Raw genomic sequence first — 63,726 nt, 5'->3', positions numbered from 1 at the left:
AAACACCAATCGAACACCAATCGAACGGTAATCGAATCCAATCAAAAAAAAGATGTGAAATTTGATTGGCGTTCGATCAATTTGGCTAATAGAAAATCAATAATTCGATTGGCTTCGATTAAGTTCCATTGATTCGGTAATCGAATTTTTCGATTGACATCCCCTGGTTTGGAAAACTATGCAAACCTTTTCTTCGTCGAGATTTGCACTACTGACCAAAATTTCAAGTAATTTCTCTGGGGGATTCCTTGAAAATTAACATCCTTAATAATCTGCCGTTCAGAGCCTAAAATTTTGCGAACACGAGCTAAAGATTTGTTTCTCTTTTTACGGGGAACAGCCCGCTATGGTCCGATTTTCGCGCAAAAAAAGCGTTCGTGAATTCTAGTTGGCACATTTGAGTGGTGTTTTTTGGCCTATAGTTTTGCATTCCACCAGCCAAACTCAATGAAATTCAGTACACAATCTCATTTACTTATTATTTACATCTTGGAAGTGGTAAGATGGCGCGGATGTCTCTGGTTGGTGAAAAAAACAGGTTTTTTGGTTTATAGTATATATCCTAATTAGGATGTTGATTGCTATTTTGGATACTTTTTTGTATCCAATTTAAGATACTCTCCTAAGTAGGAGAGATTGCCGAAGGTATCCTAATTTTCACTTGTTCTTGACTGACTCAGTTGTGTAGAAGTTTTTGTAAGATGCTCACATAATTGGTTATTCAAAACAATAGAGATGATGCGTTCTTTAGAAAAATATAATAAAAGTTTTTGTTTGAATAGTTAACGACCAATAAAATGACAAAAATTCTTGTAAAATGTTCATCTTGACCCAACTGACTGAGTATATACCGTCAACTGCTCCAACTTGGGACTATCTTACGCAACATGGGACGGCCATTCCACCACCATTTCACCAAACCTCCAAAGTCATTTGATTTGAGTTCAATGCGCCGCGTATTAAAAAATACACAATTTCTCTTTCACACCGAGTAGGCTTTTAAATCGAAATATGAAAAAATAGGTGGTTAGGCGGCGGGCGTTCTCTAATTCTCCATTGGGCGTCTGGTCATTTTAAATGAAAACAAAAGTTAAAAAGGGCGCGCTATCAGTGAAGGTTATCGTGACATGTTATGACAGAAAGTATGATTGATAAACTTGGCGGAGTTATCAAAACAAATTTGTTGTCAAAGAGATATAACAGTAAGTGAAAATACAGGCCAGATATCAACAAGTCCCATGTTGTGTACACTCGTCCCAAGTTGGAGCAGTTGACGGTAGGCTTTTAAATCGAAATATGAAAAAAATAGGCGGTTAGGTGGCGGGCGTTCTCTAATTCTCCATTCGGCGTCCGGTCATTTTAAATGAAAACAAAAGTTAAAAAGGGCGCGCTATCAGTGAAGGTTATCGTGACATGTTATGACAGAAAGTATGATTGATAATCTTGGTGGAGTTATCAAAACAAATCTGTTGTCAAAGAGATTTAACAGTAAGTGAAAATACAGGCCAGATATCAACAAGTCCCATGTTGCGTACACTCGTCTCAAGTTGAAGCAGTTGACTGCTAATTATGTTGTAGTAATTTGTTCTTCAATAGAACCTCACACTCTCCCAAAGGTCTATCGTTGGGCTGGATATTGATTGGTTCAAATAATTATCATAGGTCTGTCAAAGATAGTGGATACGATAATCAAATCCTTCTAAAGGCAACCATCAACAATATGTTCTGTTTGCGTCGTCCGACTGACTCACCTTCAGAACATAAACCCCGAGTCGGCCCAGTCGCAATAATGTCAGAATTTTTTTTGATAGCTAAGCCTTTTCTACATCACCATATTCGCTTCAAGTTTTTGTTTATTCAGGTTTACTTCACCCACATTGAGTCTTGTTTGAGTTTTTTTCCAACCACCCTCATTGAAATTGTCAAATTGAAATTCACTGAAGTGGTAGCCAAAAATCAGGTCCGGTTTTGAGGTCAACGGTTTTTACTGGATTTATTTTAGCAAATTTAAACAGGGCGGAAAGGGATTCTGTTTTTTTGCCGACTGGATTTATCGGGAGTTACTAAATTTAAAAAATCAGACAACATTTGCTACCGACTGGATTTGGGGATGTTTTATGACGCGAACGGAACATATTATTGATATACGCCTAATTATTACACTCTTTACTCCTGCGGGAGTAAACTTGTAAATGCCTGCACTTATCAAAGTCTGCCCGAGTACACACACATTGCACGCTTAATTTCCCGCTCTGCTTGAAGAAGCTTGAGGTCTGAGGAAAATAGTAGGTTTCAGTTTTAATTTAAAACAGATGGAGCCGTGTTTTTAATGTTTGCCTTCTTCTATTTCTTCAAGTGTAGAAAGGTCCTTGAACAATTTTTAATGTACCACATTATAATGCGCGACATCAATTATAATGGATGCAAGACATTATAATTTATTAAAAATCAACATATAATGATGTACAACTTTATTTTCCGTGGTGAGTTAGAGCTGAAGAACAACATATTTCAAACCCTAACCCTAACTATCAAAGAACAAAACAAAATCCATAACTCCGACAGAAAGTGACTGTACGGTCACCCTGTTTACCTGTACCGTCATTCCTCATTCGGGAATTAACTGCATGTGGTTTAAAAGAACAATAAATTATGCGTGTGCATAAGTCTTTATGTGAAACATTTACCGTATCTACACATAAGGTAGATTTACGGATTCTACATATCTACACATTATGGTAGAAATAAGTGCGAGAATGTGTTGGCCTTTTTGGTTATGGGGGTATATACAAAGTATAGGACAAGGACACGATTTAGATTTTTTCTTGGGTGGGGGTAGGAACTCCAGAAGTCACACAACTTTTGTTGATGTCAAACCAAATGTTTCATTTTCCCGTGAACTTTGAAGACAAAGTCACTTAAAAAATAAATGCATAATCAATGCAACGCCAGTAATAGATGCAAAATATATATTCAATCAGAAGCGAAATGAGATCTCTCAGTAGTTTTAGAGCAATCTGCCTTTAAAAGCCTGAGGTACACACATTATGAATATTGAATTTATAGGTTGTTGGTTAGTAAATCGAGCAACAAGTCGTTGGCTCTTAACTTCTATTTATGATACTAATAGACTAAAGCTTTGTTATTTTTTTCAGCAAAAACTCAAAAATGAATGGAATGTCTGACACAACAGGTGGTTATGATGTCGAGTTTGCAGAGAGTTTGTCTGCAAATCTAGATGACATCAAATGTGCCATTTGCTTACTGATTTTGAAAGAGCCACTTCAAGCAAACCCTTGTGGTCATAGATTTTGTAAGAGCTGTATCGAAAGAGTTCCTGGTTTTGGGTGAGTCAAAGAAGGCTTTCAGAAATCCGATAACTATTTCATAATAATAATTGAATTGAATGGTTTTCATTATCTTTTGTATTCGAACAGATTCGAAAGATATTATTTTCTCACTTCAACAATTCTAGATTTAATGATTCTGCTAACCCTCCTACGAAGAGCTAAGACAAGTTTTGCTTTGCTGTGATTTTCTATTTTTTTCACGTACATTTGTCTAAGAGAGCTTTTCTTCCTGAAAATTTTTAAATAGCAAACAAGTAACTAAGATCTCTTCAAAAATTTTTGTTTTTATAATCTAGTTCGTTTATATCTTTCAGGTTGGACAATGAACTAGTTTGTCCAAGCGATCGACAGTCTGTTAAGGTATAATATTCACTTTTTCTTAGTATTCATGCAACTATAGCAACATTAAGTACATTTTAATGATAACTTACTTGCTGTACTAAATCTATCTAAATCCATCAATTTTAATTTGGTTCCTTAGGTATTTGCTGATATCGGCAAGGAGAGGGAAATATTAAATCTTCAAGTCAAATGCACAAGTTTCGATTTATCCTGTAATTGGACTGGTGAATTGCGCACTCTTGAGGTAAAGAACTTTCATATCAATTTCTAAATTCTTTCATTTCAATACATTATAAAATTATGAAGCTTTGGCAGGTAATATATGCAATCTTTATTGTTCTTTTTTAACATTTCAAGGACCCCCTTGTTAGGACTTGCTAATTGTTATGAAGCACAATTTTACTCGATCAAAGGCAGTCAATGTCCTAAAAATCCATAGTTCTTTTTCTTTTTAACCCTTCTTGTGTCTTTGGACAGAGATAAATCATTGCTTGTTAGCAGCAGCTCCAATTGTATTACAGTCATTGTATTGAAATGCTTTTATTTTATAGGGACATTTGAAGTCGTGTCCGCATGCAATATTCCCATGCAAATATCAGGCATTAGGATGTAAATTTCAGGTATACAAGATTAGTTAATGCTTTGGTTTCAAAATTAGTCCATGTCTTTTGAATGTGATTGTGTGTCTTAGCTGTTGACGTTTCACAGTATCATTGAATTGAGCATACAATTCTCTGTACTCACTTTTGAGTTAACGATAAGAGATGGCGGGAAAAGACATTGTTCAACTATTGAAGCGTTTATTTGACTTATTTGACACAAGACCCATGGACTTTCATAACTGAATTATTTTCTACATAAGTACACGAGTCTCTCTCATCTAAGGGTTACAAAAGAAATTAAAACTCAAAACAAAATAGTCTATTCAAAATCGGCTCTCTTAATGTCACTTTCTCTGTCTGTCTTGACTAAAATTCTATTTCCTAAGGCATAGTTTTCGTAAGACTGATCTGCACATGCCCAACATTCTTCAACCAAATCTCCATGGACTCTAGTGCTCAACTAGATTATTTATTCTGTATTTGTCTCCCATCCTCTACACGTAGGGTAATCGGCAGCAACTGTGCACTCATTTAAAAGAAGATATAGATGATCATTTCTCATTACAAATGGAAAAGATTATGCGACAGGAAAATCAAATCAGAGAACATGAGATTGAAATCGCTCAACATCAAGAGACAATATCACAACAGAATAATGTTATATCAAGTCTACTGGTTGAAGTTAAAAGTCTTTCAGTCATGTTTTTTCCACGTTGCCCTTATGAATTCGTCATTGAGAATTTCAAAGCAAGACTAACGAATTCTAAACAACAAAACGATTTCATATATTCGGAGACGTTTTATTATTTAAATGGTTACAGGGCACGATTAAAAGTTTATTTGAACGGTCGGAACGCTGTTCAAGGGACTCACATGTCAGTTTATTTTCAAATCATGAAGGGACCATTAGACGATAGTTTACAATGGCCGATGATTTTTGGACTGATTAAAATTTCACTGATCATAAATGAGAAATGCAAACATAAAATGGCAATCAATTGCAAGCAAGACCAAGAACATTTAAAAACTCGTTTTGTGAAACCTTTAAGAGAGGAAGGAGAAGCTTATGGTGTGAAATATTTTGCGCATAGAGACTTGCCTATTGATATACATGGTGACTTGATAAAATTGGTTGTTCATGTCACAAAGTTATAGCGAAGCCTCATTTTAAAGCTAAACCTCTTTTTAAAGCTAAACCTCTCGAGTTCTTAATAAACGTTGTTTTTTTAGAGGAAGCAATTCCTGTTTTCTTTCTGAAAACACAAGACCTATAGAATTGTCTTATATTCGCTCTATTTCTTAACCACGATGAAAACTACAGACAAAAACGCAATAGATGCACAATTACTAAAAGTATATACTTTAATATTTTATTGTCGTTGTTTTGACTCTGGAGTTTATTATTCAACATTTCATCATGGTTAGGAAATGGTCCACCAGATTCAGATTACAGATTCTAAGTACATTGTCACGTACATATTCTAAAAGCTATTTGCCGCATTCCTTTTAAGTCAGAAGCATTCGAAGAGCCATTTTTACGAAATATCTGCTGTTCTTTGCTATGAGACGGTTTTTTATGAAAAAGTGAACAGCGGGTCTCATTTTCTAGGAGGGTCAATTTACTTCAAAACATCTGTTGTTCTATTGCAGGAGATAACGTCATCAGTGACGGATCAGTGACCAGCAAATAGCATTTTCTAGGTAATGACGTCATCGGTGAACAGCAGATAGATTTTTCTAGGCAATAACTTTTTAATGAATATTTTATCATCTGCTGTTTCGTTTTGTTATTTTCATGAGACTGGATACATGATATTTTTGAAGAACAGCAGATAATATTTTCTAGACATTGAGACGGGTACAAACCCATGAACAGCAGATCAAATTTTTTGAGACAGTGAGACAGGGGTATAAACCCAAGAACTGCAGATCAAATGTTTTGAGACAGTGAGACAGGGGTGCAGACAAAGTACAGCGGATCAAAATTTTTGAGACTCTTAGACCAACAGATCGAAATTTCTAGGTAGAATATACGTGAATAGCAGATATTCAAAAAAAGGTTGCTGGATGTTTTTTATTTTGCTACATTATTATCATGTTATTTTTCTGTAACGCATACAAATACACCATACACCATTATTAATAATAATTTATTTATTTTTTAAACATTTTTTAAACTTTTAACTTTGAATGAATTTGAAAAACACTACCATTTTCAAAATTCACATTTGGCTTTAATTTTGTGTTTCCCTTTGTATAAAGAGTGCTAAGCGAAATAAATTTTACCCAGCGTTGTTTAAGCATTCTAGCTCCTATTTTTGCAGATGAATATGGAGTTTTTGTAAGATACTTTAATAATTGGTCATTTGAAGTAATAAAAATGACGCTTTCTTTAGAAAAAGTAACAAAACTGTTCTATTACTGGTTAACGACCAACGTAATCAAAACTAAGAGCTTGTAAAAACTCCATCTCGTCCCTATATCTTTGAGAAATTTACTGCGATCACGCCTGATACCATATCAATACTTGTTGAGTGCCAAGGGCTATTCGTTTGCCATGGTTATCCTAAGTGGATTAATTTTCGCGAATTTCGGCCATTTTTCGCGGAACATGCTATTTCGCGCAAATAAGTCCACGCAAAATTTCAAATCGTAATTATAAAATATCGCGAAACCCGAAAATTCAAATGCAATCAATTAAGTTGTATTTTCCTCATTCAACCTTTATTTTTCCTTTGGACAAACTTTAATCTTTAAAAATGTAGAAGATCAATTGGGTAAACATGTAACTAATATTTCCGATTTTAAAATCGCTAAATTTAATATCGGGGCAGGCACTCCAGGGAGGGGAGGCACTCGATTAAAAAACAACCATATACGTGCGGCCCAAAATTAGGCCTTTGAAACCGGACCCTTGCAGTGCAGAGAAAATTTTGCAAAATTTATGAAGATATGAGCGAAAAATCGACCCTCACGGTGCATATTTTCTTGAATTTTTTTTACCATTCTCAGGTAAAATATGGTCAGATTTTTGGAATTTCACACCCTTAAGCTTGGTACTCACTTGTCGAAAAAAGTGGCGTTTAACACTTAACGCACGCACTTAACTTTTCAGATCATCTATGTACTCACATGGTACTCGCTGGGAGCTTTTTAGCAAAGAGAGATAGAGAAAGAGGGAAAAAGTGAAACGAAATCGAATGTAATGCGCGTTTAGATATTTTTTTTCTAAGTTCGATAAACGCCGGTGTTTAACATTAAACGCAGGCGTATAAATTAAACGCCGGCGTTTATTGAGTGTACTCACTAGAGATCTTATGGTTTTAAACGCGCGTGTATAAAGTTATACGCCGGCGTTTAGTGTTAAACGCCACTTTTTCAACAAGTGAGTACCAAGCTTCTTTGCTGATTTCAACCTTTACAGTGCACAAGAGAAGCTTTAAAAATATACCCAAGGTTCGCAAGTATGGTAAGTCATTTACCTTGAGTGAGGGAGACATTTTTCTGGAGGGGCCAAAGTCAATTTTTTTAAATGGCGCCCCCCCCCCCCAATTTTCTAAAGTGGTGCCCCCACCGCCCACCAGTTTCTAAACTTTTACTAATTCATTTGCCAAGGCATAATGAGGAAGGAAATATTTATATATTAATATTTATTATATTATTTACTACTTGTGTTTCTCTGCACAATTAAGAGTGCTCAATACATAAGTAGAGCTTGATACATAAAGATTAAGAAACGTTGTATTTCTTTTCAATACTTAAAGTTTCTTGCTTTCGCATTCATCATTTGATTAGAAATAACTATCAAAACAAAATTCCACGTTTATTTAAAAAAAAATTCAATACAGCGTCTTCATATAAAAAAAATTGACGTCAATCTTTAGAATCGAAGTTTTCAAGTAGGTGTTTGTTTATGTGCCGGCATTTTGAGATAAGTTCAGATCTAGAGTTCAATAAATTGTCTTTACGCAAAGAGATTTCAAATTTTTCGCTCAAACAAAGGTCACATTTCAGGCTGCTTCTGTTGAACGGTTTGCACTTTCTTACAATTCGCCATGTAACTTTAGGGTTGGTCTGGTTACGAGAATGCCGCCAAAATTCGTTTGAGAGCTCGGTTTCATTTTCGTATCTGGCGTGGTTGAACGATTTCTTGTGGTTCGCATATCGCTATTTGAAGGTTGTTTCTGCGAGACCGATGTAAATTTTTGGTGGTAAATTCTCGTCGTCTGTTGTCAGTGTGGCTTCGTAAACAGTAATCATCAACCATGCACGACAGTCTCTGCTATTCAGCAACGACGAACCATGGGTTAAGAAGGGAGGTCAGCTGTTTGATGTAACAATGGGTGCGTATGACGGCGCAGAAGTGTGCGAGCTTGTTGGGACATTCCTACAGCACAAACTCAGCCAACAATATGACAAAAACGATATTGGTCTCTACCGCGACAATGGATTAGGCGTTTTCGAAACCGGCAAAAATGGTTCAAAATCCGAAAGAATCAAAAAGAAAATAACAAAAACTTTCAAAGACTTCGATTTAGACATTGTGATCGAATGCAATAAAAAGGTTGTCGATTACCTTGATGTTACGTTCAATTTAAACGATGGTACATTCCGACCTTACCATAAACCAGATAACAACTTACAGTACATCAACACCCAATCTAACCACCCACCAAATATCATCCAACAACTGCCAAAAACAATTGAAAAACGCTTATCGGAGCATTCGTCCAATGAACAAATCTTCAATGAAGCAAAGCCCATTTACGAAAAGGCTTTGAAAGACGCCGGCTATGAAACCAATTTAACCTTCACACCAACAGTGAACAGACCACAAACACGCCAAAGAAAACGCAACGTCATTTGGTTTAACCCTCCCTTCAGCAAATCGGTCGAAACAAATATCGCACAAAAGTTCTTGAAGTTGATCGACAAACACTTTCCTCGTCATCATAAACACCACAAGCTGTTCAATCGAAATACAGTCAAAGTTAGCTATAGCTGCACGACCAACATGAAAGCCATCATCGATGGGCATAACAAAGCAGTACTCAAAAAGCAAGACATCGTACAACCACCAAAAAAAAAACATGCAACTGCATCGTCAAAAATCAATGCCCCATGAACGGTAAACTGCTTAGCTAAAAACACTGTTTACGAAGCCACACTGACAACAGACGACGAGAATTACCACCAAAAATTTACATCGGTCTCGCAGAAACAAACCTTCAAAAAAAAGCGATATGCGAACCACAAGAAATCGTTCAACCACGCCAGATACGAAAATGAAACCGAGCTCTCGAACGAATTTTGGCGGCATTCTCGTAACCAGACCAACCCTAAAGTTACATGGCGAATTGTAAGAAAGTGCAAACCGTTCAACAGAAGCAGCCTGAAATGTGACCTTAGTTTGAACGAAAAATTTGAAATCTCTTTGCGTAAAGACAATTTATTGAACTCTAGATCTGAACTTATCTCAAAATGCCGGCACATAAACAAACACCTACTTGAAAACTTCGATTCCAAAGATTGACGTCAATTTTTTTTATATGAAGACGCTGTATTGAATTTTTTAAATAAACGTGGAATTTTGTTTTGATAGTTATTTCTAATCAACTGATGAATGCGAAAGCAAGAAACTTTAAGTATTGAAAAGAAATACAACGTTTCTTAATCTTTATGTATTATATTATTTATATTAGTGGAGAAGAGTAGATATATCTTTGATGAATGGAAAAGGGAAAAACAGGCCGCACCATGGTTGGTGCCGACTAGAAAATTTTTGAAAATCGACTGCTAAGATACCCTAAACCACTGAATCAGAAATAAAATTTGACACTTGTTACAATCATGAACTAAATAGTTGAGACAAAAGGGAGTTCCCGGCAAAATTTCAAACACCACAAATGATTTTTAAGCGCCTTACACTTGGAAAGTAGATAGAGTTCTAACTCTGAGTTTTAACATGAGACTTAAGACTTACGACCTTAGGATCTCAGGATCGATTTAAAGGTTTAAAAGCTCAAATTTTCTCGAATAAGGCTTGGAATATAGCCTAGAAGCCACCAAACCCCTCTAAAATCGAAATATTCAATAAAGAAAGTGAAAGTGCTAAAATAGCAATTCTCGCCGGAACTTTAAATTCTGAAAAAACGTTAAAAATCTCAATATATTTCGACGCAGTTAGATTTTCATTATAATGCTATATTATACAAAAAAAAAAATTGTAAATTATCTGGATTGTAAAGAAGTTACCAATTAACTGTATTATGCAAAAAATTGCACCCTTACAGTACAAAAATCAGTGAAAATCATACCCTTAGAGTGCATTTTTCCCAAATTTTCCTCGAAATTTTCGATCCCTTTCGAAAAAATGGTCCAAATTCTAGCATTTTTGGTCAAAATATCTAGATTTTTCAAGAATTTTTTTCAAGAATTTTTCTACCCTTACAGTGCATCTCTAGTTTTCCGACCCTTACAGTGCATTTTAAACATTTTGGAAAAGGTACCCTTCAGACCCTTATTAATTAGGACCCTTAAGGGGCGACATGAATTCTAAAATCAGGGCAAGAATTCAAAAAAGCAAGTTCCAAAGTCACAAAGTTTCGCAGGTCTTGGGCCGTTAATTCAGGTCTTGGGTCGCTTACGGAAATTTTTTTTGCAAAAAGCAGGTACCCCTCCCTCCTGACACCAGCGATGATGGGGGGTAAATTGATGTTCTTCTACATCCGCCGCTGCAGCGCTCATCTTATCTCGACACCACGTGAGCCGAAACTTTTATAACTGTCGATGTAACACGACGCACGAAACTTTTTACACAATGTCGTAGGCCGTAGAATTTTGGTGCGTGCCTACATTGAAACAGTCGAAGTTCTCACGCAAGCAAGGAGTTGCGGACGGCAGGCTGTTTTGGTAGGAAAGCCACCAAATTTTTAATTTTTTATCGTTTTATATTCAACATAAGATGGGCAATACTTACACATTATACGCTGCTGAAGGGATGGCTCCTCCTCCAGTTGACCCTGCTCCACAGTCTCCACCAACTAGTCAATCTATCTTGACTGCTGTCAGCAACAATCCCGGTGTTTTCGAAGACTTGCACAAAAAGTGCAAAGGTATATACTTTTGGGTGCATGTCAATAGTCTGACACTTTCTAGTCCGACAGTAAAATAGTCCGAATCTAAAACATAAATTTACAATTTAGAAGTCTTTTTTTCCGACGCCACTTTTGTCCGAAAACGAAAGATTTTAGAGTGTCGAATGCTGAATAAAGGGTTTTCACTGGAGAATAATATTAATAAAAGTTCATTTTGGTGGCATTTTGACATAATTAGAAATAAAGGACCAATGAAATTTGCGTAAAGATAATTTATAGCAAGAAGAATGCACTGCCTTTAAGGGTCCCTTTTTGCGTGTTCAGAATTATGCTATAAGGGTTATAAGCACCCCTCCCCAAAAAGGGTTGTAAAAACAGCTTAATCCAATTTCTTGACTCTTGAAAGCCTAATCCTAATAAGCTTCCCAAAATTTAAGAAAAGTCGGGTTTAGGGCCCCAACCTCAAAGTCAGAACTTTGGATTTTTATAAGCACGTGGTTGCTTATAAAAGATGTGCCTCCTCTTTGGCGATTCATATTTCGTTTTATATGTTTTTTTGACTCGTTGTCGGACAAAATTGTTGTCGGAATACTGACGTATTTGTCAAATCCAACGTCGGCAATTTTTACTGTCGGACTAGAAAGTGTCGGACTACTGACGACCTCCCATACTTTTTATTCAATTTCTCTTCTATATCTTCTATATCTATATCAATTTTTTAGTTCTGTGAATTTTTTTCTAATTTCCCATTGAACTGACTAGGTCAGTCGAAATTTCTCAGTCTGAGAAATCCTCTCTCAAGTCTGTAAGAGCGCGCAGTTACACAGTTAAAATTTACGCCTGCTGTGTGCAATTGCTCGGTTATGATCCAGTCCAGGTCGAGATTGCTTTAGCAGGTTATAGAGGGTTCAGATTTTTCAAATCGGGCGAATACATGGTCAACCTGGCAAAAGTTTTTAACACAATCATTTTCTACGATAAATTTTGAGTAAGATAGTAGTCCAAGGCTTTCTGATTTTACCGAAGCGATCTGAAGCAATAAAGTATTTTTAAATGATAGACTAGTTGAGGGACACCGTCAACTGCTTTAAACTTGGGGCGATCGGACGAAACATGAGACTGTTGCATATCTGGTCTGTATTTTCACTTACTGTAAAATCGAAAGAGAAATCGTGTAATTTTTAATACGCAGTTTTTTAACTCAAATCAAATGACTTTGGAGGTTCGGTGAAATGGTGGCCGAATTGCCGTTCCATGTTTTGTCAAATAGTCCCAAGTTGGAGCACTTGACGGTACATGCTTAGCCAGGCTTAGCACCCATTCAAATAGTGATAAGCATGTAATTGCACCCTTCAAAAAATTCTACAATTTTGATTGCCATGTTTATAATTACGCGTGTAAATCTCAGTTATTAAGAGGATTTCCCAGACCAAACTCATTTTAAAAATGTCAAAACATATTTAATGAAAAGCCATTTTGAAAGCTGAACTATATAATGAGGACAAATAAAAATAAAATAAAATTTCTTACATTTCCTACAGAAATATGTCTCACAGCTCGAACCTGTCCTGTTTGTATCAGATTATAAAAAATACAGGATGGGTTTCCTGATCAAACTCAAACTGGTAATCCTTAAATTATGACTTCAAGATTTTCAACAACAAAAATTGGCAAATTTGGGCCAAATACCGGGGGTTTTGTTAAAATTGCTTTATCAGATTTTGTTGAGTTTTCCTTACAACAAAGAAAAGATTGTTTATGTTTAAAACTTAGCTTGATTTTCAAAAATCATTTTGAATGTGCCTTGGTGTTTTTTTCCTTTTCCTTTTGAAACATTTGTCATCATCATCCAGCATGTTTTAGCCTACCTCTATCAGGTAGGTCCATTCAACATGTTGCTTTTTGGACCTACCCCGGTGGGGTAGAGGTCCTATAAATTAATCTGTGTTCGTCCGTTCGTCCGTTCTTTCGTTCGTCTGTTACCAACTTTTCTCAGGATTGAATCATAGGAATCTTTTGATTTTTGGTACAAAGGTGCAAAATGGTGATGGCCAAAAAGTGACGGAGCTCGATTTTCGGGAAAACAATTTTTTGGGCTAATTTGGGCTAAAAAACAGGTTTTTTGGACTTCGTGAAAAGTTGGATCATTAATTTTTTCTGATTTTTTGTATGAAAGTAGGGTACCATCATAGGTAAAAGATGGCTCAAGCAGATTTTTGCAAAAAATTTTTGTTGGCTCAAAAAACACATGTTTATTTATAAGAATCACTATTAATAAGCATACATTAATGTTCTTAGTCAAATTACTCAATATTTTTTAAGAGATAGATGTTTTTTTGCTCATGAGGGCTTACTTTTGATGTGTTAAATGCATAACCAGGTAGGTCCATAAAAGTATCACTTGTTTATTTTGGTCTTACTCCCACTAATTCTTGGGGTTAACTTTAACCAAATTTCTAGGGGGGTCGGTGAGAAAAGCCTGTTAATACCCATTTCCTTTTCTACTTTAACCAAACTTGACCAATTGATTGCACCGATTGAGCTTCATTGAACTCCATTGAAATCCATTGGGCAATTGAAAAAACACCAGGCATGAGGTACTTAATTAAGACATTACTCAAATTTTGGGGATCCTACTGAGACAAATTTTCCTTTTCAAAAATCTTTCTCTCTTTCAGAACTTTTCCCTGTCCCATTTGATGGGTTTCGACTTGCAATCAACAAAGGCTTAAGTAATCATTTCCAAGTCAGTCACACACTAAATTTGACGTCAGCTCCACAAGGATCATCATATCACTTTGGTGCTACCTATGTTGGTGGATCACAGACAAGTCCATCGGAAGTTAGTCTTGTTTAAATTTTGTATGAAATGTTTTTGTTGACATATGAAATAGCAGTCATTTGCCATCTTTCAATGATGATGAATTGATTGTCCTTTTTATTGTTTTTTTCTGTAATATAGAATAACACTTGATTGTGTCCAATAAGGAATTTAGATAATGGAGTTTGGAAACAATACAAAAAGAGTTCAGGAAGTTGAACCAGGCCATTTTTTATGCCTTTTAAAGGTCCGATTATCGGACGCTGCCCCAACAAAAAGTTAAAAATATGTTGAAATTAGTAGCAAAAATTGCCTTTTTGTTAGAAAATCACCAGAAAAAGTGCCCTTTTTGGTTCCAAGCTGACGCTTCCTTTTTTTTCTAGAAAATTGCCTGAGAGGGCTTATTAGGTGCCTTATTACTCACTGGTTCTAAGGGTTTTGTTTTAGAAAAAAATATTAATCAAGTATCGTTCAATCAAAATACTGACTTAAAATTTCACAATGGCATCTTTCAGGCTTATCCAGTCATTCTTGGAGATATTGACAACAGCGGAAGTTTGAGTGCGCAAATCATTCATCAGTTTTCTCAAAGAATAAAAGGAAAATGTGTTGTCCAGGTATAAATAGCTTTTTTGATAAGTATTTATCTTTTTAAATGATTTTTGTGGTCATTTCTTGCAATTACTCTTTGATTTTGTACTCTCAAAATATTCTAAATTAACATACTATCGAGTGACATTTACTTTTAATGGTCGACACATAGAATTTTCACATTAAAAAACATGAAACCTGTTAAAAATCTTCTATATAATTATAGAGTCAAAAACAAGAATTAGCCATGGTACAATTTGATGCTGATTATCGAGGTGATGATTTCACAGCCACCTGTACCCTTGGAAATATTGATGTAATTAATGAGTCTGGTATAATTGTTGGTCATTACTTACAACGTCTGACAAAAAGTTTAGATCTTGGTGCCGAAATACTTTATCATTATGGACAAGGCCAAGAATCAGCTACTCTTTCAGTAGCAGGAAAATATACACAAGAAAAATGGATAGGAGCTGCTCAGATAAACCCAGGAGGCTGGCATGTTTCTTATTATCATAAAGCAAACGATAATATACAGGTTGGAGTTGATTATGAATATAGTTCACGGATGCAAGACTCTTGCGTAAGTTTAGGTTACCAAGTGGATGTTCCTAAAGCTAATGTTACTTATCGTGGTTTGGTTGATACTAACTGGACTGTTGCTGGTATATTCGAGAAAAGATTACACCCATTACCATTTTCTTTTGTATTAAGTGGAATGTTAAACCATGTCAAGAATCAATGTCGGTTCGGTTTTGCATTACAAATTGGTTAGTTTTTCTAATCGTCAATTACCATTACATAATGAGACTATCTAATTATGTGCTTTGAGCACTTGAAAATATGTGAAGAACAGAAATCATACAGTTGCCTAAATGCTGGCTGTAAAATAGAAAAATAAAAACGAACAGATATTTTTTGTCATAATTTTTTTACCTGTCAGAAGAATTTCAGAAATCAGCTTTTAAAGGACCTCACATTCATAGAATATATTCTACTTCCAATATTCAACTTTTTGTTTAAAATGTAAGTTATAGAGTTTTTAGAACACATTTTTTATTTCTTTTATTTGATTGATACTATAAGACGATGGGTTTTAGACCTTCTATCTGGTGACCCTGTGAAAGCTGCCCAGGAAAGTTATTTTTAGTAACTCTAAGGAAATCCTTGAAAACACTTTTTGCATGTATACATTAGTGAATGACTTTGTGTTTTCCAAAACCCTTTTAAAATTCTAGAAGCAATTGGTTTGATATTTTCATGACAGTTTTGACTTATACTGCAGCCTGAAATGTTGTATTATATTATTTTTGATGTTATAGATAGTTTAGAATAAAACTTAGAAATCTCTACTTTATAAATAAGCATACAATGTAATGAAAACAAGCTTGTCTTCAGATTTTTCCTCTAATAGTCTTTCTTCTAGGTCGTTCAAAAAGCTGTATTTTATTTACAAATAAATGCCACTTTAATCTTGACCCCAACTAATACTTCCTCTTCTTCGAAACTTTATTGAATTTGTTTATGATACTATAAAACTTGTTACAGTTTATACTCTGTTCTACATGTTATTTTTCAGGTTAAAATAAAAAAATAAATATAAAAATGCCGAAATTTAAATTGAAGCACATCGTTTCCTTCAGCAGTGAAGACCTGGTAGGAATATTTTCAAGTTGTACCTTTTTCTGACACGGTTTCAATAACCTGTTATTTAATTTTGTGTATTTTCTATTTGTAGTCATGTTAGGCCCCCTTAAAAATACACTGACCTTTATATAATCCCTTGACCAAGTTATTCAATCCCGGCAAAGCAAAAGTTTTATCGGAGTTTTTTGAAAAGTGGTACCCTAATGGCGGCACTACTCAATAGTGGTGTAAATGCATCGAGAGCGCTAGATCTACGTTCCCTCGAATACTTATGATGATGTAGTGCTGTAAGAAGTTAATTTTTAACACTGCAATGGCTTCTTTGTGGGTACCAATTCAAAGAAAACTTCGATCAAAGATGGCGGATATAGCTTGGTCCAGGGATATAAAGGTCAGTGGAATAATCTGAGACGAAGCAAAATAAGATCAGTAATCAAATCTAAATCCTATTTGAAGAAAAAATTACTTTGATTAACGTTTTATTTCATAGAAAAACCCTGCAGAAAACCTCTTGAAACCAGAGACTTACTTCAAGTGGAGATCAGCTACATCTGGAGAAAGTCAAGTTTCTGCTATAATTCAGGTAAATATTTCAACCTAAAACTGCAAATAATTATTGAGTGACGCCTGTCAAATTAGCATAATTTTAGAAAAGCTGTGGGAGCCAAAAATAGCACTTTTTTTTAATCCAGATTCGTGGATGCTTAAAAGGCATTGAAAAATGGCGTAATGGCCTAAATGCAACTTCATTGTAAGGAAATGTTACAATAAAATTTCACATGTAGTTTGTTCCTCTACCGTCTTAATAAAAAATATTGAGTACATGGTAATGACCACCCAATAAACAAACATCAACACCACATCGCCTTTTTCAAGTTTCATTAAAAGATAGTCTATAAAAATGTTAAAAGTTCCAACCTAGATAGCAGGTCGGTGTACTAAAACGTTAATTTTATTAAATTATCTTTTTTTTCTTTATAGTTAGAAAAAGCAAATAAAATCCATTCAGTTGATGTCGGTATGTACTTCTGTTCGTTTCTTTATCTTATAGACGAGTATACTGGTATTTATTGATGAACATTAAAAACAGTTTTGTTTGGTATTTAATAATCAAACAGACTTCAAGAAGAATTATACAACTGAAAGAAATTTTAGAAATTTGGCGAAAAAGATAGAAATTTTTAATCAGATCTTTTTTGATTCTTAGAGTCCCTTGAATTACTATTTTGAATTCGTTGTTATATCTTACTGAAAGACTCATCATTTTACAGGTAATAACGGTTCAGCCTTTGTCGAGGTGTTGGTTGGAAGATCTTCATGGGCTGCTTCCGAAGAGTTCAAGGTAACTCCACAACCAGACATTTTCTTATCACAATCAGAAGTTAACATGCCTGTTTAAGCACTGCGTTGGGTGAGAGGAAATAAGACAATCCTTTAGCTTTCTCTATACTTAGTAGTTTGTTTTTCAACTAACGCGTGTGAAACATTTTAGAATACGATTGTAAGAGCAGTAGACTGAAGTCGTTTATAATGCGTGTAGTATAGTATAGGCGTTATAATGATAATACGATTATTGTTACGGGATTTAGTTTGTATAAACGACTGAACGAATCTGGTGTTCCGGCCTTATAAATAGATACCCTGGCTAGCTACGCAGAAACTTGCGTAGCGAGAAAACAATTTATCCAGCAACAACAAACTCTCAAAACAAAATCAACCCAAGTGATTGAGCGGGAAAAAAAATATAATTGCAATATGGACTCTTTTCGTTTGTTTGGAGTTAGTGCTCAAAGGTTTCTAGGCCGGGGGGGGGGGGTCGGTAGTAAAATCTCAGACATATATGAGTAGTAAAAGGATTTTTACGAATTTTTACATACCACCACCCAGATTCTTGGAAGAGGTATTTTACTACCCTGGTAGTAAAAGTTTTTGGGACAATTTGTCATAGAGACCACCTATTTTTTGGTTGCTTTTCGGACTGATTTTACAAAAAAAGCTAAAAAATGATTATTTCTGTGACAAATTTTTCACTTTGTGCAAAAATTAACGTTTTGCCTTTGGAATTAAAGTCTTTTTTTATATTGACAGAAAATCTCGAGAATTTTTGTTTGCAGCAAATAACTTTCCAACAGAAAAATTGTTCAAGTTATAAAAATTTTCAGATTATTTCAGAAAAGTCGTCCAAAAAATTAAAAGAATTACAAAAATAGCTGAAATTTGCTAATTTTACCAGTTTTAACTACCCAAGGTAGTAAATTTTTTTCAACATTTAACACATAGATACCACCCATTTTAGTATTTAACTACACTGGGTAATAATCTTTTTTTCGTTTTTTCGTCACACCACCACCGTAGTAAGCGTCATTATGTCTGAGATTTTACTACCGACATCCCCCCCTGTCTAGGCGACTAAAATTGTTCCCTCCATTACTTTTTGCTTTACTTCTACTACAGTACTATGTCTGAATTAGTAGCATTGATTAATCTAGCAGTGATTGTTTTTTCCAAAGCTTTTTACCATTTTCCTTGTGGTTTTGTATGAAACACATTCTTCACTATTGTTTTACAGGTCTTACAACCAGCTTCAAGTTTCATGTCACCAGCAGATAGCAAAGCAAACAAAGACTTGTACCGCGTTCGAATGTTTGGTAATGATTATGTTTATTTAATTACCATAGATTGACTTAAAATTGTTGTTGTAATTTCCATGATTCTTAACACTCGACATTTTGAAATCCGGCTTAAAAAGGCCTCCCGCTTTCTGTCCTCAGCACAGAAAATTTTCGAAAATGGTACCAAAATTCTTCCCTTCAAGCAATTAGTCATCAAAGTTGTTGATTTGATTCCTAGGTAACGAAGGTTTCACGAAATCAGTTTCTGAGGAAAAATGGGACCAAGTCAAATTCGTTTGTACTCAACCATATAATCAGGTACTTCTTAATCTCATTTATTTTTGCGTGCATTTTGTTTTCGCGCAGAAACGTTTTAATATCCGTGCAACCGAGCGCACAACAAAAGACCTTTATTCGTTCTCGTCTGCGCGTAAATTAACGGGTGTGCGAATAAGTAATCATCATAAATGTGCAGAAATTTCATCTCAGCGCTTTTTTAAGAAATTGTAAAAACATTCCTACTCAATGTCTTTTTTGTCCCATTTTCGTTCGTTCGTTCGTTCGTTCGTTCGTTCGTTCGTTCGTTCGTTCGTTCGTTCGTTCGTATTTTTTGCACAATGATGCAAAATAGCAATACTGTGACAGAGCCTAATTTTCGGAAAAAAGATTATCCGGCCAATATGTCGGGAAAACCGGTTTTCGGCATTTTCTCGAGATTTCATCTTTAGTTTTTTCTGAATTTTTGCACAAAGATGTAAATTAGCTATGCCTAAAATATGACCGAGTTCGATTTTCGAGGAAATTTTTTTGGAAATATGCCGGAAACCCCGTTTTTGCAGATTTCAATTGGATTTTTTTCGTTTTATATCTTTGTTTTTTTTTCAAACAAAAACATATTGGCTGGAACTTTCTAAAAATCGCCAGAACAGCCGATAATCGCCGGAAAACGGTTTTTCTTGAATTTCTCGAGTTATACTTGTTTCTTTTTGTTCGCCAATAAATATCAAAAAGAAAGAAAACGTTTATCTAAACTATCCCCTCCCCTATCAACAATCAATGATGAAATTAGGACTAATGACTAGGCCTTGATGGACACCATTATTTTCGTTAAATAGTAAAGGGCGTTTTACTAGAAAAGAGTTCAGTTTTTGACATCCTGGCGTGAAACGTGGCAGATGTTTTTTTCAGTTTTTTAAACGACATTGATTCTTTTTCGACAATAAACTATAAATTAGTTTGATAGTGACATATCAAATCAACCGGTTAGTACACTATTTAGAATAATGATACTTTAACAATGAAATAACATACACGCTTTTTATAAGAAAGCCTTCGGATGTTCTTAACTTGTTGAGATTTAAACTTAAAAATGTTCTTAACATGTTTTTAGTTTCACCATTTTCTGAGTGTGTTTGCCCATTTTCCTTAGAAATTGGGTGTTTTAGAGTCCGCGAAGCCTTAAAATGTTCAACTTGCTGTTCTTAATAATTTGGCCATCGAAACCTTATGTTCTTATATCGTTTGTTCTTATAAAAAACGTGTAACATAACAATATCCTTATTCTCAAAATTTTTATATCTCCTGGATGAGCTAATTACTGTATATGACCCCCAAAACGTAGGTGGCCCTCAAAATGTAGGTAGCCTTCAAAACGTAGGTTGTTATTAAAATGAGGATTCTGACCTTTTGGTTAGTCAGAATTAGATTAGTCTACACAATAGACAGCTCCAGGCTTTTAGGCCTTACTCTTGGTATATAGGCACTGCTATAGGTGGGCACTAGTAGCCCCACCGGGAATTGCTTATTAATAGGTTTAAACATAATAGACAACTTTCACAAAAGATGTTTATCAATAGAGGTTTCAAATAGAAGAATGTTTAAAACACAGCTGATTGGCTTAGGTTTAAAAAGTCTCTATTTTTTCATTAAAACCTCAGTGCGTATGCGATTTATCCGGAGAATTTCAATATTCAAAACAAGAGCAGTGCTCATATCCCGAATGTATGTATGTAATAGTTTATTTCAAGTTGACGAACAGGTAGCAACAAAGGCTAATAAAAGTCAACGCTACTTTACAATTTGTAAGGTGATTACAAAAAGCCGACACCGTCAATATAGGTCTGGCAGTTTCTACACGGGCATGATGTAGGCCTCCACTGCTTAATCTTTTCCTTAAAAATACTAAGATCGACTATATCTCTATACTCATCCGGAATTAATTCTCAAACTTTTGGCCCTAAAAATGAAAGTGACTCTGAACCGTGAAAAACAGAGTTTATTTCTCTTGATCTGAAGTAAAGCGTTTTGCGATTTACTTTGATATTTTCATAATGTTTGAAAATTTCTTTAGTTAGATCTGGTATGTTATTTTTACATTTGAAAAGTTCTATTGCTAACAACTGAAGATTTTTATGGTGGAATTTGATGGCACCGTCTTTCTCTAAAAGCTGCTCAAAAGTATGATCAGGATACACTATCCTCAAACATCTTTTGTGGAGGTGATTTATTTTTTGATCTAGCCTGCGAACATGAAACATCCATACAAGCGAACAATAATTGAATTGACTTCGAAAGAAGGCATTCATGAGCCCTTGCTTTTTCTTTTGATTCATGTACGGTGCTACCCTCACAAGTGCACTGATTTTCTGGCTAGCTTTCTTATAAATCATGTTAATATGTGGCTCAAAAGTCAGACAGTTGTCAAAAGTTAATCCTAGTATCTTGCCTGAGTTGCTGTTAAAGATGCGTTCATTCTGTATAGTAATGAAGATTTCTTTGCTGGTATTGTTAGCTATCAACTCAGACTTGTCTGCATTTCCTTTCATTTGATTTTGGGTTATCCATTCAAAGATGATAGCAGCTCCATTCGAGAGCTCCTCACTAACCTGTTCCCAAGAATCAGCTATCACAAAAGGTGTTGTATCGTATACATAATTCAGTACATTTCTATTTTCAAGAAAGTAGAACAAATCTCTCATGTAGATGTTAAATAGTAGCGGTCCTAGAATGGATCCTTGGGGAACACCTTACTTTAATATTATGCCAGGTACTGTAATGGTCGCCAATTTTCGTTTTTTGCTTTCTATCTGATAGATAGGCTGCTATGAGACCTAAGGCACTCCTTGAAAATCCGTATGCTTCAAGTTTAGCAATCAATAGTTCGTGCGAGATGCAGTCGAAAGCTTTTGATAAGTCAATGAGTAACGCTGCAAACTTTTTCTTTTCATCAGTAGCTTTCTTCCAAATTTCAGTCATGACTAAAAGTGGAGTTTGTGTACTCATTCCTTTTCTATATCCAAATTGTCTATTGCTCAAAATGTTGTTAAAGTAGGTTGAGACTTGGGTATGTATGACTTTTTCATAACTTTTTGACGCAGAACTGGGAGCATACTCACCGGTCTGAAGTTGCTCTTGTCATTCTTTGAACCTTTTCTCTTATACACATGTGTATATCGGCAAGTTTCAATTCTTTAGGAAAAGAGTTTGACTCGAATGACGCATTTATTTCTGAGCATAAAAACTCGGAAAACATATCACAATATTCCTTTATGATTTTCACTGGAATATCTGAGCTTGGCTGTGATTTTCCTTGAACTAAGTCCTTAATGATTTTCCCTACTTCCTCTTTCGTTGTTGGTATAAAAGAAAATTTATTTAGATACTCAGTTTTCTTGATTTCAGTGACACTTGGGTGTTGTCTATATTTGTGAATACAAATTTCAGTATGATTATTTGTTTCTTCAAATGCAACATAGGGAGGCTCAGGCAAGTCTAGTTTTACTATTATTTGGCCATAATAGTCATTCAATATTTGAGCTATCTGTTTCTCGTCATTTATGAACGTTTTATTTATCCACTAAGGTATAACTCTTATTGTTTGAACCTTTATTTGAAAACAATGGTTGTATAGTTTTCCAAAACTTTTTGTTATCAGTTATGTTGGAATCTTTGAGGTTGGCAAAGTAGTCTTTCTTAGTCCTCCTCAATAGCGATAAGCAAAAATTTTTTGTCTGTTGTGTTTTGTTTTGTTTTCTTGTGTTTTATTCTTATAGTACAGGTTCTTGAGTTTGGATCTTATCATGATGGCTTTTCTCATATCTCTATTTATAAAAGGCATATTATTACCTCTAACCGTTTTATATTTAAAAGGAGCTTGTTTGTCTAGTTCTTCTATGATACATTTTATTTTTGATTCAAATTCACTGTTATCACTATTGATGATCAGATCTAGTTTTATGCGAAAAGTATCACTGTTGAATGTCCTGTAAGATCGGTATCGGATTGTTTTCGGTGGCAATTTCTTAAAGTTTTCATTTAGGATTATCAGTTCAGAGTCATCTTGTGAAAGTCCGATATTCCAGTGGTAATAGTGTAAGCAATTTTCTGAAAATGATTTGGCTTATTTGTAAGCATACGGTCGATGCAAGTTGGCCTATCAGGATTTTTAAAACAGGTTGGTGAGTTAATCATAGCTTTGAGATTCAACCCCTCGAAGAGTACGAGTCTTACGCTCGAAACGAAGGAAGATATGACGTAGCCTAGAATTAGATTATTTTCGTTTATTTTGAAAGAATGATGGTTATAAATTAGTATGTTTTTGATGATTTAAGACGGATTTATAAAAAATAACATATTTGCGTCTGAAGGAAATATTACAGCACAAAAATTAGATCAAAATTGCATATAATCACTAATGCCTTTCAGATGTATCTATGACTTTAGAAGATGAGTGAATAAGATATGGCATCTTAAGAGGATCAATCAGTATTTTTGGGCCCTAGAATCAGCATTGATAAAACCGAAAATTCTAAATATGAGTAACAGCCAAAAATCCTAATAGTCATAAAAAAAATTAACATTTATAAAAATTTTCGCTGAATCAGCAAAAACGGCAAATTTTGTGATTTTTTTGCAAAATATAATATAGGAGAAAAATAACTTTAAAGCATTATGATATTTTCAGCTTCAGTTTTGCTGTTATTCTAAAATTTTCAAAGCATATTCCATACATGAATGGAACCATTTTTAATAAAAATTGGTTTTCACACACTTAATTAATGACTTTGCATTATTGAAATATTTTATAAAAATCATAAATTTCACACCCATCGGGTCGTAAATTTAAGGGAAAAAAATGTTTTAACTACACCTACGTTTTGGGGGCTCCAAACCTTCGTTCTAACAACCAGGGGTATGGTGTTAAAATTTTATCAAACAAATATTTGCCTAAAAACCCTCTATATCACATTTTAAAACTATGATCAAAATTCTGTGCTCATATCTTAAAGAGGTCTCGAGAATAAAATTGTAAACCTACGTTTTGGGGGCCATAAGAAAACAACTTTAAGCGATTGAAAAATATTGTTGCATTTAAAAATTTTGAAAAAAACCTTTCGGGAAATAAAGTAGAGATGCTAAAATTTTGCACGCAGCAAAAGTTTTTGTGAAACTTCTTTTCCTTTGGATTTGAGAGAAATTTTAAATTTGACCAACGTTTTGGGGGCCATATACTGTTGCTCAATCTGTTTCTTTTCCACGGAAATATAAGGGCGATTTCATCCTTGAAAAAGATATAAATGATCACTTTCATTTTAAGACGAACAAACTGATGAAGGAATACAGTTTGTCTGGAAAAAAATTGTAACAGAATTCATAAATATAAGAATCCACATGATATATAACCTAATTTTTTTTATTCGATTTATAATTCAAAAGATAATTTTAATTATCTCGGGATTAGAGTATCTCAATTGGTACAGCCAAAGAACCAAAAAAAATCAATCTTATTTCAATTATTTAAGTATAATTATACCAGTTAGATAATGAGTTTTGAGGATTTTAAGTCATAAAAGATCTGTTCCACTTTTTTTTCCGAACACTCTGTATAGTTTATGTACAATCGTTTTGTATAAGATTCCCATTTCCGCACTATAAAATTCTTGTCACTTTTCCGGAATCTTTCCCCTTTTATCCCGGGATAAACCGGTATGAGATTGCAAAGGGTTTGCTTCTAAAGGTACGGAAAAATCTTGTGTTTACACGAAACTGCCTAACTACCCGACGAAGTACTTTTTCCTCTAGAAAAGTGGCAAAGGAATCTTAGTGTGGAAATACGAATCTTATGCAAAACGACAGTATCAGGAATAGAACACATAAGAGAAACATGGATGGTTTTAGAAGTGCAATGACTCCAACATTAGCAGCAATTGCAACACCGTTGTTCGTTCTATCAGCAATGGCAGCTGCTTTCGGGAACTTGTTTTGTCTCCTAGTTTTATGGCAACCTTCACAGCGCTCGACATCCAACATCATATTAACATCGTTAACGTTGAGTGATTCACTTGTTGGATTCATTTGTTTCCCATTAGTAATTTGGCGAATGAATATTTATCAAAATCCTGAAATGGCACGTTGGGCTCACTACTCCTACGGTTTAACCACTCTATGGATAGGGTCGTCCTCTGTCTGTACCATAGTATTTATCGCATACGATAGATATATTCACATCACAAAACCCAACAAATACCATGACATACTTCCGAAACGCAAAGCTGTGATTATCGTCTTATCCATTTGGTTTTTCGCGTTAGTTTTTGGACTTTGTTGTATGCTTTTCAGCGGCTTATACGTGACTCTATTTCCTCTGTTTTATTTTGCTTCCACAATAATCATTTGCGTCAGTTATTATCTTATTTGGAAAGCCGCAAAGGAAAGCCAAAGACGTATCGCATTCAATACGGTTTGTAACCGACAAAGACAGCGAGTTCAAAACAGGCTTGTCAAAAAAGTTCTTTTGCTGATTGCTATATACCTTGTTGTAATCACACATTCGTTCGCTTATGTTATCCTGTCCATTATAGCTGTCAAACGACCTGATCTACTCTCCATCGATTTTATGGTCTACGCGCAAGTTATATCTATGTATGTCGCTCTATCAAATTCTTGGATGAATCTCCCGGTCTATGTATGGAGAGACCCTGACTTTACAGCAGCCTGTAAGCGCTTAATTCGAAGTTTAGGCTTGAGAGCTCGTCGGACCGAGGCTATTGTTCATATGCAATAATGAAACTTCAAAAAAAAACAATAGAAATTTGACGAAAGAGCGGTGATCCATCTTTTAGAAATTTTAAACTATTAACCAAGAACTGGACTTGATAAAAAGGTTTGAATGTTTTGCTCAAAACCATCAAAGGATTTTACAGGCTAAAAATCTAAAACTATCTAATTATCTCTTTAAATTTTATCTTTTAATATCATTATAATAATGCTTCATTCATTTTTTTCCTTCTTTATGGTAATTGGATGTGAAAAAGAAAATTCATCGTTCTGCAAAATATTTGTTCCGAATTAGAAAATAATTCCTACTACTATTCGGGGGCATCTACGCAAAATAGCTGATATATGAACTTGGTCAGGTTTTGCTAAAAGAATATGAAAAAACAAAAATGACTCTGAAACTTTACAATTATATTGAACTTTCGTTTGTACCCGCTATGTTGTGGAGGTATCATTTTGGGAAATGCGACCCCCGTTGATTTTTTTTCTCAATCTTTCAAGATACCCTAAGATTTTTTTTCTTCATTTTTTGGACCACCCTTGGTTTTTACACTCGAATAACCAGACCACCCTGGACGTCACTTCTCCTCGATATAGGGGGTTGAGGCTCTTTCTGGAATAGCCCAATCGTTCGAAACTATAGGGCCATTACCACAGCGGGGACAATACTAAAGTTACACTGCTAAGATCCCTACCCAAATTTAAAAATATCGCTCGTTCGTTTGTTCGTTCGTTCGTCTGTTAACAGCTTTTCTCGCGATTAACTGATTTTTTGCACAACGATGCATAGGGTCGACCCCCCGCCCTAGAAATTTGGGGGTACCTAAAAAAAAGGCCAGGTACCTGAAAGTTTTATTAAATTTAGGGGGTACCTGATATGTTTGGGGGTATTTGCATTTTCACAAGTGGGGGTGGGGGCTGTTGTTTTTGTATGAAGTCATGGCCAGCGACCCTTGAAATCCTTGAAACACCCTTGATTTCTTTCCTGTCCTTAAAAATTTCTTCGAAACCCTTGAAAAATCAATATTATTTTGGGGACCCTTGAGGTGCGAGATTTATAACCTTGAAACCCTTGAAATGCCAAATTTTGTGGCCATTTTCAGCCATTTTAACTTTCAGAAATACAAAATTTTTCCCACTGCGTGGGATACAAACATCAGTGAATCAAACATTTGGAGCCCCTGAGATTCAAGGGGGTATTCCCTTTAACCCGTTAAGTGCCACTGGAATTATATGAGATCGGCAGGTCTGGGTGATAGAATGGGTGGCTGTAAAATTATCAATTATCAGCCAATCTAAAGCACTGAAAATCAAAGATTTTTCCTGTCGGCCCCAACTATAGTTGGGCCCTCCTTTACCGTAACTATAAAGAAAGTATTTGTTGAAGAATATTATTGAGATTCTGTCCAAAATTAAGGGGATTGAAAAGACTGATTTGTCCGAAAGATTTCATGGTTTTTATGATTTTGTTAAAAAAACGTCTTAGGGGTATTAGTAAGGGGGAAATTTGTGAACATTTTAGCTTGAGAAAATAGAGACAAAAAGATAGAGGACAACGTTCTCTAAAAAGTTACCAAAATTATTTTCTCTGGTAAATTCGGTTTGGCCGTAAAAATCAGACTTTCTCATTTGGGGAAATTCCCTTCTGTCATTTTTAGGGAAAATTAGCATTTCTCGCGATTGGCTTGGTATTTTTTCTGATTTTTTGAGCTACCTCCGGGTGGAGGTCCTATGAATTAACCGTTGTCTGTTCGTCTGTCCGTCCGTTCGTCTGTTACCAGCTTTTCTCGAGATTGGCTCATTAGTTTTTTCTGATTTTTGGCACAAAGATGCAAAATGGCAATGGCCAAAATGTGACGGAGCCCGGTTTTTTTTCCGGCGGAAAATGCCTGAAACATGCCGGAAATCGCCGTTTTTCTAGATTTTCATTGGACTTTTCCCTTATAATTGGTTATTTTTTCATTCAAAAACATTATTAATAGCAATGCCCACCATCAAGCATAATTCAATTTTTAATAAAATCGATCTTTGAAGCCGGAATTATTTTAAAATCGCCGGAACAACCTATTTTCGCCGGAAAGACAGTATTTCTTGAATTTCTTGAGCTGTACTTTATATTTTTTTATGAAATTTTGCACACTGATGGAAAATGACAATACCTAAAATGTGAGCCCGATTTTCAAAAATAAAAATTTCCGGCCGAAAATGCCAGAAATATGCCGGAAAAACCGTTATTTTTACATTTTCTCGAATTTTCATCCTTAGTTAATTTTTCAGATTTTTTGCAGAAAGATGCGTATTCGCAACGCTCAATACATGGCCGAGTTCGAATTTTGAGACAATTTTTGTTTCCGGTTGATAATGAAATCGCCGTTTTTGCAGATTTTCATTGGATTTTTTCCTTATATTTCTATGTTTTTTACACAAAAACATTATTGTTTTTTACACAAAAACATTATTGTTTTTTACACAAAAACATTATTAGTAGGGGGAATTTTGTTCGATTTTTTGGAATCGCTTGACTGTTTTGTTAGAAGCATTTGTTATACATTTTTGGAAAGCTAAGGGGTAGGGGAATCGAAATTAATATGTTTCCAATTTTTTTTCGGACACTTCGGGTGTGATTTTCGGACAAATATGACGGTCTCAGGCAAAAATCATAGGGTTAAAAATTAATGAAAATTTTAGCTCGAGAAAACAGAGACCTGTTGTATATTTTTGAAAAGCTCTCAAAAAAATAAGATTAGAGATATATTGCAAGTATAGGTGATTTCTGTACCTAACTCGATATATTAACCCTTGAAAACCGTGTTTTTCAGCCAGAAACAGCTATTTTGTTCAGTTTTTGCGCTTTTTGAAGCTCAATATCTCGAGTTAGGTACTGAAATCACCTATACTTGCAGTATATCTCTAATCCTAATTTTTTGAGAGCTTTTCAAAAATATACAACAGGTCTCCGTTTTCTCGAGCTAAAATTTTCATTAATTTTTAACCCTATGATTTTTGCCTGAGACCGTCATATTTGTCCGAAAATCACACCAAAGTGTCCGAAAGAAAATTGGAAACATAGTAATTTCGATTCCCCTACCCCTTAGCTTTCCAAAAATGTATAACAAGTGCTTCTAACAAAACAGTCGAGCGATTTTACAAAATGCCCTCTACTATATTGAAAACAATGCTCACCATCAAGCATTATTCAATTGTCAATAAAACTGATTTTTGCGACCAGAACTTTCTATCTATTTTTTCCCTACCACCCTTCCCTATTCCCCCATCAACAATCAATGATGAATTTATTGCGTTATGCATTTTCGCTAAACGCTATATTTTCTGACTGATTTTTTTCATTTTTCTTCTCGCATTGCTATCTAACTTTCATCATCAGGTAGGTCCATTCAGCATCTAGCTTGTCTAATTTGTATTTTCTAATTACTGTTGCCATGTTTTCTATGTTCTATTTCTATTTTCAATATTTTCTATCAGGTAGGTCCATTCAGTATGTAGCTTGTTTAATCTTTGGTTTTGTAATAAATGCGAATTAAACTCGAGTATTTATTTTAATGTTTGAATTCTATCTTCCTGGAGCAATAAATAATTTTTCTCTTGATGTTATTACACTGACAACTCTATCATTTTAGAATGAAGCTTACGGTCTCTCATTTGTAACAATACACTCACCACCAGAACCTGTTGAAAAGCCCAAAGAAAAGGTACACGATATCTGTTTATAGTAGAAACTCAGTTACACTTAAAAAGCAAAACGAGAGCTACTCTTAACTTCTGTTATAAAACGAAAAGCTGTATTTTCTAAATGAAATTATTTTTCTTGCATACCTCATTACACGAATATCACTAGTCATAATAACAGAAGTGAAAAATTTCGTGTTAATAAAAAACCCCTTTTTAAAAGCAGCCGCTGTTTCCTTGAAAAAGCAGAAAATTTGTGTTAATTTCAGATCGTACAAACTTTAAGGCCGTTGAATATTCACCTAGTAATATTCGTGTAATAAGGCATATCAAGGCTTATTTATTGCTATCTGGGGTCTGACTGGGGTCTGACTATGGTTCATCTTCGTTTATTTGGACTCCCAAAAGTCATTACACGATAAACAATTGATTTGCCGAGATTCCTAAGCCAATCAAAATCTGAGCGCAGAAACTTACACTGACTTTTCCCTGGAGACCAAAACATTTAACTGAATTCATCGGCAACCAAATTTAAAAGAAATATATGATTCTACAAACTATGTTTTTATCGCCAGGTTTCTGGAATGATTTAGTGCTAGTAACTTTGTTACTCGTTCTTTCAGACCATCCAACTGGGCCGATTCAAACTCCGCTCAACTTCAGATGATGAAGAAGACACAATATCAACTGGAAGTTTTTTCCGTGATAAAAAAATACCCAAACAAAACATTGAAATACCTAAACGATCAATGGCTGCTACCTGTCGCGATGCTCGAACTTCAATGATGAATAACACGGATTCGTCAACAGTCAAAACTAAAGGTGAATCAACACCTATAGCCAAGACAATCAGTATCTCAAATGACTCCAGGAACAAGGTTGCAGCAAATCTGTTAAGTCCTGCACCGACAACAAGCATCAATTCAACAATAAAAACGACACCGACACCAAAAGTTAGCTCGACACCGACAACCAATTCCACACCAAAAACCAAGACACCTAGTAAACAAGAGGTTTCCTAATTTTTTTGAAACTTATTGCTTCAAGGGGTCATCCACATAAATATTTTCCAAATACTTAACGCCCCCACCGACTCGTACGCAGAAAATTATAGAAACGACGTTATTACAAACGATAGACGTAAGCTTTTGCGGGGCTTTTGCTAAACCCCCTCTCCCCTTCACTGCTTATACATACCATATGGTTGTGGCCCCTAACGAATTAGCTTTTAGTTTTGCGAGGAACTTTATTATCATGGCATTAATGTCATTAGTGTCTTGTCAGTATTTACTCTGTGCGCATTGTCTGTTTGATAAAAAATATTCCCGGAATGAGACCTCTGCGATGAAGTATGATTTATAATTAGCAATACTACTCTCATTGTCTCCCCTCTCTCACCAACACTCCATCGGAGCGGTTTGTTTGAAAAATCTCAAATGAGAAAAGACAATAACAACAGAGAAATAAAATGGATGTAGAGTTTGTGTACAGACAAGCCAGTATTAGGTAGGTTAGATTCTTTAGCTTGAACATCATGTTGATTTGTTTAAACCTCATTTTTAATGTTAGCTTCTCAACAATAAAACGAAACGGAAAATCGAAACAGACCAACCATCTTCATCCATGATTAACAGACCACCACCATCCAAAAAGATTAAAGGTATTGCTTGCTCTTTTGAAATTGCTTCAGATATCGAAAATGTAACAAAAAAAGGAAAGATTTATATTTTAGACATTTTCTTTCGTGAAAAGGCTTAAAATTCGCAAAAGTTTCAGCTCGCGAAAGTTTGTACGCCTAAAGTAACTTCAAATATTGGATTTCGAAATTGATCATGTTTCTTCTTGTCTCTCATACAGTCGAACCCAAGAAAGTGAAGAAGATCAAAACTAAAAAGCGAAATGTCCCAAAGAACAAAATACTGGTATGTGTTCATATGCGATCAATATAGTTTCCACTTTTTCCATTTCGTCAATTTTATAACACTCAAATTTACAAAGTTTGGAAAAAACATCACCCACTAAAAATTGATGCCATCATTCTACATAGCCCTCGATATTTGGTCAAGAAAAGCTTTTTTTGGAAACTTATTTTTAAGTTTCCTCGTAAAGTCAAAAGCTTGATTATCTTGATTTTGGAAATAGAGTTAAGGAAAACGATTTGGAGTACTAGTGACAAATCCATCTGACTATCCCTCTTAGATAAATGAATGTTAATGTATTGACTTATTCCATTTTGAACATTCTTCAGGACAAAGTTGTGTTTGTGTTGAGTGGCTTTGTTAATCCGCAACGTGGAGAAATACGAGATTTGGCAACGGAAATGGGCGCTCGCTTCTCGCAACAATGGGACAACAACACTTGTACACATCTCATGTTAGTTTCTACTGCAATCTTTCTGTGATATTTCTAGGGAGTGTCCATAGTGTCCCCCGGGGGAATACTTATGCAAAATTGGGTATGGGGACGTGCTGCTGGTCAGGGTCCCTTTTTTAAGGCTCTGAAGATATCTGACAGGGTCCCAACATTACTAATTTTCAAGAGGTGTATCCGACAGGGTCGAATTTTCTACAGCTTGAAGGACAAGAGGTGTGAAGAAGGACTTTGACAATCTCCTGGAGGAGGGAAACTCTTCTTCTGGTTTACAAGGCAGACAAAATTCTCCCCATCAAAACATTTTTGTGGAAACAAGGGTATTTTTATTTCCTTTACAGATGTGCTTTCCCAAATACACCAAAATTCCGAGAAGTAAAAGGTATTCAAAGTTTGTTTTATCAAGTTTTTTTCGAAGTCCTTTCGATAGGCCTACAGACATTATCTCGCTTAAATTGACCTTATTCGTCGACCCTCCCTTTCAAATGGGTTTTGGACAACTTTGTTCCTCTGAATGGAATCAATTTGGTTTGTGGTGCTATAGAAGATGCGACGGGACCCCAGGCTTAGCTCTTGCTATCATTAAGTTTGGCGCATGTTTTTAGACGGTAGAGTAAATCTAGGCGAATCTTGGTTTCAAAGTGATACATCCTTGGAAATCTGGTGGTAGGTTTTACTTCAAATTATGGCGCTTGTGTTTGTGAGGAAATCACACAAGCTACACGACTGAAAGGTTTAGTGACCTAATTTTCCTTCAGGGGCTTCTTATTTGGGGTGTGTCGTGTTATGTCGTGTTATGTTATTGATTCTAACGTTTTCGGAAATAGCCACCATAGGTAGAATGTGTCTCACAATTTTACAAGAAGTTGATTCTTTTCCTTTTTATTTTTGGACCTACCCCGGTGGAGGTCCTATAAATTAACCTTTGTCCGTTCGTTCGTCTGTTCGTCTGTTCGTTCGTTCGTTATTAGCTTTCCTCATGATTGGCTCGTTAGTTTTTTCTGATTTTTTGCACAAAGATGCATAACTATAAACCCTCGAATGTGACGGAGCCCGATTTTCAAAAAAAAACTTTTTTGGCCCAATTTGGGCCAAAAAACGGCTAAAAAACGGGTTTTTTGGACTTTGTGAAAAATTAGGTCGTTAATTTTTTCTGATTTTTTGCATGAAAGTAGGGTACCATCGTAGGTAAAAGATGGCTTAAGCGAATTTTTGCAAAAAAATTTTGTTGGCTCAAAAAACGCATGTTTATCTATAAGAATCACTATTAATAAGCATACATCAATGTTCTTGTCAAATTACTCAATTTTTTTTATGAGATAGATGTTTTTTTTGCTCATGAGGGCTTACTTTTAAAGAATATATGTGTTTAGACATGAAATTTTGGTTGTTTGGCTTGTTTTTATAGAAAAACTGGCCAAATTCGATATTTTTTTATAAGCACACTATCAATTACTTAGGTATTAGCGTTTCTTGAGATTGGCTCTTTCATTCTTTATGATTTTTTGCACAAAGATGCATAACTATAAACCCTCGAATGTGACGGAGCCTAATTTTCAAAAAAAAAATTTATGGGCGAATTTGGGCCAAAAACGGCTAAGAAACGGGTTTTTTGGACTTTGTGAAAAATTAAGTCGTTAATTTTTTCTGATTTTTTGCATGAAAGTAGGGTACCAGCGTAGGTAAAAGATGGCTTAAGCAAATTTTTGCAAAAAAATTTTGTTGGCTCAAAAAACGCATGTTTATCTATAAGAATCACTATTAATAAGCATACATCAATGTTCTTAGTCAAATTACTCAATTTTTTTTATTAGATAGATGTTTTTTTTGCTCATGAGGGCTTACTTTTAAAGAATATATGTGTTTAGACATGAAATTTTGGTTGTTTGGCTTGTTTTTATAGAGAAACTTGCCAAATTCGATATTTTTTTATAAGCACACTATCAATTACTTAGGTATTAGCGTTTCTCGAGATTGGCTCTTTCATTCTTTATGATTTTTTTGCACAAAGATGCATAACTATAAACCCTCGAATGTGACGTTGCTAGATTTTTGGAAAAAAAAATTTTGGGGTAAATTTCAGCTAAAAAACGGATAAAAAAGGGTTTTTTGGACTTGTTGTTTTCTGACTTTTTGCATGAAAGTAGGTAAAAGATGGCTTCAGCAGATTTTCGTAAAAAAAGAATTTTTCAGCTCAAAAAACGCATATTTATCTATAAGAATCACTGTAAGCATACATCAATGTTCTTAAAATTACTGATTTTTTTGATGAGATGTTTTTTTGCACTCGAAGTCTTGAATATGAAAGAATTCTTCAAGAGTATGAAATTTTGGTTTCTAAACGTGTTTTTTTATAAGAAACAAACGACTAATTTTAATAGATCGTCACTATTTGTGTTCTGAATGATTGTTTAATAATGGTCACGCTTATGTAGATATCATTTATATATGTGTTAAATGCATAACCAGGTAGGTCCATAAAAGTATCACTTGTTATAGTTTACAATGTATGTAGATTATACTGCGACAGACTATACCAACAAATGTTTTATATTTCCAGGTAAGGGAAAAATCGTCCGAGAAACGTGGATTAAGTCTTGTTACAGAGCCAAAAGAAGATTAAATACTCAAAGGTAAACGATTTTAAAATGGAGAATCTACATGAGAAAATTAAAAACAGAAATCAGAAATCAAAAATTGACTTCTTTGAAACTAGATTCAGAGACCATTCTTGTGACCTTGAAATTGTATAGCCATCGACGCAGAATTCGGTGCAATAAAAAGCAAGAAAAATTTCTGTATCAAAAGTTATGGCCTATTGAAGTATCTTGTTCCCTCTCGGTAGCGACGTGTTTAAAAACTACTGTTCTTCTTATAGCTTCAGACTGGATGGCGGTGGAGAAAGTAGCTTTGAATCGACCGATAGTGAAGATGATACGCCACCCGTTCAAAAGAATTTGATCAAAAACGAAGATTCTCTGATGAAAGAATCCGCTGATCAACACATCAAGAAAGAAGATTCCCCTCCACCTTTACCGTCGGTTGATGACCAAAAGGAATCACCTTCGAGTGAATATGACACAGAAGATGAACTAGAAAAGTGAGTTGGTTTCTTCAAGGCTTATGCATTTGGTTACACATTTTTTATAAGCAACCAGGTTTCTAAGGCTCGAGGGCTGGATTTTTTTCACCATTTCGTAAAGTGAAAGCTTTTTACATAATCCAACCATGCCAAACAATTGACCCAAAAACAAAAATATGATATAACATAAGGGGTGATCAAAGCAACTTTTTCAACAATAATGTCAACCCTCGGAATTTTTCGTAGAACTTTTGTTCGAAAATTTACTTGTTCTTATTACATTATTCACGCCCGAACTTTCATTTTTTAAAGTTACTGCACCCCAAAATGTAGGCTAGCCTTTTTCCGTATAACTTCTAGTGAAATCAATAAATCTTGTTGATTTTTTGTATGGTAAGACCTAATACAACACAGAATCGACATAAATTTTAAAAATAAGGGAATTGATCCAAAAAATTGTCAAAAATCTAAATTGCTTTTCTACTGCACCCCAAAATGTAGGTGTATTTTTGCGTGTTTGCAGAAAAAAGCAGAAGAATTACATCAAAATTTATGTTTTTTTGTAAAAAAGTTTTTAACCGGAGACCTTCTGTCAAATTATCAAAAGAAACCTAAAAGTTTTGCTTCGCTTGGTGTTTTAAAGTAGCATTTTAATCAGTTTTAGTTCCGTTTTTCACGGAAAAATTGCTACTTTTTGACGTTTTTGACGTCAGTTTTGTCAAAATTTCGAAAAATGAGGGTGCTTCAAAATGACATATCTTTTATTGGGTTTGAGCTACCGGCATAAAATTTTGACACAATGTTCAGGATAAACAGGGCTTTAAAGTCGACCCTAGTTTTTAGGACTTATCTTTTAGTCTTGGTGTACCAATTTTTATTTGATTGAAAATTTGACCGAAAATTCAGACGTCACTTTGGAAAAACATCTCTGGTTTCGCAAGAAAATTATCAAAATAAGCGATGAATTCGATTTAGATAAGTTGATATATTCATAGGCTATCCATTTCCAAAGTTTTCTGGCTGAAAACATGTTGAAAAAATTTCAGTGGACGTCAAACCAAAAACCTACATTTTGGGGTTCACACACATTTTGGGGTGCAGACAGTGTATAACAGAAAGATATTAAAATTTGTTATCTTATATTTGATTCGCTTGAAGGCTAAGGAATGAACAAGAACAACCTCAAATAACTGAAAAAGCATTAGAAAAAGAAAAGCAGGCGAATACAGATGTTTATGACTGTACTACTGATGAAGATGACGATGGTGATGACGTCAGCAAAAACGCAAATGCTGATGTCAGCAAAAAGGAAAATGTGGATGTTAACAAAAACGAAAAAATGGATGCTCGTAGCTCAACAGAGGCAGAAGAAGTGAAAAATAAGAAATTGAAGAACTTGAATAGAGACCAAGGTGCACTCTTTATCTTCCTTTTAAAAACCTCGAGTTCACTTTGATACCTGTTTTTTATTTGACTTTATTGATGTGGTTTTATTTGCAGGAGCGGATAAACTAATTCTTCTGTAATTCTAAAATTATTTTCTTTATAACTTTTTTTCTAATTTCAGATTTGAATCTTTCGCAAGAGTTACCAGACTTCCTGGAGGAGAAAGGTTTCTTGTTGTATGGGAAACTGAGTGATAAAGAGAGACGCTTGTGTAAACGATATATCACTGCTTACGGAGGGTAAGTAATCGGTGTGTCCTAAAGTTGCTCGTACTGTACGGAATAATGGCTTTATTTAGTTTGCTGTGTTCCTATATTGAATTTGAAGATAGCAATTGAATTTGTGAGCTTCTCTTTGCTGATTTGTGAGTATTTTCTTTGCTGAGATTGAATAAAAACAGGATCTTAGTATTATTATAGTTTATCTCTAATAATAAGAACAACTGTTTTGACTTGTTGACATTTTCTTGTTTTTTAGTGTATGGATTACTTGGACAATACTCCCATCCAACAGCGCTAACCTATCGTCATTTTTACTTCTTTCTTCTTTGATTTTAGAACGTTGCACGAATATATGGGAGATGGTGTCACATATGTGTTATCGAAGAATGATTGGGGTAGTGATTTTGATGACGTAAGCAAACTTTTATTTTGTTTTTCAAATTGAAATAGTTCTGTCAGATTAATTTGTTTCATGCTCATGAATTTGGGTCCCTACGAGATTTGGTTGAAACCGAAAACAAAGTAAAGTAAAAGTTAAGATACTGTGAAATTTCGGAGAATCTCAACGCACGCCAACCTGAAATTTTCGTTGCTGTGTCTTCTTTTGCCAGTATTTGAAAATCAAGCAATAGAAGGATAGAATAATTCCTTGCAAAACCTACAAAAAGTTTCTTAGCACATTGTGAACCGTGAACTATATTTTTACGCAATTACGCGGGAATCAAGACAAAATGCCTCAGTGTATATGTAGTCAGAAGCCAATTTCCCCTGGTTGTCAAGGTTTCATTCCCATGCAAGATATTGATTGTAATACATCAAGGCTTGATTTATCTCGGATGACTGCGTAAATATATGACTTCTTGCTTTTGGCTCCGCGAAAGCGTGCAAATTGAAGAAAGATGTGCATTAACATGAAAATCCATGCATCTCCGTTCATGAAAAATTTCCTCTGTTAGTTAAAAAACACATCAAGGAGATTTCTAACTGTGAGTCTCTTGAAACAGTCAAAGTTTTCACTATGATGCTAGAATTTACACTAGCAAGTTACTTCTTCAGAAAGACGTGAAAGTTTAGAATAGTAGAGAATGACAGTGAATCATAATGAATAAAACTTCGATTGACAATCAAATCAATCTAACCATTCAACTGATTGCATTCGATCAACTTCGACTAAAATGCGATCAGCTTGTTGCAAATTTCGATATCTTCAAACTTTTTATAGGATAGTAAAAATTTTGTTCTGTTCAACCATGGAACCATATTATAAGAAAGCCGCGGCTGGAATGAGTACAGCTGAATTTCTGTTGTTCTATCTATGTCGTAAGAACGACTTTTTTTATGGTGCAGTGACAATTTCCATTGTCAATTTAATTTGACTTTTATCAAACTCCTTCGTTAGACGTAATTTTGCTCATAAACGCGAATCTCTTGATAATTCACGCAGATCAAAGTAAAAGAAAAGACTCTTGATTTAAAAGTACTAGAACGTCAGAATGTCAGTGCTTCAAGAACTTGAAAAAAATTGAGTGCCTCGAAATGCCTTCCAGATTATTTTGAAAAATTCTTACTGGTATTAGTAAATAAATATTCAAGCTACATTCTATGAAAATTTCATTAAAAAAACAACAGTATTGAGGAGACAGCAAGCATTCTAAGTTTAATATTTGAAAATTAGTTCTTTTAATAAAATGTGTGTTATTTGGTCCAAAATTTATAAAAAATTATTTGGAATTTATAAAAATATACTTCAAATAAGGTGATAAGAGAGGACAGTGAGAAAAATCTGAGACTTGAAAAGTAATTGTTCTTCAATTGAATATTATGAACACTTTTAAGGTTATGGATTTTGTTAGCTTCGACTTAGTTCTTATAAACCACGGAGACACAGATAGAACATCCATTAACGACAAAAACAATAGCGTCATCATTTCATCCGTGGCTTTCTTATACTATGGTTCAACTTATCAAATCGAGTAACTCGCATAATTTACCAAGGAATCGAATCTAATCGAAATCAATCATAATAAAAAAGAATTTGGTTGCGGTACGGTTGATACACCAAAAAAACAAATAATTCGACTTCTTAGTTGAAATAATAGGCTAAATGTACATCAGCCATTGAGTTTCAAGCCCAAAGGGCTAAATGCGAAACTTTAACCCTTCTCAGGCAAGAGAAATTGAAGCCACTTATTTCCCATCCAAAACGCGCATAGAACGTTTACGTTTACGCGCCGTAATCATGACGACGGACTTTATCTAGCGGTTCCTTTGTTTTGAAAGAATACACTTTTTGAAATCTTGTGACAGATTTTAATTTCAATCCGACGTTGGTGTAAAAACCACGCGCGGGCTTTCTGGAAGGGAAATAAGTGGTTTCATTTCCCATCCAGGAGTCTCGCCTCTATCCCTTTGGGCTTGAAACTTAATGACACCAGCGTTGTAATTTAGCCTCGGCTTTATCAACTCAAGTGATGTTTTGAGGTTTGATAGTTTTGATAGATGATCTTTCGTTGTTGGTTCCTTTTCAGGCACTAAATGAAAATAAGGACTTGGTATTCCTTCGACCCACGTGGCTTTTCAAATGTCACGAAGAACAAAAGCTGGTTGACACTGAGGCTCATATCATTCCGAAAAATTGAATAGTTTTCTCAACGACGAGATAATCTTGGACCCGGAGAGAGGAGAATTTTGATATCCCCATTTCTTGAGAACGTCAAGAAACGCTTGTAGTGTCATAAAAAGTGAATTTTTGACAAGGACAGTTGGACGCCTTTAGATGTGTTATTGGCTTTAAATCAATCGACTGATATTATCCATCAACGGTCAACGGTTGTTTCACGTGTTCACAGTTTTGCCGATACCATTTTGATTTCGTACAAGATGGCTTCGGACAAGACTAGACAACCAAATATCATTCCATATTATTTATTAGATTAAGTTATTTGTCATATTTTGCTGGCTACATTTTTACAATATATGGAAACAGGACTTATTAAAGACATGTGTGTATTCGGATTTGTCTCAAGATTCTCTTCCAAAGAGATGTGGTAACTTACTCTTAGTTCGAAAATTTTCCAACCCCCTCCCTGGACCTTGTTAGGACCCCCCCCCATTTATTAATTTTTAAGAATATTTTCAGCTGTCAAAGACAAGGCCCCTTGTTTTGCACTAAATAGCCTGATTTTAGCCTATATTTACCTTTTTTTCGAAATTTCGAAGATTTTCCAACCCCACCCCCCCCCCCGTTTATTTGGTACCTAAGAGTAGATAATAACACTCCCGTATCACAGGCCCTGTGACCCCACTGGAACATATGGCCAGAAAAATCAATTATTTCTTCCCAATGGGAAATTGATTCTGTTTTCATTCCGATTTGAAATTCAATGGAAAAAGACTGCACTCCAAAACCATTCCCATTGGGATTTTAATAAATAAAAATCATATGGAAGAAATTCCACCGCTGTGAGAGGAGTTTCAGGCTGAAAGGGATGTATAAATGGTACGGAAATGAGCATTCTTCATCGGAAAAATTTCTAATTTGAAGGAATACCATTCGAGCCGACCTTCTCTTATTCAGCGTTCAATTCAGTTCCGTCAAGGCCAAAAACCTTTCAAAATACACTTGGAATCACTTTCAATATTCGTCCACAGGCCTTATTTATAAAAGATGGTTCGATATTTTACAACGGCAGAAATTTTATGTTTGATTCGTTCTCGACTGCTAATAAATTTAAATGTTCATTTAAATTCTTTGATAAACTTTTTTTAGTGTGTAGGAGATATGGTGGAAATTATCACATGTGAATTAGAATGATGCAATGTTTTCAAAGAAAGACAGATATTCGGAGATTTGCTTCCTACACAAAAAGCGCCATAGCTGTTTACGTTTGAGATTCATGTTTATGAGGTAATTTGAGTCGACAAAGTCTTTTAACTACAAAATTGTCATGTTATAAGAACATAATTCGCTATATGTCAATTTGATAAATGTTGAAGCTAACAAAAACTACGCCATCGGACTTAAACAGATGCGAATTATATTTTACAAATGCCGAAAATCGAATAACTAAATTAAAACTTTTTGTAAAAGTATGTGATCGGTCTGCAAATTTTCTTTCCTAAAACTGGCTGATGTTGTGTTGATTGCAAAACCCTTATAGACAAGGAGTTAAAGAGGAAGCTACAAAACAAATACAAATGATTGATCAAACATTTGACAGTCACATGAGTAGTAGAGAGGTAAGCACAAAATAAATGTTCCCAATTGAGTTGAAATATAATATGTAAAAGGCATTTTGGATAGTGGTCTATTTTGAATTATTTTGGTTTTCATAGTTTGTGAGTTGAGATTTTCTATGCAATGTTTTTCGAGGTGGTGTTTTTACGGTTACAATTATGCGATCGATTGTATGTATCGATTATAATCCATCATTAACAAAAAATCCTACTTTGTTTTCTTTCTAAGATGATGGGTCGAAGTTCGGACATTATCAATTCACTTTCTCTCTTCGATACATATTTTTATCCAACATAACCCCTTTGTTTCGCTCAAAGGGTAGAGGACGACGGGACGTTCTTTCAATAATTAGTTTATTCTTTTTTTTCATAGAAAAACTATACAAAAATCTAAAAGCGTTTACCTAAAAGACTAACCAATCATAATGGATAGTCCAGTATACGATGAGATTCCGCAACATGATCAACCATTACCACACCCAAAAGATGAGGAAGCTGCTTTAATCGAGACTACATCAACTGACTCCCTGGACACGACAGCTACCCATACCAACCGATCCTTGATCTCACGCATGAATGACACGATACTGGCAACACAGGTCAATCTTCATGAACGAGTAAGCGATTGGGGTATCCGCACTGAAAATATCCTCGCATTATTCTGGGGTGGTATTGTCTTCTTTATAGGCTTATCATTCAATATCGCACAATCGAATACAAGCCTCGTTGACGATAGTTTCGCCACTATCTATTGGGTTATACTCTCATTTATGTTTGTCGGGATCTCATTTATGGCAATCGCCATTCATCATCGAGATAATGAAAATGTCTTCATCCAAATGGATAAGGAGCGACTTGAAGGTAATAACATCAGAATGTTACAATTCTTAACACGCTGCACTTTTGTTTTTGCATTGGGATTAAGTTTAATGGATTTCATATCTTTGGTTACTGTTTTCCATTGTGGATATGGCAGCGGGGATGTTACCACTACCCAAAGCAACCAGTATGCTGCCATCTTGATGTATCATATCGCTAGATTCATCTACGCCTCCTTACAATTGATCCTACTACAAATATTAGTTGAAAATCGTGTCCGTCGTTCAGGATATTATCAATTTTGCATGAAGTTACTATGCGTTCATGTCATCGTTACTAACACGAGTATCTGGCTGACCAAATTTAACCAAGAAACGGGACTGTTTGGTAATAAAAATCCCACTGGTGAATATGATGCTTTGAACTGCACTCTCCAACTTGATGATTCATTTTTCCCAACAGCTAAGTCAATGGATCAACGCTTATACCCATTCATCCTGGAGTTCTGCCTCCTCTCTTCAGCCTTGTTCTACATCCTGTACCCGTTTTTAAGTGAGACACAGAAAACAAGACAATCGTCATCAACAGGACCTTACGGAGGCTATAAATACCAAGCAGTCAATATCATCAAAGATGCTACCCAGAAATACCGTACCTTTCCATCTCTGATTATAGGAGCAAGCATTGCGTTACTCCTTATAGTTGCATCCTGGAATTCACAAGATCTTGCGCAGAAGATCCATAATATGAGATTTACCTACGCTGTCCAAATCCTTGTTTTCATTTTACTCATCATCTTCTGTCGCGTAGTTTTAACAGAATTAAAAGAACACCATCGTTCTGAACACACCGATCAAAACTATAAAATCGAAGATATTCTTTTGATCTTGTCTGGCCCACTTGGATTCTTACCTTTTTGTTTGTTGGTTTTGTTTGCTTCGTTTGCTTTCAAATCTGGTGATGTACATCACGATTTCCTTACAAAGAATAAGACAGAATTGAGAATCTGGTCATCATTCTGGTCTATCACCAGTCTCTTATCTGTGTTCATTCAAACGCATTTCTTGATCGTAGGACGTAATTTTCGTCGCGACATAGTGGAGGAACAATCAGGTCGCCACAGCTCTGGTGATCCTGTCAACGAAGATGAACATTACGCCAAACGTATCTTTTCAGCATCGAAAATCAGTCAACTTGTTATTGTAATCTTGTTCTCAAATTTTGGTCTATGGTTTTTGGAATCTTTCTTTGAAACTGATTCACCCTTTATTGTGGCGAAAGTTTATTGGGGCGAGCATGCGTGGTTGATTATAAGTAAACTATTGTATCCACTTATTGTTTTCTTCAGATTCCATTCGGTAGCTATTTTAACTTTCATTTGGTTCAAGTTCAGAGTTAAATAATCAATATAGTTTCAAAAACTTATAAATTATTATTTTATAATTAAGAATTTCACAAGAAAAACAGTGAATTTTATTTTATACGTTGGATATACCTACTTAATAAACTATCACGATCTTCAGGGTTGATGATCTAGTCATGTATGACTTGACTATATTGTTACATTCGATTCAATGGTATTTTGATAAACTGCAGGCAGTTGGCAGTTCAATTTGTTGACAAATGAAAAATAAATTTTGGACCATCTTTCTAGAAAAGGCACACTCTGGTATCTTCAAATAGTTTTATATCGCTCTAAAATGGTCAAATCACCTTAAGGGAAGAAATTTTCGCACAATTTAATTTCGCGATTGAGAGCATTTTTTGTTTAAAATATGGCCCATTTTGCCCTAAAAAGATTTTATAAGAGATCATCAAGATTTTATACAATTTTATAGGTGATTCTTTAAATCATGAGAATATTCGTGTTTCAAAACGCTTCAAAATTATTCCCATTATTCACCCTTCATGCATATTAGTATTTAATTTTGATAATATTTTCTTGATATATTTTACGACTTAAATATTAAATACAAATCTTTCTTATAATTTCTATATAGTGCATGCATACTTTAAACTACTGAAAATAATACTAAAATTGGTAAAGATAAACCAATTTCACCTGTCCAGCGCTTCTTTAATTAATAACAAGTCTTAATACGAATATTTGTCATGCACCATCTTCTCAGGCTTCTCACAGGCCCAGTAGGATTTTTTCAGCCAGTGAGAGTAAAAATTACGGACTGAAATTCGATGGGAATCGATATTCCCATGTTTTTTTATGGCTGGAGAATTGTTTATTTGATTATTTTCAACGGGAGCAAAAATTGGATTATGTTGCCATATATATGTTCTTCTCCATGGAAATTCAGGTGACCCACTTTTCAACTAAATAAGGTCAAATGATTTTGAAAGAGAAACAGACAGTATGGTTTAACTCACTTAAAAATATTGTTTTGTGAACATACACGATCAGCAACCTTTAGTGAGTTAAACCAAAGCGCTCGGTTATCTTAACGTTAAATACTGTGTCGAAGATTTTAGATTAATTTGTCATAATATTAGGGTTCAATTTGAATTTGGACAGATTTGTATAATAAGGTAAGCATTGATTTACACTATCCTCGACAATTTTGGGGTACATTGATAGGTCTTCGAATCTCATCAATTTTGCAGGATCTTGTCTTGAAAATCCACAACTTTTTAAGGCGTTTTCATGCCAGCCATTCCACGTATCCCAACCTTCAACTTCTCCTGGTTCCCAAGCTAGAATGTCTTTTTTGAATTCGATACCAATGGCTCCACAATAGGCTAAAAAGTGAGGGCATTCTTATTGGAACAAGGATTCTTTTGAAATACATGCTTTTTTAATAAGCAAGTGCCTTCCCCTATACCAGGCTCGCATTAAGCTTAGTATTCAGAGTATTATAATGTTCTTAAACAATAGAGCCATTGTTTAGGTTCCAAAAACTGAGTATGCTTATAAACTTATATAATATTTTTGACCATTTTCCTAAGAAATGTTTTGGGTCTTAAAGTGTTCTCAACTTGTTCTTAACATTTTGCCCATCGAAGCCTTATATAGTTTGTTCTTATAAAAAAACGTATACCTTTCATTGTTGATTCTGGATCTGTCATTAAATCATCTGCGTCAACAACCACCGGTTGTTTATCGAAATTCTCCTTCACAAAATCAAACAAATCTTGTAGTTGTTCAAATCCTGCTTCGTGAGGATCAAAGCATTCCCATCCAGTTAAAGTCTTGTTGACAGAGGCTTTGTATAGACTAGGTACCGTCTTACGTGGATTTCTCATTAAAAACGTATGCTGCCAATTATTGAAATCTTTATCAGCAAGGATATCATAACAATCTTCAATCGCGTAAGCCATATCTTTTGAAAAAATTAAATCCAATCCGTCATATTCCTTTGTGAGAATAGATTTCATAGCCTCGTACGATACTGTAGGGTCTACAGGTTGAGATAAATAGCGTTGGCTTTTTCTTTCTGGTCCAAAATGGTATGGTTTAGAGAAGGGCTCATGGAAGATTTTCGAATGTTCAATTTCCATGATGCAACGTTCGAAAGCAGTGCTTATGCAACGTGGTGCAGTCCACAGGAAAACTTTCTTCGTCATCTTTTCTTTTTTCGGATCGTGCTCCTAAAATAATAAGACTGAGATTTACTACGAAGTTTTTAAGTTATAAAACTTACTAGCTATTCTTCAGTAATACAAAGAATTCCATCAGTCTCAGGGGGTTGTTAAACATCCATCTCCCTTTGGTTTAGTTTTGCCCCTTTACCTAGTAAGTGCTACTGTCCAAAGATTACGGTTGTATACCGGAAGGTCTGGATCTAGGAGTTCCGCCACGTTTTTGACCAAGCCCGGATACAATGCAAAAATTTAAAGTCAATTCTTTTCTTGGTGTGTGCGCGTGCGCTGATCACAACGAGAACTGTGCTCAAAAAAGTATATATGTATAAATAATAACATTTCTCAAAGACCTCAAAGTATAAAAAACTTACCCTTTTTTTGATTCTTGATTTTTTGACGAAAGGCTTCAGAAAAAAAAATAATATTGAAGAATGATGAGAAAAATTAAGGTCTGATGGTTGATTCTTGATGACTCCTCGTTGAGAATAGATTACAAAAAGATTCTTGAAAAATCAAATGCTTTTTGAAATCTGAATTTTGAATGTTTTAAGAAATCTCAAAGACAACAAAAAGTTTTTCTTTAAAGAAAAAAAATTTATCAATAAATAAATTTTTGTTTTTTCTTGCCTGTGACCCATCCAAATATTTAAGTTTTCAAAGAAAAAATATTTTTACCAAAGGAATTTTATTCTCATATTCTACATATATATTATTTCAAAAAAAAAGAAAGAGGGAAAAACTTTTCCCCGTAGACAATATAAAACGTACTTACTTTTTTCTTCATTTTCCCCCTTTTCAATTTTTCTTTCTTCTTTTGACGATTTTCGGACAAAAAACATTTGACCCCAAAACGTCATGTCGAAAGTTTTTCTATTGACAGCGACTGAAAATTCTTCCCTTCTCTTCATTAAAGCTGTCATTGAAAACAGATGGGATTTTTCACTCCCTCGATTTCTCCTTTTTTAATTTCGCCTAGCGAAAGTATTACGATAGCCTTTCGCGGCGGCGGCGGTGTAATAAAAAAATTAGAAAACGAAAGTACTCGATACGGTGGACAAACTCACTAAATTTAATTTACAAATTACACGCTCGTATAACCACGGACGATTTTCGCGGGTTTGGATTACGTCATATATCTTTGTGTCTTTAGATTCACAGTTTGGATTTTTTCTTTATTTTCTTATAAGCATATACTTTATAAGAATCAAATCAATAACTCTTGATAGACTGTGATATACCTTTCGGTAATTAGTTCTTACAAAGTAAACAAGGGATGGCACACAATATGAGCATATTTATTTTTCTTATAAGCATATACTTTATAAGAATCGAATCAACAACTTTTGATAGACGGTGATATACCCTTCGGTAATTAGTTCTTACAAAGTAAACAAGGGATGGCGCACAATATGAGCATATTTATTTTTCTTATAAGCATACACTTTATAAGAATCAAATCAATAACTCTTGATAGACTGTGATATACCTTTCGGTAATTAGTTCTTACAAAGTAAACAAGAGATGGCAGGCAATATGAGCATATTTATTTTTCTTATAAGCATATACTTTATAAGAATCAAATCAACAACTCTTGATAGACGGTGATATACCCTTCGGTAATTAGTTCTTACAAAGTAAACAAGAGATGGCAGGCAATATGAACATATTTATTTTTCTTATAAGCATATACTTTATAAGAATCAAATCAATAACTCTTGATAGATGGTGATATACCTTTCGGTAATTAGTTCTTACAAGGTAAACAAGGGATGGTGCACAATATGAGCATATTTATTTTTCTTATAAGCATATACTTTATAAGAATCAAATCAATAACTCTTGATAGATGGTGATATACCTTTCGGTAATTAGTTCTTACAAGGTAAACAAGGGATGGTGCACAATATGAGCATATTTATTTTTCTTATAAGCATATACTTTATAAGAATCAAATCAATAACTCTCGGTAGAAGGTGATATAGCCTTCGGTTATTAGTTCTTACAAAGTAATCAAGGGATGGCGCCCAATATGAACATATTTACATTATCGGGGAAAACTTCGTCGGGGAAAAATATTCGTCACTTGCTGGTAGTTGGTAAACGCATTAAGGCCGGGGTAAATTTTCGTCAGGGAAAAATATTCGTCACTTGGCCAATATTTCGTCACTTTTCCCGGACGAAGTTTTCCCTGATAAGGTTTTTTTTTTCTATAAGAATCAAATTAATAACTCTTTATAGATGGTGATATGCCCTTCAGATTATTAGTTCTTAAGAATTAAACAACCATTGTTCGTAAATTGATCTTATCTTTTTAGCGATTTTGAGCCTCGTTGTTCATATAAAATTGTTTCATCAAGGCTCGATGTATGTAAAGTAGACTTCAGATTAGCTTTCATCTCTACTTCTTGTTTTTTCCCATGCAGTTTAAACTTTAAGCGAAATTTTCGACTTCAAGTCGTCTTGTTCATTTTTAAAGTGACAAGGCAGTTCGTGATGTCTTGAAGTCATAATTAAGTCATTTTTCCTATGGAAATGGACTTTTAGACCATGTTCAGACGTTACGGTTCCGTTCCGTTTCGAAAAGAAACGGTTCCGAAACAAGTGTGAACGTCGAAATTCGAAACGTCAAAAAAAAGATGTTACAAAGCAAAATAGATCGAAACGGTTTCCCTCCACTGTTTTCATCGGAAGGCAACTTCCTAGTTTTCTTGCTCCGAAACGTTTCGTAACGAAAATCATACTGGAGCAAAACGGAACAGTAGCGCGCGTGAACATGGTCTTTATTCTTTTATATTGGATCGATCCAGGTGGTTAATATTTTACTGGTAATGATGTTAAAAAGTGGGTTCAAGGGCTTCGTGATTTTATTCGTGATCGACCGTGGAGGAGTTCGTCTGAAAATCGCTCCCAATACGCAAAATACGTAATTTGCCTTGAATTTACCAATAAAATTGACCATGATTACACCCCTGTGTCACAGACCCACTACGACCCCATACCCACTGGAAAATTTAACAAAAATTTCGTCCCCGGTGGAAAAATACCCTTGAATTTCAGCCCCTCTGGGAAGTACTTTGATTTCATCCCCACTCAAAATTCCATGTTTAAAAATTGCACTCCAAAACCTAGCCTGGGAATCCAAGCGTTAAACTTTGTTCATAGTCTAGTTTATGATATTTTTGCTACTTGTTTAACGCTTAGCGCAGGTAACTCCCCTGCAGGGAAATTTTTCGACCTGATTGGTCAACTTTCGGCGTATTACTTAGCAGTACTTTCGCGCGCATTTTGATAATTTCGATGTGCGCGCATAATTTATACTCTGCAGAAAAAAGGAAAACAAATGAAAATGAAAAATAGATTCATTTCGAAACAAAATGGCTGTTGACTGGAAGTCTAAATACATGTGGCTGATGTTTTGATGCAGTTTTTAGCAGTTTTGAAAGTCTTTAGAGCTTGTGAAAGAGTTTTTATGGTAAACTGATTATGTGTGTTTGCCTGGGTTTCCAAAGTTCAGAAAGTCTATCAACAAGGGTTCACACACAGACTGTTTATAACATTCTGTGTCAGCCTGCACCAAGCTCTAATAATCTTAGAACTTTGTGAGGTGAGGTATTTTTTGTTTTTTTTCTAAGATTATGAGCTTGGATTCCCAGGCTATCCAAAACCATCCTCACTGGATTTTTTAGCCTTGGAACAATAGAATTTCTATCCCATGGGATTTTAATAGGAATTTTTATCCCCACTGAGGAAAAAAGTTCCACCGGGGCTTTGAGACAGGGGTGTATAATTCAAAAAACCTGATTATGTGTAAGTTTAAATCAATAAAATCCTCCTGAAAAGTCCCAAAAGGGTCCAGTGAGTGCTGGAACTTTAAGACCAGCTCTGAAAAGTTAGGCCATAGAAATCTCTATCTTTTATATACATTCATAGACTGATGAAAAGGATTTGTTTGATAGGAATATTGGAGAACAAGTCAATATATGGCAACTCTGTTTAATATAACAAAAATCAAAAGAAATCACAAATGTCGAAATTGAAAGGTGAAATATTATATATGGTATCCGAGTACTAATATTTGGGCTAACTTTTTACAAAAAAATAGCAAATTATAAGAAACAAAGAAAATAACTATGAAAAAGTTTGATATTCTGAAACCCAAAATATATAATGGGTCTGAAAAGTCCAAACATATGACGCCTCAGCTTCGTCACCTAACAGAATATTCCTTGTGGAATGCTATGGGTGTGATCTCGCCTATGAAATCAAACTCAGCCTCACTTCCTTGTTTTCTGAGGGGAGGGTTTCAAGGTGTACTGGATACCGAAAAGCCGGCAATTCTCCCGAAAAACCGTCATACCGGACACAATTAACTCCAAATACCGTCCCCGAAAATTTTTACATTTCATTTTGGGCCTATTTCGTGAGGAAAGGTATTTCAACTGCAAGAATTGTTGATGCAATAAGGAGTAAAGGATATCCTGTTGAAAACTTCATTTCAACTGTTATTAGCTCAGTATATCAGACGAACCATCTAATTTCCAAGTGCAAATAGCATAGAATAAGTGAAGTTTAATTACTGACAAAGTGCAACCATGGTTTGTGCCGACCGAAGAAAATTTCGATTTTAACACTTTCTTATTAGGCTAAAAGCACTATGTTTTAGGATGGTTTTACTATCGTAACTACTAAGTACCTCAAAAAGCTCTTTTTATGGATAATTCTTTAGTTCTATTTTGAGAATTAGGCAGTACTCGTCCCATCACCTGCCTTTGAGAAAAGGCAATAACATGGTTGCTCGACCAACATTGGGGAAACATATGAAGAGAAATAATGCGAGCGAAGCGAGCGCGAAAAATTTGTGCTAATTTACAGGTCCGCTATTGTGGCTAAAAGTGTGTTTTGTGATGTGAAATTAGGGAAAAGGACTCCAGATTGGTTTAATCCGTCCATTTGCCTTTGGATCAAATTCTACTCTATTAAAGAAAAAAGATATTTGTAAGTGGTTGAGAGAAGGTAGCACTTTTTTTGTAAAAAGTCATTATTTAAAGGATAGTGGATGGACTATAACCACAAAAAAGTTGCCACTAGACTGACTAGAGGCTGATAGCTGTTTCTGACCCCATGTCGCCACGCTACTGTTTGGGAGCTAAAGTGGTATATACATACTGTGTCAAAACTGATCGTTTTAGAAAACACGTGTGTAGTTTTCTAAAATTTAAGAAAGTTTAGCGCCGCAGGCGATTTTTGGAAGTCTCTTTATGAAGAAAACAGTTTTTTAACATTTTTAAACATACCAAAATACCGAAGTTTTACCATTAAATATCGAAATACCGAAGCATTTTTAGGCAATTTACCGTCACCGGCAGCATTTCAAATATCAGAATACTGTACCTTTTTTCTTGAAATACCGAAATACCGGAAATAAAAAAGGCCGATACCGTGTCACCGTAAACCTTGAAACCCTCCTCCCTTATGACAGGCAGGAGACGAACCCAGATCTCACTCTCATCTCATTTCTTTCGTAGATCGTAATTCTTTGTCATCGTCAAAGTCAAGGTGCCCTCAGGCAAATTAAGGCCTGTCCAGATTTTTCAAATTTACTTTAATTTTTTATCACCGTTTCCACTTGTCATATCATATCACTTCATACATCGAAAGAAGCGTATTGGAGTGTAGATCACTGGAATGGCTGTGCCATGATTAATTTTTTCACCAAAAAAAAGATATTATGCAAAAACCAAAAAATACTGACGTCAGCAAAACTTGTTTTTTGAATAACTCCAGTTTGGCTTATGGTAAAAACATGAAATTTGGACCAAAGTTGCATACCATTAAAAGGACCATTTTGAAGAAAAAACTTTTTGAAATTTTGCTGACGTCAGCACTTTATTGCAAAATTTCGTATTTTGCTGATTTCTGCTGACGTCAGCAAAATTTTGAAAAAGAAATTATGCAAAAATGTTCCTATTAATGATATGCAACTTTAGTTAAAAAATTAAGGTAAATTTGGACATGCCTTAATTTCTCTGAGCCAGGAATTGCCAACATTCGGAGTGTTAGACCGATATGAAAATCTTTACAATCCGATATTTTGTCTCGCCACTGTCAATTGCTAAAAGTATTCGCTACAATTCGTTCACGTTCTGTTACGCGAGATTGTATTAATGCATCTTTGTTAATGTTATATGGGTAAACACTGTATGCAAACTGGTTCGTGTCTACGCTGTCAGAATTTTTGAACCAATAAATTTACTCAATTTTCGGATATTGGAAGCGCCTGTAAATCGAAAGTGATACCAAAGTGAAGATTTCAATAAAAGATAGAATAGATGCACCAATAACCAACCCAACAAAACCACCTATTTCACATGCCATCTGGTACAAAGTATACAATTCCATTTCTTCAATCAGTCTATAAGAATCTACTCTTTGATATTGAAAATCCAGACGGTAGCTAGACAAGTTTCTAGTTTCCAATAGCTCAGTAGCACTCTTCATTTCTTCTTTGGTCCAGCGATTGAAATTAGTTAGAACGGACATTTCAGTTTCATTGCATGGGAAAGGACAGTAAGCCTTAATGCTTTCGAGTTTGCTAAACTGTCTGATGCATTGACATGTGTCAACAATGCTTTCATTCCGCGCATGCTCCTTGTGTAACTCCTCCGTCATGAATTGTCTCACATAATCAACAACGTCTCCACATTGTTTATACATCCGGATATAGTTTTGTGTTTCAATGCACGAACGCCGGGAATAACCGCCAGGGAAAATATCCATTATTTTCTCATCAGTACAGTTAGAGGGGAATGGTGCGGGGAGACGTTTTATGTGGATGTTATCAAAGACCATTGTTAAAGTTTTCAGCGGTTCTAATTGGTTACGCAATGTAAAGTCTAGCTCAACTATATCTTGATCGTGGGGTAAGGCTATAATTGTTGTTTCACGGTCTGCAGGCTCGTTCGCAAAAGTATGATTGAAAGTGAAATCAATCAAAAAATGCCCGTAAATATCAGCCAGATTTCCATCAAAATTAAATGTGAAACATGCATCATTATAACGATGAACTGATTTGAGGAATTTCAAGTTATTGCAGTCTTTACTTCCCCACGTATAACAAGCATTGATTGTAAAAAGACCGTTCGTCCAGCGATTATTTTTATCCATGTACGCACTTACATTATTCAAATGCATCCATTTTTCTTGACACACTTTTGTTGATTGAGCCTCTGGATGGTGACATTGCAATCCACAGTAAGCATAATAATTCTCAAACAGTTTATTTTCATCACATATTGTAATACTAGGGAACGATTTCTCATCGACCATTTGAGAACTGATCTGGACATACACGTGGTGCTCTAAGTATTTCGTTACCAGGCCGAAAACCACAAATCCGGTCAATAAGGTTCCCATAGAAAGCATGAACAACCAGAAAAGAGATTCAAATCTGGTACCTGTAGTAAGAAAAGATAACGCAAATTACATGGAAATTTCTCTTGTAAAAACACGGGGGTAAAATAATTGAGTAACCAAAGGGCTAGATGGCGTACTTTTGCTGAAAAGTGTGCCGTGGTTAGGTAGGAAATCCTAACTAAGGCACGTGGCATTACAATAGAATTTCAGCACTAGACCAAGCTTCGCGGGTTATTTTTGAAATTTTTTTTTCCGATAATCACTTTTTTTTTGCCTGCTATGGCTTATTTTAAAGCACGACATCTAGCCCTTCGGGCTTTATAAATCTATGGTACGGACCAGATCTTATAAGCCTCAAATCACCTGTTTTTCACTGATCCAAAAAGCAGTATTGGGTTATTATGTTAAAGTGATCTAGATCCAGTTACTGCTGGCTGCTTTTAGATAATCTTTGATGATGATGATTCCAAAGTTGGCTCTTACAGAAAAAAAATCTGTTCTTTGGGGGTGGAGGATATATTATTTTTACAGTAATCATGGAATTACTATAGAGACTCTGGATCAACAACGATGCACATTTTACAGTAATCTACCGCTGGAGATTTCTATTACTCAGCCCCTAGACACTTGTTTTACACCGGGATAAACATCAATTCGACCCACTTGAGATTAAATTTACCCCGTGGACATGATGAGTGTAAGTGTTCCACAATTTTTCTAATATCCCCCGGACATTATATATATATATGTGAAGAAATAAGAATTTCTGTCCCACTATATTCACTCAGGAGAGCAGCATATGCATTTGGTCCTTATTAGGACTCGTCAGCACTGTATACTGCACCCTGGCTGGCTGGCTGGATCGATTTAGCTAGCATCTCTAAACCACAAAACACTTGTGGTTCAAACTGAGAGAAATAGTGGACAGAAGGGAAATTCCCTACGGAATTCATATGAAGAGGCCGATAAAGTAGGGAGTATTTATCACACATTCTCCTTCCATCAAAAAGCATTGATTCGCCTCAAAGATAAAAGTAAACTGAAAGTAGATTTACCTGTGAATACTTTGGTAAGCCCATGGACAGTCAATGCACCGATATATTCGTTCATCTTTTCACGGATATATTTCCGTCCGTTGATCTGACGTTCGTGCCATGTGTCATCATCTTCTTTCATCAGTACTGTGGGCAACACTAAAAACGAAAGTATATAAAAATTCATTTGGAATAGACATTATCGGAGTTTTTGATTTTTCTAAAAAAGCGATGCATTGTGGGATTGTTTCGAGTGTATTACAATAGAATTCCCTCGAGGAATTCCTAAGAGATTTCTATTGTAATACACTCGAAACAATCCCACAATGCATCACTTTTTTAGAAAAATCAAAAACTCTGATAAGGTCTATTACCTTAATTAAAGAAATAATTTTTGACGGAAACTTAATCTTGGAAACCGCCATTTTTTTCTGATGAGGTTTCTTCAATATACGATTCATTTGATCATGAAAGGAGCTTCGTTTTTAGTATGGGTACATCTCGCCTATTTCAACACTGTGGGGTGGTTTATCCAAAGTCCAATATCGACCTTACCGTAGCACTTTTTCTTCGAGAATAGAGTGGGTTATTTTTCTTCCTTAAAGGTCTAGTAATCTTGTCATGTAGGGGTTAAGCAGATTTAAGTAGTGATGGCCGATAGGAAAAGGCGTCAATACCATGGTAATCCAGGATTTTGTGGTTCGAATCTCCGCACCTTCCAAGATTTCGTTCAGTTCATAGATAGCCGAACTAGCTGACTGTAGACCCCGTGAAAATAATCGAACGACTGCGTAAAAGTTCTCTTAGATTACTGAATTATCCATGATAAACATCTTCTCCCTATCATCTCTATCTATCTGTTATCTGTCAGTCTAAAGACGTTGAAAAATCATTTTGAACCACCAGATGGGTAGCCTGTACCACCCGTCCGCGGCCGTTTTTTGTATCTTGAAAAAATTTACCATATGTCGAACTTCGCGTTATTTTTTCGGTCAGCGAAGAAGAGTTTGGGACAGGTTACCAAATACAATAGCTTACCTTTCCGTCGCTTAATTTTTTCTGCTTTCGGAACAACGTTTTTATCTCCGAAATGGTATCCCCAGTCTGTAGAATAACCATTATTGAGATAAATTCCATTCACATTCAAAATCAATTCTTGTGTACATCCAAGACCGTACTCAGATGTTTTTCTCGGCCCATTTCCGTTTCGCTTTATCATTTTCTTTCTATTTTTCCAGAATATTTTCTAAGCTACCAGTTTTTTATGCTACTTTGTTCTTTTTTCAAGCAAAGGAAATGAAAGGTGAAAATTAGAAATAGTGAAAAAGCATATTGTAGCCTGTTAATGACCCCTTGCTGTGTGACACAACAAGACTGCAATGGTCTGCTGTGAATATGGTTTCCAATTTGTTCTTCTTACTGTTAGACTGTTACTCTAACCTTTTCTCACGGGCTGTTCCCACTTTCTAGGCAGGAATTCTTTCGTCTAAAGAAATAAACAATAACTGTGATAGAAATATTTTTAGAATCTAGTTACTGTAGTCCTTTATTTTCCCATAGTGTGGATCGTAAAATTCTGATCCTGCACCCTTTTTATTGGCAAATGATCGAAATGATTTTCTTTTGGTGATTGTTGTAAAATCATCAGTGCAGAATCTGAGCGGTGACTCACCTCAAATGTATGACTCTAATCTAATGTTTTTATTAAGGGGTGCTATAATCGTGTATATAAAGTTCCCGTCCGAGAGTTATCCCAAATTTGGGGTGACCTGTTTCTATTTCTTAAAAAAGGTTTAGAAGTCCCAATGATTGTATCAACTTCTATCTATTCAAATTTTCACTTATACAAAATTTTCAAAACTTACTCATCAAAGTAATTAAGTTTCTACAACTCAAACATACCAAGATGGGGGTAACTCTCAGATATTTGGCGTCATGTTTCATTAAACCAATATTTTATTCTTGACTTAAGCAAGAAAAAGTAATTTTTCTTTTTTTTTTCTTTTTTGATAGCTCGACATAGAGTCGTAACTCTCTGAATTGAATAGGCCTCATGGGCGAGAGTCATGACTCTATGTCCAACCTTACCCGGTAATGGGTGGTTGTAAATAAATTATTATCATTATTATTCGACACATGGACCTGATCCCCCAATTGATTTGAGATCTACAGTTGACGCTCTCTAATCTTATTTTTAAGGAAAATGTTTAATACTTGTACTTCACTGTTTAATTTTCTAATTTTTTTTAAAACAACCTTTTTTTAACTCTTTGGCGGATATGGGGGTCGTTAACGACCCCCCATTAAATTATTGAGAAAAACAGAGTTTCTAGGCTATAAAAACCCGTGATTTTTATATGTACAGGTGTCCTTATGCTATTAGAGACGGAAAAGTCTCAGTTGAATGATCATAGACCCGTGTGCCAATAGTAATATGTAGGCTGACAAGCTGCAAAATAAAAACATTGAAATATTCAATTTCAAGCAGCCACACTGGTTGACTTTAAAGAAGATTTGAGCAGATTCAACTGGTTTTTATGGTCGAAATCAATGCAGAATGAACTTTTATAGTTTGTGTAATGTTTTGGCTTCAAATTATTTGTAAAGAGTAACTCATTCTATCACACAATATCCATGGGGGTTGAATTGGTATACGTGTCCACACGCCCACATTTTTGTCAGATGAAATGACATTAGTAACATGTCTCATAATCCAGTTTTCAAGCCACAACAAGGCTAACTAAATCTTATTTGTATAATTCTGAAAGAACACTCAATTTGCATACAAAGTGGCTCTCATTGGACATTGGACCCAAGCTCTTGTGGTGTGGTTCAAAGTTTTCGTATATAATTCAACATTTTGTGACGACAAAGACCAGGCTGCACAAGCCGTCTCCATGACCATATAAATGACTAGCACTTGGATTTATCACTGATTTACTTGCTCAAATCACATACAATGGCCTTTGTTTACAACACAAAGGTCATTTGACCAATTTCATCTCGTGGACATTTCTGATTTTCAAGTTACCGCATGACACCCTGAATGGACGTAGCATAGCTCACGTTATTGCCGTACATGGTTAAAATTTGAAAATGGACATATTAACTGGCCAATTCCTAGCAAGAAGACATCATTAAATATACTTAGAATGTCTAGTTTCATGATTTTGAACCCTTGAAATAGACTCATAAGAAGAATTTCATGTCATGAAACTGATAGTAGATTTATTACAATTTTATACCATTTTCTGTCATTTTACGCGTTCACCGAAATATCAATATTTTCATTTTTTGTAAAGCCTTAGGTCTAAAATTTTCAGCATTTGATTATATTGTATATAAGAACATTTGTACAAAGTTTTAGAGGAAACTAACAGTTATTTTGGATTTTATGATGATTTTTGTGAAAAAAAAATATTTTTACGTAAAAATTTATTTTTTATTTTCAAACTTGAAATCCCTGCTGACGTCAGCAAAATAAAAATTTGGATTTTTTTTTTCTTTCATCTCAAAGGTTTTTTACCCAGCTTTCAGAAAATATATACTTTATAGGGTGTATTAGCAACCTTTCAAGAGATATCCCCCTTATACTGAAGGTGTGTAAAATATTTTTCGAATTTGGAAAATTATTAAAACCGCCAAAGAGTTAATATACTAATATATTGGTTTCAACCGTAGTCGCGCGTTCAGGCGCCATTTTTATATTTGATTAACCACCTTAAACTCGATCAAATCCTCTTTTTATGATTTTTTCTATTGTCTTTCGGTGTGAAAAAAAAAGACAGTTTAAGGATGGTAAAACGCAGACAAAAAATGCCCGTGCGGTAATTGGCGGCTACGGTCGAAAAGGTGTATTGGTTTTGCCTAAAAATGCTCAACTCTTACCTTCATTATCTTGTTCATCGAGCCTAACACTTCCATTTATTATCCCATTCTTGTCTTTCTCGCCAAATTCTTCCTCTGCTGCAGCGGTGGTACCATTTTGATTGCAAACGGTAAAGAGTCTACGAAATTTCATTCTCCGTGAATTCTCAGCCATTCCGCCTTAAGATTTTAACGTTTAAAGTTCGACGATGAAATTGATAAAAAATAAGCTTTATAGCTCAGTGCGATAAAACACGAAACTACTCAACATATAATATTTTCGCTGCTCAACTGTCCATAGTTTTAAGTTCCAAATAGCAGAATTTCTTCGATATGATTGATCATCTGACCTTACTTGAAATAACTATTGCTAGACTAAGCTTTTGTTATGTGTTTTTTTTTCCCAAAGAAGTTTCTGGCTTCTTGTCATATACTTACAGACTAAGCTTGATTGATCTTTAAACGTAAGAATAATTAAGCTGTGTAAAAGGCTCTTTTCATCATACACACTTTTTTTATAAGAATGGTGTAAATCCATTTTATCATGGACATTCTTAACTTTTTTGGGAAAATTATCCTAAAATATTCTTACAGCATTCTTAAGTTAGGATCCTAATTCAGACTAGATAACATTTAGTACATACGTCTAAAGCATAAAATGGTATTTTTGTGAAATGAGAGGGCCTTACTTGAGGGTACATTGGCAATTTATAATTGAAAAAAGCTCTAAATATGGTATTCTTAGCATGAGTAGCCACCATTTTCATCATGAACATTCTTATAAAGTGTATTCTTATTAAAAAACGTGTAATCTAAAAGGTTTCCCTACATGTGACCTAGATATGTTAAAATACTTTAACTAACGAACTTAAACAAAGCTTAAAAATTAAAAGGTTTAAAAATTCAACTTGATAGCAAAAATAAAGCTATAAAGTTTCATACACTGATAAAAACTGACGACTTTTTTGACAGACTTCAAATGTATACCGAAAGTGTCTTTGCGTCACGCAATTGAGTTCCGCCTGTACTGCCTGAACAGCAGGAATACGTGGGAAATGAGACAGTGACTCTCGACAGTAGGAAAGAGGATATTTGCCTCACCTAGTAGGGACTACCTTAAGGGAACTTATTTTGGCGGGAACTAATTTAGACGAAATTCGCCAAAATTAAATATTTTGCTCACTCGCCAAAATAAGTTCTCGCCAAAATTAAATTTTTTGGTATTTTGTCTGAATAAAGGTCCCTTAAAGTATATGCACTATGTACATTACACCACCAAACTATGTAAATCATCCTCTAAAATGATAAATTTTTATCACACTCTACCTACCGACTGGAAAAAGACAATACACTTAATCTAAATCTTGTCCCTTAAGAGCTTGATTTTGGGGCTAAGTTCCGTTATTCTTTATTTTAGAGGAGAAAGATTTTGTGTTTCATAAGGCCAATGTAAGAGCCAATACACCTTTTCGACCGTAGCCGCACATTTCTTGTCCGTTTTACCACCCTAAAACCGTCCCAGTTTTTCTTTCGTATCTATAGACAATGGAAAAGGATGTAAAAAAGGATTGGATCGAGTTTAGGGGGGGGGGTAATTAAATAATAAAGTGACACGCGCCAGTTGTATACATCTATCAATCATTAGCGCCCATCAGTCACTCCGCTCCGCAGTCCTCAAAAGTGCAGATACATACACTCGCTTCTATCTTGACAACACGGCCATCTACGGTAGAACTAGATGATGTTATCGTCCGTTACAGTGATATTAAACGCACGAAAATATCGCGTGGAATTTACAGCCGTCATGGCAGTAGAGGGAACAAAATCGCCGATAGAGTTTCGAAGAAAGACTGGCAAACTGTACCGGGTGTACAGCAAAAAACCTGTCTGTGAATTTTCTTCGGCTTTGGGTTTTTTTCTTAGATAGTGATTCGTCTTAGACTATTACACGCTTTTTTTAAATAAGAATATCTTCTATAAGAATATCAGGGTGAAAATTGGCTAAATCGTAAGAAAACCCTCTAGTGTGTGAGTTTCAGATAATTTGATAAGAATACAGTCATTTTGTATTTGGTTAACAGAAAAAACTGCTTCCTTAGACTGAATTTAAACTTTGAGGCAGAAATTTACCTCCAATTTTATCTGCAAATATGCATTCAAAAGTCCAAAACTCTCAAATTGATCATTTCTCATGTTTAAAAAAAAGTCAAGTCTAAAAAAGAAGGAATACGTTAAGAATATTTCACCCTCAATTTCGGCAATTTCGTAAGAATACTTGACCCCCAACCAAAGTACACTCATTCTTATTAAAAAAAGGCGTGTACAGAACATTCTAACGTTAGCACTTGGACTTTTGCACTTTGAACCAGTCTGAGTATTAATCAAAAACTAAATAAATGGGACTGAACTTTAGTTCAGTTGTAGTTCAGGGGGGGGGGTCATCCATACAGCTCGTACGCAAAAACCTTTCAAATGTTTGACACGCGAAAAATCGACCCTTATGGTAGATTTTCTTGAAATATTTTGACCATTTTCAGGAAAAATATATGGTCAGATTTTCGAGATTTTACACCCTTAGAGTGTAATTTTTCTCATCTTTGCTGATTTCAACCGAATATACCGCACGTATGGTAGGTCATTTACCTTGAGTACTCCCGGACACCCCCTTGTACGACGCTTTTGCTAAACCCCTCTCCCCCTTCACTCTGTACCTGCGATTCACACACATACACGCACATCACACTTTTTCCTTTTGAAATCATAGATCACGCCATCACACCAAAAAAACACCCAATCACACCATTGCGTAAACCGTTGGGGTTTCCTATTACCATATTCTGACATTCGACTTCATTGTGAATCCTACTCAAATCCCCTTCATTTTTGACGTTTGAAATATTAGGTGTTTTGACCGCAAGAGTATCAATCCCAGTCCCATACACATTTTTTTATAAGAACAAACTATATAAGAACATAAGGCTTCGATGGCCAAAGTGTTAAGAACAAGTTAAGAACTTTTTAAGACACCCGTTTTCTTAGAAAATTGGGTAAAAATGGTCACAAAATGGTGAAAATAAGAACATTTTAAGAACATTTCTAAGCTTGAAACCCTAAAAGTTAAGAACATCCAAAGGCTTCAAGAATTTTGGATGTTCTTATAAAAAAACGTGTACTAAAATGTGATATGTTATTTTTGTTTTCCACTGAAAGTTTTCGAATCTTAAAAGCCAGACGTTTCACATACAATGTGTTCGCTGAATTTCTTTTAATTTTTTCAACACTTCACAGTGAAGTAAAATAGCGATTGTAAAACTTTAGATTTCTATTCAATGTATTTCTCTTTAAAAAAAGTAAGCTAGTTTGTTAGTGAAAAATCTCAGGGGGGATAGATATATATTAGATTTTTTAGCAAATTTTCGATTTCGTCTTTTCTCTCGTCGGAATGATTTTTCAATGATGGGATAAAAATACTTCTGCAAATAAATTTAACTTTAAAAAGTCTATTGGATATATTCATAATTTTAAAATCTGAAAAAAATTTTACACTTTAAAATCATGTGATAAAGAATAAATCTTAGATAAAATTGGATGTTTGAATAAATTCTCAAAAAATCTTCCGGAGATTATGATAATTATCCTTGATTTCATCTTGGCATGTTTTAATTAAGATTTACAAATTCCACAACTGAAAGCGCATTTTGATGTCACGTGATTGTAAAAAGCTGAGCTTGGTTTGCAGTGTCCTTGAAATTTATACCAATAACAGAGACTGTCTAAATCATAACACGATCCATATGTTTTACACATTTTACAGGTTTTTCGGCATTTCTTGCTTGCGATGTTTCTTTTGTGTGCACACAGGTATTTTGTTTTGCAGACGTCCGTCTCAGTGTCTTGGCACGTTTTTGGTTCTAGAATGAATGAATATTAAATGTTTACTATTATAATAAGCAGCCCTAGGAATAATGAGTTGAAAAAAGTCAGATCAGGAAACAGGGTGTGAGCAGATGTTTGGGTCATAAAAATCGGGCAAAGATCTTCTAAACAGAAACAAGATTCGCACAAATGCGACTAAATATTTCCCCCTTACACTTGCAGATGGACTCATTGAGTTTCAATCTCTAACCTTTCTCAGGCAAGAAAAAGTGAAGCCTTAAAAATGCGCCGTACTTCAGTAACTTTCGAATTATTTATTATTTAATGCTTATAATTTTCAAGTTCAGGAAAGGAAAACAAAATTGGAGTTATGGAGCCAAAAAAGGGGAACATTCGGTATATGGAGGTTTTTTTATATGAGTTTATTAGGAGATTTTCATGCTGCCAACGAATTTGTTCGAGTTAAGGAGACGTTCGAGTAATAGAGGTTCGAGTTATGGAGACTCTACTGTATTTAAAAAAGTAAGCTCATCTCCAGGATAAGATGATAAAAACTTCGGGCATTACGATACGCTTATAAAAAAGTGTAGGCTAAAAAAATAGAAAAAAGGGCTCGGTACTGAAAGGGTTAACAGCATACACTCTTTTTTTATAAGAACAATCAGGCTTAGACTGAAACAATAGGTCTATTATTCTAGACAATAGAAAAAATAAGAACAAGCTTAGGCTTAACTCAAATTTCATGGAAAGAGCGTAACGAGGGTTCATAACAAGAAAATGTCAAAGTGAGGAACGTTGCATATTATTGTAGTCATGTGTTTTAAAAATTACACTGAATGTAAACCTCAGATTAAGCACAAAATGTATATTAATATATATATAATATTAATATATAATCTTTTCCTCTACCAATACGAACAAAGGTACTTTAATGGGATAAATTTTCGCGGGGATTAATTTTCGCGGATTTCGCGGATTTGGGTGTCATCCGCGAAAATAAGTCCCATTGGAAATTTGAAAAAGGCCCATCCGCGAAATATTTCTAAACAAAACTCAAAATATGTCAAATAAATACTATTTGAATGGTTACTTGCATCAAAGAGGTGCAAATAATGTGTATTTCAACAACCAATATGCATGATTTGACAGTAAAAGTCACAAAATCGAGAAAATAATGCCCCCAATAGTGCCATCCGCGAAAATTAATCCCCGCGAAATCTTAAAATTTCGCGGATGAGCTCAACCGCGAAATTTAATCCCCGCGAAAATTTATCCCATTAAAGTATATGAGCAGAGTCATTGAGGAAAATAAGGTTAAGGCTCGCCATTTTCATTCGACTAAAAGATTCATTGATGATTTGTGTGCTATCAATGACGGTAACTTGTTTCAGTCTGTGTATAGAGATATCTATCCAGATGAGCTTGAACTCAAAATTGAGCACTCTGGTAATCATGCTTCTTTTTTAAACCTGGATATTACCATCAAAGACGGGATATTTATTTATAAGTTGTTTGATAAACGGGATGCATTTCCTTTTTCCATAGTCCGAATGCCACATAAAGATAGCAACTTGCCAGAATGGATTTTTTATTCTTCTTTTGTTGGTGAACTTCTCAGGATTGCTCGTTCTACGTTACTTTTCGAGGACTTGAAAGTTAAAGCCAAAGTTTTTATACAAAGAATGCGATGTCAAGGTGCTGAAAACGCAAAGTTAGATTACAGTCTTCGACGGGTTATAGTTCGTCATTTTTCAGAATTTTCAAGATTTCAACTCTCTCAAGATTCACTCGTTCGCCAGCTCTTGCGGTGAGCGGTCACGGTGTACGGGGCTTCGAACCGGGTTATAGTCCGATTTTTTTAAATTCTCATTCTTTTCCCACTCTTTCCATCTTCTTCTTTGAACTGTAAAATGTGTGTGAGAGCCACAGGGTTGGATAGTGGCGATCCAATCCCAGTTCCTTC

General features: G+C 35.0%; 7 protein-coding genes across 7 annotated transcripts in view; 4 read left to right on the top strand and 3 right to left on the bottom strand.

Annotated features, from left to right (window-relative positions):
- The first annotated feature begins 3,154 nt into the window (after window positions 1-3,154).
- On the top strand, window positions 3,155-6,519 carry LOC136820852 (TNF receptor-associated factor 4-like). Its single transcript, XM_067077089.1, has 5 exons — window positions 3,155-3,347; window positions 3,665-3,710; window positions 3,832-3,936; window positions 4,244-4,312; window positions 4,799-6,519. Exons 1-5 carry the CDS (start codon window positions 3,169-3,171, stop codon window positions 5,447-5,449), a joined length of 1,050 nt encoding a protein of 349 aa, XP_066933190.1. The 5' UTR covers window positions 3,155-3,168; the 3' UTR covers window positions 5,450-6,519.
- Window positions 6,520-11,157: 4,638 nt separating this feature from the next.
- Window positions 11,158-16,214, top strand: LOC136820899 (mitochondrial import receptor subunit TOM40 homolog). The gene is made up of 4 exons (XM_067077135.1): window positions 11,158-11,409; window positions 14,070-14,233; window positions 14,728-14,829; window positions 15,030-16,214. The coding sequence occupies exons 1-4, from the start codon at window positions 11,259-11,261 to the stop codon at window positions 15,576-15,578; spliced, it is 966 nt and encodes a 321-aa protein (XP_066933236.1). The 5' UTR covers window positions 11,158-11,258; the 3' UTR covers window positions 15,579-16,214.
- A 166-nt stretch (window positions 16,215-16,380) lies between these two features.
- Window positions 16,381-39,928, top strand: LOC136820900 (DNA repair protein XRCC1-like). The gene is made up of 18 exons (XM_067077136.1): window positions 16,381-16,459; window positions 16,941-17,033; window positions 17,432-17,468; window positions 17,722-17,792; window positions 19,020-19,098; window positions 19,301-19,380; window positions 29,757-29,828; window positions 30,429-30,818; window positions 31,375-31,465; window positions 31,663-31,727; window positions 32,054-32,178; window positions 32,517-32,557; window positions 34,736-34,808; window positions 35,054-35,275; window positions 36,416-36,669; window positions 36,825-36,942; window positions 37,261-37,336; window positions 39,453-39,928. The coding sequence occupies exons 1-18, from the start codon at window positions 16,409-16,411 to the stop codon at window positions 39,561-39,563; spliced, it is 2,049 nt and encodes a 682-aa protein (XP_066933237.1). The 5' UTR covers window positions 16,381-16,408; the 3' UTR covers window positions 39,564-39,928.
- On the top strand, window positions 24,931-26,260 carry LOC136820960 (melanopsin-like). Its single transcript, XM_067077191.1, has one exon. It carries the CDS (start codon window positions 25,184-25,186, stop codon window positions 26,123-26,125), a length of 942 nt encoding a protein of 313 aa, XP_066933292.1. The 5' UTR covers window positions 24,931-25,183; the 3' UTR covers window positions 26,126-26,260.
- A 4,010-nt stretch (window positions 39,929-43,938) lies between the features above and the next one.
- Window positions 43,939-46,140, bottom strand: LOC136820894 (uncharacterized). Its single transcript, XM_067077132.1, has 3 exons — window positions 45,945-46,140; window positions 45,030-45,579; window positions 43,939-44,730 (listed from the first exon to the last, which is right to left on the bottom strand). Exons 2-3 carry the CDS (start codon window positions 45,553-45,555, stop codon window positions 44,465-44,467), a joined length of 792 nt encoding a protein of 263 aa, XP_066933233.1. The 5' UTR covers window positions 45,556-45,579; window positions 45,945-46,140; the 3' UTR covers window positions 43,939-44,464.
- Window positions 46,141-51,440: 5,300 nt separating this feature from the next.
- Window positions 51,441-58,251, bottom strand: LOC136820953 (acid-sensing ion channel 5-like). The gene is made up of 3 exons (XM_067077184.1): window positions 57,909-58,251; window positions 54,042-54,179; window positions 51,441-53,027 (listed from the first exon to the last, which is right to left on the bottom strand). The coding sequence occupies exons 1-3, from the start codon at window positions 58,060-58,062 to the stop codon at window positions 51,823-51,825; spliced, it is 1,497 nt and encodes a 498-aa protein (XP_066933285.1). The 5' UTR covers window positions 58,063-58,251; the 3' UTR covers window positions 51,441-51,822.
- A 3,120-nt stretch (window positions 58,252-61,371) lies between these two features.
- LOC136820857 (zinc metalloproteinase nas-15-like) overlaps window positions 61,372-63,726 on the bottom strand; it is a 12,670-nt gene continuing 10,315 nt past the window's right edge. Inside the window, exon 6 of the mRNA XM_067077095.1 lies at window positions 61,372-61,798. Within this exon, the coding sequence (XP_066933196.1) occupies window positions 61,551-61,798 (248 nt within the window). The 3' untranslated portion in view covers window positions 61,372-61,550. The remainder of the gene's footprint in view (window positions 61,799-63,726) is intronic.

The sequence above is a fragment of the Clytia hemisphaerica genome, unplaced genomic scaffold (genome assembly GCF_902728285.1).
Source record: "Clytia hemisphaerica strain Z4C2 unplaced genomic scaffold, Clytia hemisphaerica genome assembly, whole genome shotgun sequence".
NCBI classification, from domain to species: Eukaryota; Metazoa; Cnidaria; class Hydrozoa; order Leptothecata; family Clytiidae; genus Clytia; species Clytia hemisphaerica.
Note: the sequence above shows the minus strand (reverse complement) of the source record. Positions and strands in the feature narration are given on the sequence as shown.

Bases quoted from the DNA above. Each gene is read 5' to 3' on its own strand.
- LOC136820852 (XM_067077089.1), top strand. From the start codon at position 3,169: ATGAATGGAATGTCTGACACAACAGGTGGTTATGATGTCGAGTTTGCA. The intron at 3,348-3,664 runs GTGAGTCAAAGA...TATATCTTTCAG, and splicing joins GAAAGAGTTCCTGGTTTTGG to GTTGGACAATGAACTAGTTT. The intron at 4,313-4,798 runs GTATACAAGATT...CTCTACACGTAG, and splicing joins CATTAGGATGTAAATTTCAG to GGTAATCGGCAGCAACTGTG.
- LOC136820899 (XM_067077135.1), top strand. From the start codon at position 11,259: ATGGGCAATACTTACACATTATACGCTGCTGAAGGGATGGCTCCTCCT. The intron at 11,410-14,069 runs GTATATACTTTT...TCTCTCTTTCAG, and splicing joins CTTGCACAAAAAGTGCAAAG to AACTTTTCCCTGTCCCATTT. The intron at 14,234-14,727 runs GTTAGTCTTGTT...GGCATCTTTCAG, and splicing joins CACAGACAAGTCCATCGGAA to GCTTATCCAGTCATTCTTGG.
- LOC136820900 (XM_067077136.1), top strand. From the start codon at position 16,409: ATGCCGAAATTTAAATTGAAGCACATCGTTTCCTTCAGCAGTGAAGAC. The intron at 17,793-19,019 runs GTAACTCCACAA...ATTGTTTTACAG, and splicing joins CTGCTTCCGAAGAGTTCAAG to GTCTTACAACCAGCTTCAAG. The intron at 36,943-37,260 runs GTAAGTAATCGG...CTTTGATTTTAG, and splicing joins TATATCACTGCTTACGGAGG to AACGTTGCACGAATATATGG.
- LOC136820960 (XM_067077191.1), top strand. From the start codon at position 25,184: ATGCAAAACGACAGTATCAGGAATAGAACACATAAGAGAAACATGGAT.
- LOC136820894 (XM_067077132.1), bottom strand. From the start codon at position 45,555: ATGACGAAGAAAGTTTTCCTGTGGACTGCACCACGTTGCATAAGCACT. The intron at 44,731-45,029 runs GTATACGTTTTT...CTCACTTTTTAG, and splicing joins TCCAGAATCAACAATGAAAG to CCTATTGTGGAGCCATTGGT.
- LOC136820953 (XM_067077184.1), bottom strand. From the start codon at position 58,062: ATGGCTGAGAATTCACGGAGAATGAAATTTCGTAGACTCTTTACCGTT. The intron at 54,180-57,908 runs GTAAGAGTTGAG...TTTCGTTTTTAG, and splicing joins CGATGAACAAGATAATGAAG to TGTTGCCCACAGTACTGATG. The intron at 53,028-54,041 runs GTAAATCTACTT...TTCTTACTACAG, and splicing joins GCTTACCAAAGTATTCACAG to GTACCAGATTTGAATCTCTT.